The sequence below is a fragment of the Dama dama genome, chromosome 12, assembly GCF_033118175.1.
Source record: "Dama dama isolate Ldn47 chromosome 12, ASM3311817v1, whole genome shotgun sequence".
Classification (NCBI taxonomy): domain Eukaryota; kingdom Metazoa; phylum Chordata; class Mammalia; order Artiodactyla; family Cervidae; genus Dama; species Dama dama.
This window is the reverse complement of record NC_083692.1, coordinates 77,511,739-77,583,827: the sequence shown is the minus strand read 5'-3', so window position 1 is coordinate 77,583,827 and position 72,089 is coordinate 77,511,739. Positions and strand designations below refer to the sequence as shown.

At 39.9% G+C, this 72,089-nt stretch overlaps 1 protein-coding gene and 2 gene segments (V, D, J or C); 1 reads left to right on the top strand and 2 right to left on the bottom strand.

Moving 5' to 3' along the window:
* Positions 1–14,977: 14,977 nt before the first annotated feature.
* On the top strand, positions 14,978–16,804 carry LOC133067009 (MLV-related proviral Env polyprotein-like). The gene has a single exon (XM_061158303.1). It carries the CDS (start codon positions 14,978–14,980, stop codon positions 16,802–16,804), a length of 1,827 nt encoding a protein of 608 aa, XP_061014286.1.
* Positions 16,805–20,970: 4,166 nt separating this feature from the next.
* On the bottom strand, positions 20,971–24,913 carry LOC133067371 (T cell receptor alpha variable 29/delta variable 5-like). The segment is given in 4 exon segments: positions 20,971–21,048; positions 23,994–24,062; positions 24,271–24,607; positions 24,779–24,913. Coding segments are annotated over 3 exon segments (411 nt in total).
* Positions 24,914–40,496: 15,583 nt separating this feature from the next.
* On the bottom strand, positions 40,497–61,409 carry LOC133067008 (T cell receptor delta variable 1-like). The segment is given in 3 exon segments: positions 40,497–40,673; positions 60,691–61,106; positions 61,328–61,409. Coding segments are annotated over 3 exon segments (663 nt in total).
* Positions 61,410–72,089: the final 10,680 nt, after the last annotated feature.

Genomic DNA, 72,089 nt, shown 5'->3' with positions numbered 1-72,089 from the left:
CCTTTCAGCTGCCATATGCTTTAATCATGCTCTTGTGAAGTGATGGAAAATTCATAGTTTTTAAATTTTAGAAAAAGAAAAATTGTAAGTTGAAGGACAACTGAAAAATATAGTTGTCAGCAGACCTAGCCTAGAAGAAATGCTTTAAAAGTTTTTCAAGATTGAAGGGAAATACATCATGTCAGACACATTATCAGAGGAAAACTCCATGGTATCAGAGGAAACTGCATCTTCAGGAATGAAGTAAGAATACTAGAAAAGGTAAACAGCTGATAAATATAAGATCTCTTACTTATTCTTTCATTAAACCTTAAAACGCATACAACTATTTAAAGCAAAAGTTATAACATTCTGCTGTAAGGTTTTCAGTGTCTGTAATTGTAATCTATATGGACAATTATAAAAAAAAAAAAAAAAACCCTCAGTACTGACGGATAAAGAGACATATTGTACAAGATTTCAACATTTTCCATGAAACAGAACAATATTGACTCTAACTGGGCTTCCCAGGTGGCTCAGTAGTGAAGACTCCATCTGCAGTGCAGGAGATGAAGTTTTGATCCCTGGGTCAGGGAGATCCCCTGGAGAAGTGTCTCCATCCCTTGATTTCTTAGGAATTGCAGCTGAGTCAGATTTTCTTGAATGGGCTTTCCTAGAAGAGGTCATTTTAGCTCAGGGATGAAGACTCTTCTGAGATACCTCATTTGTGCAGGAGACTGAATCAATCAGAGATCAGACCTAGTTTCTTGTTTGTCCATCGCCCAAGGAGGGCATGGCAACCCACTCCAGTATTCTTGCCTGGAGAATCCCATGGACAGAAGAGCCTGATGGGCTACAGTTCATAAGGTCACAAAGAATTGGACAGGATCAATAACCTCAGATATGCAGATGACACCACCCTTATGGCAAAAAGTGCAGAAGAACTAAAGAGCCTCTTGATGAAAGTGAAAGAAGAGAGTGAAAAAGTTGGCTTGAAGCTCAACATTCAGAAAACTAACATCATGGCATCTGGTCCCATCACTTCAAAGCAAACAGATGGGGAAACAGTGGCTAACTTAATTTTTCTGGGCTCCAAAATCACTGCAGATGGTGACTGCAGCCATGAAATTAAAAGACGCTTACTCCTTGGAAGGAAAGTTATGACCAACCTAGACAGCATATTAAAAAGCAGAGACATTACTTTGCCAACAAAGTTCTTTCTAGTCAAGGCTATGGTTTTTCCAGTGGTCATGTATGGATGTGAGTTGGACTATAAAGAAAGCTGAGTGCTGAAAAATTGATGCTTTTGAACTGCAGTGTTGGAGAAGACTCTTGAGTGTCCCTTGGACTGCAAGGAGATCCAACCAGTCCATCCTAAAGGAGATCAGTTCTGGGTGTTCATTGGAAAGACTGATGCTAAAACTGAAACTCCAATACTTTGGCCACTTGATGCGAAGAGTTGACTCATTGAAAAAGACCCTGATGTGGGGAAAGATTGAGGGCAGGAGGAGAAGGGGACGACACCGGATGAGATGGTTGGATGGCATCACTGACTTGATGGACATGTGTTTGGGTGGACTCTGGCAGTTGGTGATGGACAGGGAGGCCTGGTGTGTTGTGATTCATGGGGTCACAAAGAGTCAGACACGACTGAGCCATTGAACTGAGGATGTAAGCACAGTACAACAAATTGCGACAGAGTATGTTATTTTATGAGATTTAGAAAAATGCACTGTTACCCTTGCCTGCTTGAAATCGTTTCCCCTTTGTAAATTTAAAAAAGTGAAAAATTCTGCTCGCTGTAGAATTGTTTCTTAACATTGGGTCTGTTTTTTATTTCATTCTTTTAAAACCTGTTTTATTGAGGCATACTTGACATCAAATAAGTTGCATATACTTAAAATGTACAATTTGATCATTTTTTACAAGGTGTACAAATGTGAAATCATTATTATAGTACAGGTAAAAGCACATGCAGGACCCCAAAGGTCCCTGGTGGCCTTATTCTTTGTGCTCCTTTTTAACCCCTCCTGTATATCTTCCTACCACATCCCCCCTCCAACCCCTGTTCAGTCCGAAGCAATCACTAGTCTGCTCTTTCTTTCTGTAGATCAGTGTGCAATTTCTCTAGTTTTATGGAAATAGAATCCTAGAGTATATACTGTCTCCTGTCTGGTTTCTTTCGGTGTATTTATTTTGAGATTCACCCATGTTGTTGTATTTATCATAGTTCATTCCTTTGAATTGCTGAAACATATTCCTTTGTGTAGTTATACCCCCAAAAGTTTTCTCTTGCCCTCTTTATATTTAAATTTTTATTTACTTGCTGTGATTGTGTTGTCATTGTTGTTCAGTCTCTAAGTTGCATCCAACTCTTTGCTACCCCATGGACTTAGTATGCCAGATTCTTCAGTCCTCCACTATCTTTCAGAGTTTGCTCAAATTCATATCCATTGAGTCAGTGATTCTGTCTAACCATCTCAGTCCTCTGCCACTCCCTTTTCCTTTTGTCTCCAATTTTCCCCAGCATCAGTCTTTTTCAATGCGCTGACTCTTCACATCAAGTGGCCAAAGTATTGGAGCTTCAGGCTTCAGCAACAGTCCTTTGTTGTGACAGGAATACTTAAACTATGCTCTGTTAGTAGTTTTTAAAGTGTTCAGTACAGTATTGTTAACTAAGGATATGACTTTTACATGTTTTCACAGGTGTAGTAAGGTTGCCTTCCAAACCGGCTCTAACAAGCACACCGCTGCTGCTTCCCTTCCCCAGCAAGGACACACCGCACAGATGCAGCCCCGCCTGTCCCAGTGTGTGTCTCTCAGGACGCAGGAGTACACAGCGGTGTCTCTCACGGTGACCTGGGGCAGAACCAAGATGCTGGACTTTCTGTCTTTGGTGATACTCAGAGAGGCCATCCTATTTGTCACATTGTTGTTCAGACCATGAATCAAGTACTCTGGACCCTGGTGGGAAATCTGTCGATACCAATATACATACTCATGTCCACTGATTGTGGAGTGATTACAGGGCAAGTGCACAGGTCCTTCTTCAGCGCCCTCCACTGAGTTTGGCTGTGTGGTCTTAGAATCTCCCAATATACCTGGGGTATTGAGAAATAGTTGATCAGCTCTGGATTGTCAAATCAAGGTGTGCCTAAAGGGCAGATTCACAAACATTCCCATAAACATTCTCTGGCCTTGCCCCATCCTTGAGTATTTTCATGAGATTTCATGTCCTGTGTGTTGCACAGGACAGGAGAATTACTACTCGTATTTATTACTGAGCTAGTCAGAGCCACAAGGCCAAAGATAAGTTGCTGTTTTCCATGATCCTTGGATTCCCTGAACCCCAAAACTTCTTACAGCCAGAAAGCAGTGAGATTCATGGGGGCTCTGTGAGTAGTGGATCTGATAACTTCTGATAATGATGCTCAGACTCTCTAGAAAACACACAGACACATAGAAACACGCAGATGCACATTCTTCTCAGCAGTTTGGTAAAGCACAGTGGGAGAAGTGAAAGCAGCAGACATCTGCTCTTTGACTTTACCCATGAAAGCCATTCTTTCTTAGGCCCAGATCACTTGCCCAAAGCTAGGAGAAGACTTATTCCTGTCACCAGTCTCATAGTTGAAGTCCCAGGCCCCTGAGAGCTCAGGATCTGTGTCTGAGCTTAAGTCGGGGGAGGTCCCAAGTGCCAAATCAGCCGCCACTTGCACAGCCCCACACCAGGCAGCTCATTGGGGTGTTCCCCAGCCAAGCATCAGCTGTCTCTTGGTTGGGTCTACTCACACCCCCAAACTAAACATAAATCTAAACAGAGTGTAACACTATTTTCCCAATGTTTAGCCCTAATTCAGAGAGCCTACAGTATGATTACTTTCAAGGTTCAAACTCAAATCAGCTATGTCTGAATGAGTCTGAATGAATCATTTTTTCCACAAGGAGGTTATCCATCTATTTGTATGACAAGGAAAAACCAACCACTATTGGTGATTTGATGCTCCTTTGAGCTGGCATGAAATGTCATTTAATCCAGGAAACCTATGTTGAGCCCTGGGGTATAGGGGGAAGAAGGGAATTCCTATTTATATTCCCAGGCAGGGGAAAGAAGTCTCAGGAACAGCAATATATATATACAATTTAACTTTAAGAGCTAGAAATTTCTTTTTGGTGTAAAAAAAATTACCATAAGTTAAAAATCAAATGGCACGGTGGAAGAAAATATTTGTAACATATATGACAAAAATAACTTCATAGTTATATAATACTGCTGTTCTCAGTCTGACTGGAGAAGAAAATTAGAATCCAGTCTAAAAAGGCAAGTCACCTGGTAAGCGGGTCTCCTTACTGACTCCTGGAAAGATGTCTTGAGCATCTTCTAAGTGGATTTTATTGGATCACTCAGGTTTGATCCAGGAACAGATGACTTGAATTTTACTTATTCCTATTCCACCTGAGCCTTCTTTAATGCATACTTTCTCCTCTCCCTGCCCATGCTTAGGGATGGAATGCATTGAGGACACTAAGGAGAAGATAAGAGAGGAGGAGACGGGAAAAGAAAATATGGAAAAGAGAATGAAATGAAACCATCTTATAAGACAGATGAAAATAAGCATAAGGTATTTTCTTTTGTTATCCTCAAAATGATTATTAACAAAATGTGAAAGAAATTGAAAGTTGCTCAGTCATGTCCAACTCTTTGCGACCCCATGGACTGCAGGCTGCCAGGCTCCTCTGTCCACGGAATTCTCCAGGCAAGAATACTAGAGCAAGTGCTGTTCCTTTCTCCAAGAGATCTTCCCACTCCAGGGATCAAATCCAGGTCTCCCACATTGCAGGCAGATTCTTTACTATCTGAGCCACCAGGGAAGCCCATGGATAGAAAAATAATTAAGATTACTCATCCTATTTAGCTGTAGTAACTAAGCTTATTACTCTACTCTAGGAACAGATATTTGGCCACTAAAATTTCAACTATTAATCATCTCTCTTCATTTTTTCCCTGTGAGTGGGTCAGCTCTTTGCTCTGCATTTAGGAAGGGGGTTACCCAGGCCCTTGAAGCTCAATGTGAGATTATGAAGTAGAAGGTGATGAAGAGGAGGAAAGTAGATTCTTTGTATAACTCACTGATAGCTTCTCCCTCACCCTGTTTGGAGCTTTGGTTTTCCAGAGTAACAGCCCCTTCTTGTGACTGCGTACATGAACTCCTTTCCTAAGAAATGGAACTTAAGTCAGTCAGCAGCCACTGGGGCTTTGTATTTCAACTCTAAGAATAATTATGACACAGGTGCTCCCTCTGGCCCTCTAGTGGCAAGGTTTCCTAACAGTTTTCTAAAGATTGAATTATTTTCAGTCACTTGGGAATTTTAGAACACATTCTGTAACATTTTTTTCCTCACAGAAATAATTCTAAATCCCCTCAATCAAATGCCTTTTACTTCCCTTGTTGTATTGAACTTTCCATGTTGGAGCACAGTTTCCAAAGGCCCCATAATTCATCTTTAGCATGGGATTTAGTACAGGCTAAGCACTTAATACTAATTTGTTGGGTGAATGTATTAATCAACATATACTAGGAAAAGTTATGTGGAGTGACTCTCAAAATTATTCCAAACCAAAGCTTCTAATTTTGTGGTAAATAAATTGAACACAAGTATCCAGCTGTGAAGATAAACGCAAGAACAAACCTGAGGAAAATTCAAATAGACAGCACAACAGTTCTTAATTTTTATCCTACAAAAAAGGGCAAATTCACATATATAGGAAAGGGAAAACTTGGTTTTGAAAATGTGGCAGTTTATGGCATGGTTGTTGTGTAGTCAATGTTAATTTAATCACCATTCAGTGTATATCTACTGCTGGTCAGGTTATAAACTAACAATTAAAATTTAAGGCTGGTGTAATATATAAATGATATAAATATAAATGTTTATAAATTATTATGCTATATTATATATTATTATGTTATATTATATATAAAGTATATATAATATATACAATAACATATAATAGTAGAAATATATAAATGAGACAAATAATGGGAGTGCTGAAGGAAACATGAAAGTTAAGAGTCATTATATCATTTAGGTACATGATACAAAAGTCAGGCTCAAGTTACAACTTTTTATCTAGTGTTTCTTACTGCAATGGTCAGATGGTATGGACAATCCAGACCAAGCACAGAGAACTGTAAAGATTGTGGCACTTTTTATTTTTGTTGATTTATTTTTACATAATAACTTCTTTGTGATACAATTCATATAAGATTCAATTCACCCATTTAAATTGTACAATTTAATGTTTTTTTTTTTTTTTTTTGGTATATTCACAGAATTGCACAGCCATCACTAAAGTCAATTTTAGAATATTTCATGATCTCTTAAAGGAACCTATAGCATTAGCAGACACTCACCATTTCTCCCCATGAAATTACATCTAGGCAATGACTAATCTACTCTCTTTCTGTCTTAGTCCATTTAGACTTGTCAGGCAAGTGTATGCTCCTCGGCTCTTTGTCTTGTCGCAATAGGATTTGGAGTGATGGACTTTGAAGCCCTCGGCACGTCACAGCTGTTGGGTCTTGGACAGACTATGTTATAGCTCTTAGACAAATCAGTGTTACAGCTCTATTTTATTTAGATGATAATAGCAGGAGAATCCATCCTCGAAGTGTGAGGGCATGTGAACCCAAAAACGCGAAGACAAGAGAGTGGAGGAGCACACCAGCTTGTGGGAGAGAGAGAGAGAGAAAGGGAGAGAGAGAAAAAAAGGTGCATGCACACGTGGGAGAGAGAAAGAGAGAGAGAGCCCTTTAGCCCCTCTTTTTATATGTTTTTTTCTTCCTCCTGGGCCTGCTGTATGCAAATTGGGCTTAGGCAGAAGTGCTGTTCAACCTGAAGTCCTCACTCCCATCCTCGGACCTTCCTTTGACCTTCCTCTGTTCTATTTTCATGGACTTTTCCCTTCCTTGTCTTTTAGCCACTGCCATTTTGGACTCCTTTTCCCCATTCTATCTACCTAACAGACTGCCTTAACAAATTACCACAGACTGAGTAGTTTAGAAACAACAGAGATTTTTTCCCTCATACAGTTCTGGAGGCTGGAAGTTCAAGAACAAGGCACTGGCAGATTGGGTGTCTAGTGAGGACCGGCTTCCTGGCTCACAGGTGATGCCTTCTTGCTGTCTCCTCATGTGGTAGAAGGGGCAAAGGCTCTCTTTTAGTTCAGTTCAGTTGCTCAGTCCTGTCTGACTGTGACCCCATGAACCGCAGCATGCCAGGCCTCCCTGTCCATCACCAACTCCCAGAGTTTACTCAAAGTCATGCCCATTGAGTCAGTGATGCCATCCAGCCATCTCATCCTTCATCTGTCCCCTTCTCCTCCTGCCTTGAATCTTTCCCAGCATCAGGGTCTTTTCAAATGAGTCAGTTCTTCTCAGCAGGTGGCCAAATTATTGTGAGAGTCTAGCAGGCAGGAAGGCCAGGGGTCTCCAAATGGAGGAAATAGGCTACAAGTGTCAGACATTTTCATCTCTCTTAAGCGGCAGGAGGAAACAAATTCTCTATACAAATTTAAAAGGAGGTTTCTCTTAAAATACTGTGTTGCCATGACACCTGGTTTAACCTGAAGCTAACTATTCTCAAACCTTGAGTTAACCAATTCATTTTTCTTATGCAAATGTTTGTCTTAAGCTACGTTAATGTACTATGCATTTACCCCAGGCTCTGTCTTCAAGTCGGTTCTGCCTAATGGCTCAGAACCTACTTGACAAACCAGTATGTTATACTCAGATATTGTTCCCCTAATCTATGTAAATGAAACTATTTGTATGGTAATCTGCCCTTCTACAAGATTCAAGTCAATCATTTTATGGCCGGGGATGAATCATCTGGTGCCAAGATTATCTCAAAATGCATCTTATGGATGAGGGGCCTGGTGCCATTACGAGTTTTAAGACATTCCTTTCTTTTCATTAACAGACTGTTAGTGACTATATAACATCCAGCTGAAGACTAGCAGGGTGGTACTCCTTTTGCCCCCTTCTGATGCCTATATCAGAAGCTTTCTCTATCTCCTTTATACTTTAATAAAACTTTATTACACAAAAGCTCTGAGCAATCTAGTCTTGTCTCTGGCCCTGGATTGAATTTGTCTCCTCCGGAGGCCAAGAATCCCAGTGTCTTATCGTTCAGCAACAACCTTTCAGTATTGGAGCTTCAGCTTCAACATCAGTCCTTCCAATGAATATTCAGGACTGATTTCCTTTAGGATGGACTGGTTGGATCTCCTTGCAGTCCAAGGGACTCTCAAGAATCTTCTTCAACACCACAGTTCAAAAGCATCAGTTCTTCAGCACTCAGCTTTCTTTATAGTCCAACTCTCTCATCTACACATGACTACTGGAAAAACCATAACTTTGACTAGACAGACCTTTGCTGTTCCATGTCCAGTTCTAACTGTTGCTTCCTGACCTACATACCGATTTCTTTGGAGCCTCTTTTATTGAAAGGTCTGGGCATGCCCCGGGAAAGTGCTGCAAGGCAAATTCCGGAGGCTGGCTAAACTTCCAGGGGCTGGCCCCCTGCAGCCTGGTCCAATCAGGCACCAACACAGAGCCCTTGGACACTGACCACTGGTGTAGCCCGCGCTTTCTTCCTTATATGAAAAGACCTGGCCTGGATGCCCGGCCCGGACTATAAAACCCCTCCCCACCCCTCATACCTTGCAGACTCCCTTTGTCTCCTCACTCACCCACCCCCGGGAGTTCTGCCCGAGAGCGGGGCTCAATAAAAGGCCTTTACTACCGGTCATTAGAGGCGGCTTTTTTTCTCCCGCGGCGTTTCCTAACATCTGGCGCCCCAACGTGGGGCTCGGGTTGAGGGGCCCCCGGCACTCGCCGCTGAGGCCCCCCTCGAGCTCCACCACTGCGGTAGCCCCGGACCCAGGTGGCTGACCAACCCCCCGGACGGCAGGATACGGGGTAACTTTGGGACCTGCCCTCCCTGGCGATCACTTCCTAGGGCTCCGTAACCAGTGCGCACTTACTGGGCCCTCCCGGTCACCAGCTGGTGGGGAGACGTCCCCAGCGGCTGAGTAGACCTCCGGCTTCGGCCTCCGGCTTCGGCCTCCGGCTCCGGCCTTCCCGGTCACCAGCTGGTGGGGAGACCTCCGGCTTCAGCCTTTCCGGGTCCCTGCGGTAGTGAGGAAGACGTTCCCCGCGACTACACGGACCTCCGGCTCCCCTCGACTCATCCGAAGACGTTCGGACAGCGGGGGCTGCCTCCACGCCCCGTGGTCGCCATGGGATTGACAGCCTCCAAACCCGATCCCCAATACTCCACCCACTTAGAGTGCCTGCTGGCTAACCTGCGGACTCTAGGGCTAAAGAGAGATATCCGTCCCAAGCGGCTCACTTTTCTGTGCTCACAGGCCTGACCTCAGTATTCCCTAGATAATGGCTCACAATGGCCAGCCACAGGGACACTAGACTTTGACGTCCTCCGTGATTTGGATAATTACTGCCGGAGAACGGGAAAATGGTCTGAGGTCCCCTATGTTCAGGCCTTTTGGGCTTTGCGCTCTCGCCCCACCCTGTGCACTACGTGTGCTCCTAGCCAGATCCTACTCACCATGGCCCCCCCGACGCCACCCTCCCGAGCTAAGCCAACCCCTCCCGCCTCTGAGTCCTCTGCTTTCTCTGTTCCCCCAGAAGATCTGGTGGCCCCCCCTCCCTACGCCTCTCCCACGGCCCCCTCCCCTTCCTCTCCGGTTCCTACTCCCTCCCCTTCCACTCCGGCCCCTCCTACCTCTTCCCCCTCCTCTCCGCCCCTCCTAACCCCTCCCCCTCTAACCCTACTCCGGCCTCTTTTACTCCTGTTCCCGCCCCTGAGGCTTCTCCGCCGGCCCCAGATTCTCCGGCCCTTAACCCTATCTTGTATCCTCCCCTTCCCCCCGTCACTCCCTTCTCCTCTCCGGTTAGCTCCCACACTCGCTCCCATAGCAACCCTCCAGGGGCCTCCCCGTCCCCTCCCCCAGCCCCGCTACTCCCTCTGCAACAAGTAGCCGGAGCTGAGGGTCTAGCCCAAGTTGCCTCCCCTCCCCCTCCCCCGGCCCCGCTACTCCCCCTGCGACAAGTAGCCGGAGCTGAGGGTCTAGCCCAGGTCCACGTCCCCTTTTCTCTCCAGGACTTAGCACAGATTGAGGTCAAGCTGGGATCCTTTTCCTCCAACCCCACTCAGTACATTAAGCAGTTTACTGGTCTGACCCGCGCCTATGCCTTAACATGGCAGGACATATATGTCATCCTGCGGTCTACCACCACCCCCGAAGAGAGGCAGGCCATTTGGACGGCAGCCAGGGCTCAGGCCGACCAGTGGCACTGTGCCAACCCCTCCCCCGAGCGCCCCCCGGGAGCTCAGGCAGTTCCTGACACTGACCCTGATTGGAACTACCAGGAAGGGGGTGGCGGCCAGCTGCGGGTACGCTATATGATAGAGTGTATCCTCGATGGGATGGAAACGTCCTCCCATAAGGTTGTAAACCTCCTCAAACTAGATGAGGTGACTCAGGGGCCCGACGAAAACCCGGCCATGTTTCTTAATCGGCTGACTGAGGCCCTTGTTCAATACACCAGACTGTCCCCTGAGTCCCCCATGGGGGCAGCTACCTTGGCCAATCGTTTTATCTCCCAATCCGCACCTGACATCCGAAAAAAAAACTGGCCAAGGCTGAGGACGGCCCTCAGACCCCTATTCGAGACCTGGTAAAAATGGCCTTTAAAGTTTATAACGCCCGTGAAGAAACTGCTGAGGCCAGCCTAAAGGCAAGGCTCAAACAAAAGGCCGAATTTCAGGCAAGCCTCCTAAACCAGCAAACCCAGGCCTTGGTAGCAGCCCTCCGGCCGGCGACGGGCTCAGGGCCCCAGAACCCCCCTCCGGGGGCCTGCTTCAAGTGCGGCCAAGAAGGACACTGGGCCAAGATGTGCCCCAATCCGCGGCCTCCTTCCAAGCCATGCCCGTTGTGCAAACAACGAGGACACTGGGCTAGTGACTGTCCCCGGGCCTCTCGGGCTCCGACCTCTAGGGGCCGGAGACCAGAGCGCCCCAGGGAGACCTCCTGCCCTCCTCCGGCCTCGGAACTGCTGAGCGTCAATGACGACTGATGCCGCCCAGACTCTGGGACCCCAATAACCCAAGCCGAGCCTAGGGTAATGCTCCAGGTAGCGGGTAAGTCCATCAACTTTCTAGTTGATACGGGGGCTACCTATTTGGTCCTTTCCTCTTTCGGGGGCACTTTACGTCCTTCCCAGGTTTCGGTTATGGGCACTGACGGCCAACCCTCGTGTCCACTCCAAACCCAACCACTGTCCTGCCAATTAGATTCCTGCCTATTTACCCACTCCTTTTTGGTCATCCCCTCCTGCCCTACTCCTCTCTTGGGAAGAGATATACTCGCTAAGCTGAAGGCCACCCTTCACCTGACTCCAGGATCGGCCCCCACGTCAGGGGCCTTCCTAATGTTACTTGTTGACCCTCCAACCTCTTCTGTTAATCCTGAGGTCTGGGACACCCGAGTCCCGGTGGTGGCTCGGCACCACCCTCCAGTCCTCATCCGGCTAAGAGACCCCACCTGCTTCCCAGCCAGGCCCCAGTTTCCTTTGTCTACTCATAACCTCAGGGGACTAAAGCCCATCATCGACCGTCTTAGAGGACAGGGTCTTTTAATCCCCACGACTTCCCCCTGTAACACGCCCATCCTTCCTGTTCGAAAGGCTTCAGGAGACTACCGGCTAGTGCAGGATCTCCGCCTGATCAACACGGCGGTGGTCCCTGCCCATCCACTTGTCCCTAATCCCTACACTCTCCTTTCCTCCATACCTCCCAAAACCTCTCATTTTACCGTCATTGACCTCAAAGATGCCTTTTTTACCATCCCACTCCACCCCGACTGCCAATTCCTCTTTGCTTTTACCTGGACTGACCCCGACACTCAGCTGACCACCCAACTCACATGGACTGTACTCCCTCTGGGGTTCAGAGACAGTCCCCATTACTTTGGACAGGCTCTGTCCTGAGACCTGGCCAGATGCTCGCTCCGCCCTAGCACCCTCCTCCAATATGTAGACGACCTGCTCCTTTGCAGCCCCTCAGAAAAAAACCTCCCGACAACATTCTGCAACTCTTCTTAATTTCCTCGGCTCCCGGGGTTACAGAGCCTCACAATCCAAGGCCCAACTGACTCAGACTTCTGTTGTCTATCTAGGCCTCCAAATCACCCCTACCACTAAGGCCCTGACGGCAGATCGGTGTAGCCTCCTCAGGTCCATCTGTCCTCCGGCCAACGGAGACCAGATATTGTCCTTCCTAGGACTGACGGGGTTCTTCCGACACTGGGTCCCAAACTACGCCACCCTGGCCAAACCCCTATATGCCGCTGCTAAAGAGACTCCCACAGGACCACTGTCTTCCCCCACCGAAGTGACTAAGGCCTTCCACACTTTACGCTCAACCCTATTGGCTGCACCCCCTCTCTTTCTCCCAAATCCCAACTATCCACACCATCTATACACTGATGAAAAGGGAGGGATAGCCTTTGGAACCCTGGTGCAACCGATTGGCCCCGAACTGCTGCCTGTTGCTTACATATCCAAACAACTTGACCCCACAGCCAGGGGATGGTTCCCCTGCCTGCGGGCACTAGCGGCAGCGGCAACATTGTACGCTGATGCTAAAAAGCTGATTCATGGTCAGCCCCTGACCATCTTCTCACCTCATTACCTTGGCGATCTTTTAGCCTCTAGATTTCTCTCTGACCTCAGCGAATCCAGGCTCCAGCAGTTTCACCTGGTATTTTTGGACAATCCTCAAGTTTCTGTGAGTCGCTCTCCACAATTAAACCCGCTTTCTTCGTTGCCCTCCCTCCCCCTGTCCTCAGAACCCCCAGCCCACTTATGCTCAGAGGCCCTTGAGTCCCTTATGCAACCACCTCATAACCTGTTTTCCGAACCTCTATCAGATCCAGAGCTAACTTTGTTCGTCGATGGGAGCTCAAAGCGAGATCCTGATGGAAACCGAAGGGCGGCTTATGCTGTGGTAACCACCCGAGAAGTCCTGGAGGCTCAGCCCTTGCCACCCGGGACGACCTCTCAGAAGGCTGAACTAACAGCCCTGACTAGAGCCTTACACTTAGCAAAAGGGAAAAGGGCCAACATTTACACAGACTCCAAATATGCCTTCTTGATTGCCCATTCTCACGCGGCAATCTGGAAAGAGCGGGGCTTCCTGACCACTAAAGGATCCCCCAACTGTAATGCCCCCCACATCATTTGACTGTTAGATGCCTTATCTCTGCCCAAAGAGGTCGCTATCATACACTGCAAGGGACACCAAAATACTCATGACAGTGTCGCTCTGGGTAATAATATGGCAGATCAAGTGGCTCGACAAATCACCTTACAACAAGCCCCCGAGCCCTTGTTGACTTTGAGATCCACCCTCAACCCAGATTACTCCAGCGAGGAAGCTAGAGCCTTGCTGGCACAGGAAGGGGCTCAGAGGCACCCGTCGGGATGGATACTACTCCATAATAAGCCGGTGCTTCCTGAGCGCCAGGCTAAGGCCATAATATCCCAAATCCACAATACCCTCCACATCGGGCCAAGGGCTCTCTTTTCCTTTCTCAGCCCTGTCTTTTCTCCCCTGCATCTCAGACAGACCATATATGCGGTCCACCGCTCCTGCCTAACATGTGCTTCCACCTCTCCTCAAGGAGGACTCCGACCCCCACAGGAGACTCACCAGCTAAGGGGACATATGCCCGGACAAGATTGGCAGATAGACTTCACCCACATGCCCAGACATCGAACCTACCGCTATCTGCTTGTCTTGGTGGATACCTTTTCGGGATGGGTCGAGGCCTTCCCCACCGCCAGAGAGACGGCAGCGGCGGTGGCAGAAGTCTTGACGACCCTCCTCATTCCCAGATTTGGGTTGCCAAACTCTCTCCAGTCTGACAATGGGCCTGCATTTATCTCACAGATCTCCCAGCAGGTGGCTACGGCTCTGGGCATCGACTGGCATCTCCACATCCCCTATCGGCCCCAATCGTCAGGCAAAGTATAACGGGTGAACGGCATCATCAAGACGCACCTGACCAAGCTTGCCTCAGAACTGCGGCTGTCTTGGGTCGACCTCCTTCCTCTGGCGCTTACTCGCATTTGCACCACACCTCATTCCAAAACAGGTTTGACCCCTTTTGAACTGCTCTACGGCAGGCCCTATCTCCTGACTCACCTCCCAGAGGGAGAGGCTCCCCCACTCGCGGGGTACCTCCCCCTCTTCTCCCTCCTACGATCCTTGCTGAGAGAACACGCAAACCGGGTCCTGCCACAACCGACAGACGACGAGGGGCCAACTCAGCCTCTGGCCCCGGGAGATCAGGTACTGCTAAAAACCTTGAGTCCCCGCCTGCTACAACCTCGCTGGACGGGGCCCCATACTGTAATCCTCACCACTCCCACGGCAGCCAAACTGCTGGGACACGAGCCCTGGTATCACCTGACCCGGCTCAAACGAGCTCCCCCAGGTCTCCCAGAGACAGGGGTAGCCCCGGCCCAGGCCCCTCCTCCCAATCACTCCTACCGCTCCACCCTCACGGGGCCGACCAAACTGACCATCACCTGAACCCCTCTGTCATCAATCCCAAAATAATTGGGGGACCACATCCCGATATCCGATGCTGACCGGGCATCACCCGCTGTGGCTGCTAACTATCACAGCTCTGGCCATACTTTTTGCCATTGGATTAGCGGCTGCGGCCCCCTGTGATTGGTCCTCCACTCTTCGACTGTCCCTGGCCCTCACATACCTAGCCATCTGCTTCCTACTCCTGAGGCGCTATTCCCTTGGGACACCCTGACCTGGTTACCAGCTCCAACCCTACGAGACCCACGGGGCTGGTTGTCCGCCACACCCCCTTCACCCCAACCTCAGAACAATGCGGGACTCTCTACTCTGGGTTACTCTGGGGGTACTGGGGGTCCTGGAAAAAGGGGGACACACCTACCAAAACCCCCACCAGCCTTTTCAAGTCACATGGATCTTAAAAAATGGAGAGACCTACGAAGAGCTAAACCAGACCACAGACACCCAACCGAAAGATAAGTGGTGGCCGGACTTATATTTTAACCTTACAAAGTTAATCGAACAATCAGGATACTCCAAGTGTAGGGTCAGGTCTCTCGGGTTTTATGCCTGCCCGGGACATCAGCGAGAAAACATAAAAACCTGTGGGGGAATGGTGAGCCGCTACTGTAAATCCTGGGGCTGTGTCACTTCCAATGATGGGTATCGGAAGTGGTCGGTGACCAGGCCAGACCTGATCAATATGTCCTTCACGGGTCCTCTTCCAAAATCAGATTGGCAGGGACAACCCTCCAACCCAGGGCAATGCAGCGACCAGATCCAACTATCATTCACACAGCAGGGACGGACTGAAAATAGATGGATTTCCGGGCTGTCTTGGGGGGTAGTGATATATGATACCTATGGTACGGGAAGCAATAGTGCAACATTGTATGTTCAGCAAGTCCTACAACCCGCCCAGACCCATGTTATGGGGCCCAACCAGATTATTACCGCCCCCCCCCCCCGCCCCTCACCACAAGGGACAAATGCCGCAAATGTTGTGACCTCGCCTACCCCTACCCCCTCTCTTCAGCTAACCCAGACAGACCCACCAGAAACCCAAGAACCCCTGTGGGCCTTGATCAAAGAAACCTACGGGGCCCTTAACCACTCCAATCCTAATGCGACTCAATCCTGCTGGCTTTGCTACACCTCACACCCACCTTACTATGAGGCCGTGGGTTTAAATGCCACCTACAACTTATCCACTCTCTCTAACCCACCAGAGTGCTCTTGGGGAGACCGCAAGGTGGGCCTTACCATGAAACAAGTATGGGGTTCGGGGACCTGCTTAAGCACGGTTCCTACAGATACACAAACCCTGTGCGCCCAGACGGACAACGACACCAACTTCACCGATAAGACCTACGTCATTCCCGAAATCGGGGGGTGGTGGGTATGCTCAAGGACTGGGCTGACGCCCTGTCTCCATTTGGCTGTCTTCGACCAGAGCAGAGAATTCTGTGTCATGGTAGTGGTAGTACCCAAGATTACATACCACTCAGAAGAGGTCCTCTACAACTTTTGGGACCAAGATACCCCAGCTCCTAGACATAAGAGAGAGCCCATTACAGCTATTACTCTAGCAACGCTGTTCGCCCTGGGGGCAGCCGGAACGGGTACGGGCATTGCTTCCCTGACCACACAACATCAGGGCCTGATCACCCTGAGAGTCGCCATTGATGAAGACATTGCACGAATAGAAAAGTCTATGATGGCCTTAGAAAAATCCCTAACCTCTTTGTCAGAAGTGGTGTTACAGAACAGACGAGGCCTAGACCTGATTTTTTTACAACAAGGGGGCCTCTGTGCAGCCCTCAAAGAAGAGTGTTGCTTTTACGCAGACCATACAGGGGTAGTAAGAGAGTCCATGGCCAAAGTAAGAGAAGGACTAGAGCGCAGAAAGAGGGAACGGGAAGCCCAGCAAGGTTGGTTCAAATCATGGCTCCGAAACTCCCCCTGGCTGACCACCCTGCTCTCGACCTTAATGGGACCTCTCATAATCCTCTTGTTGCTCTTAACTTTCGGGCCCTGTCTCTTAAATAAGCTCTTGGCCTTTGTCAAACAACGGCTCAACACGGTTCAGCTGATGGTATTGCGACAGCAGTACCAAGGGCTTCCAACGGACACTCTGTGACAAAATTAACGGCAGACGCTCCCTGTCATCCCGGCCACACCCTACCCCTCGCCGCCCCCGTTCAGCAGGAAGAAGCCAGAGAGAACCGGCGCCCCTTGTCCTATAACTAAAAGGCCGGGATGAAAGGTCTGGGCATGCCCCGGGAAAGTGCTGCAAGGCAAATTCCGGAGGCTGGCTAAACTTCCAGGGGCTGGCCCCCTGCAGCCTGGTCCAATCAGGCACCAACACAGAGCCCTCGGACACTGACCACTGGTGTAGCCCGCACTTTCTTCCTTATATGAAAAGACCTGGCCTGGATGCCCGGCCCGGACTATAAAACCCCTCCCCACCCCTCATACCTTGCAGACTCCCTTTGTCTCCTCACTCACCCACCCCCGGGAGTTCTGCCCGAGAGCGGGGCTCAATAAAAGGCCTTTACTACCGGTCATTAGAGGCGGCTTTTTTTCTCCCGCGGCGTTTCCTAACATTTATAAGAGTATTCATTTCAAAGGAGCTATATTGATGTGGTCCACTCAAATCAGCCTCCTGAGGCAGAGAGCAAGGAGAAAGATTGGCGATTGTATGTGAGAGGCAAATGTAATACTTTGAGCTGACAATCTGTATCCAGTTGTCTATTCTTTCACTCACACCATACTTTTAACTTCATAATCTTAATATTTAAGGTAGACAAAGTACTTGTCTTGTTTTTTAAATTTCAGAGTGCTTTAAATAATCTTGACCTCTTAAAAATTACAACATTTTGAATTAACTTTTCCATTTCCACACACATACACAGAGATGAGACTGATGGGGACTTCATTGAATGTATTTATAAAATGTGAGAAGATTGACATTTTTGCCTCATCTTTTAATTCATTAACATGGTATATTCTCCCATTTATATGTGTGTGTTAATCACTCAGTCATGTCCAATGCTTTGTGATCCCATGGACGGTAGCCTCCAGGCTCCTCTGCCCATGGAATTCTCCAGGGAAGAATACTGGAGTAGGTTGCATTCCCTTTTCCAGGGGATCTTCCTGACCCAGGGATCAAACCTAGGTCTCCTGCATTGCAGGCAGATTCTATGCCAACTGAGCCACCAGGGACTCATTTGTATGCAACTATAAATTATTTTTTATAGTTTTATATGCTGTGGTATTGTAACTATATTTTACAAATTGAATCCTAAGTATATTGATTCTTATTTTTAGTACATTGATTCTTATGTTTTTGATAATATAAAAAATTTCATTTCTAATTTTAGTTAGTTGCATATAAAATATAATTTTAAATATTATATTACTAAACTGCTTTAGTAATTTGTATATTATTTTGTATTGTTTATATCACAATCATATTTGTGATATGATAGTCCTTGATTTCTAATTATTAAAACTTTTGTTTCTTTTTCTTTCCTTTCTACACTAGCTAGGATCCAGTACACTGTTTAACAGAAATAGTTCTATTTGGTTTCCTTGAAAGGATTTAACATTTCACCATTAAGTTGGGTATTTGCTTGATGTTTATAGCATATACCCTTTACCAAAGTGAAGAAGGTTTTCTTTTATTCATAAGTTGCTGGGAATTTCTTTCTTTATAATGAGAGAACACTGATTACACATTTAATACTTTTGTGTATTTTTTACTGATTGTGTATTGATGTTTTCATTAATGTGAATTATTACTTTGATTGATTTAAAGTGTTGAATAAGCGTACATAGAGCCCAACTTGGTTGTGGGTGCTTTTATATAAAATGTTAATTCCTTTTGCTAATATTTAATTTAAAAGTTTTGAATTTCTGTTCATTGAAAGACTCTGTCTTATACCTCGTAAAAAATTTATTCATTCAAGTTTTAGTGTCAAGACTGTGGTGTCCTTTTACAGTGCCTACTCCTTTTTTTCTGTATTTAGGTAAGTTTGGTACACAAGTTATGATAGCTTACGCTGTTATAATAAGCAACTCCAAATATCCATGGCTCAATGAAACAGTGATAATTCATTTTGAATCAAAGTGATTCTCTAGGTCAGCTATACTACATGTGATGACTAATGTTTTTACATTTGAACCTCTGTAAATATTGTATCAACACACAATTCAATAATCATCAGAGTCTGTGAAAGTAAAGGTTGAAATTTAAACTAGACAGTTAAATGCAACTATCATGAAGTGACACATGTCATTTCTATTCACATTTCTTTGGCTGAAGGAAGTCCTATGGCCCTGTGAGTCTTCAGGAGGCAATTCTTCTGCCTGGCTGGAGGAGAGGGAACTGGATAGAGTACTGATGAATAGGCATCATGTGCTCCATAGTTGAGCTCCCCACTTGTAACCAAGAACTCAGGTATTTCTTCTCCAAGGAAGATAGCTTAGAACCCCTGTTCAGTCACCCCTTTTGAGCAAAAGCAGGGTCTCTAATTGAGACCCTGTAGTTTTCATCAGATGCCTCTTGGTGTGAAGATCTATGAAAAAACAAATAAGCAGAAAACAAACAAGCGAAGAAAGACAAGTAAGCTCCACATACTAAGTATACCATTACAGAGAAGACATTGGATTATATCATTCCAAGTTCTCTTGGGAAGAAAAGAGACACAGTGATGATCTGAAGCAAGTCTATGGTCCCAGGAGGAACTGCTTGGGGCATTTCTTGCCCTATTTTGATGAGACTCTGTGTTTCATGTGAGGAGCTAGCTTGCTCATTGCTTTTCACATTCTCTGACTTAGCGCTCAAGGATATTCTTCTCCAGTATCTCCTTTGGCTGCATCTTAAGGACCGTCACTTCCTTACTGGTAAACAGGCTTCTCAGTCTTCTCTACCTGGGTTTGTTAAGAGCTGAAGAAATGCAGTTGACTTTCAAACATCGCAGGAGTCCAGGGTTGGGGGATAACCCTTCACAGAGTCGAAAAACTGTGTGTAACTTGTAGTAGGTCCTCCTTACACATGATTCCTCCATTATCTGAGGTTTTGTGCCCACAGTTCAGTCAGTCGAGGATCATGTAGTACTGTTGTATTTATTTTTGAAAAAAAGCTGTGTATAAGTGGACCCCCAAGGTTCAAATCCACGTGATTTGTTCACGGTTTAACTGTATTGTGAATCCATAATAACCATAGTTTGTTTTAGGCAAAACTGATTTTGACCATCCAGGTCTTTCAAAAGATTGGTAACTTATTTATTTGATTCCAAAAAAGTCTTATATTTATGTGTTTAATTTTTTAAATAAAATACACATATATACTATACAAGGTAATCAGATGCATTAATATATTTGTGACAAGTGTTAAAATCAGGATGATATTGGAGGAGAAAGTGAATTTTTTTTAGAATACTTTTTAATTTTTTGGCTGTGCTGGATCTTCATTGTCTTGTGCAGGCTTCTCTAGTTGTGCAAAGGGGCAACTCTCTGGAGGCGATGCCTAGACTTCTCACTGCAGGGGTTTCTCTTGGTGTGAAGCACTGGCTCTAGGGCGATGCTCAGTAGTTGTGCTGAACGGGATTAGCTATCCTGCTCCACGTGGGGTCCTCCGGAGCCAGGGAGCGAACCTGTCACCTGCATTGGCAGGTGGACTCTTTACCATGGAGCCACCAGGAAAGCCCACGAATGGTTTGTACTACAGCTTCAGATCTGAATATCCAACAATTTAAGACTTAGAAACTACTGATTTCCCCAGAAAAAGTGGGTGCATTCAATCTGGTTGTTTAGAATTTTGTGATTTATTTTAACCCAAGGAACAAACATAGTATGTGGGCATCTCAGGAAATAGTACAGTTTCATACACTGAGTTCAAATAAGGGAACATATTTTATAGAAGAAAAGTTTACATTAGAAGGTCTCAACTGTGCTACCACAGTGCCTGCCTTCTTCCTGTCTGTGGTTCATGGGATTTTCCTAACCCTCTGAACAGGTGGCTGCCTTAATACAGCTCTAAGGTTTTTGATTATCTGCTACTATCATTTCTATCACTGTGGTATTCCGAGAGAGCACAGAAATACTTCGCTGAGTCAGCCAGGTACAAGGAAGAGATGGTGAGGCTGATGAATTTTTTTCCCTTTTGAAAGTTTACAGAGTAGCGATCCCTCCTTGCATTTGCTTTATTATCATCCTGAAAAATAAGGAATTCCATCCTTCCATCAGGAAACTGCCTGTACCAGTACAAAGTATACCTATACCGAGAGGTTTGATATGTGCAGTCTATGGTCGCAGCTTCTCCTTCCCGCGCTGTTACTGTAGTCTGAGCTTGAGTTACTGTGTCAGCCATGCTGGATCCTGTGGAAAAAGGAGAAGACAGGGTTGGTCTCTGAAATGACTCAGGGATCATGAGGGCTCGGTTAAGTTACGACACAGGGACAAGACAAGGGTCACCTAGTTGTTCATTTCCCCGCCTCTTTTCCCTCTGACCCCCCTGCCGGTCACAGCTTGCACAGGGCCACCCTTCAGCTCTAAGAGGAGGCTGAGGGTCCAGGCTCAGGGCCACACGTACTGAAGCCAAAGGCGGCCATGAGCACCCACAGCAGGCCCGGGCGGAGCAGGACGGACGCGCTTCTCTGGTGGGAACTGCTCCTGTTCTTACTGCGCACAGACCCGCCCTTCTCTGAGCAGCTGAGTGCGGAGTCCCCGCGGCTTTCAGATGATTCCACCGCAAACAGGAAGTGATTTGCATAATAAGGGCGTTCCGTTCAATTTATTCAGAGACTGAAACATCTACCCCACCACCAAACACTGTTTTGCTTTGATGTTTCCTGGAGGAATACCTTTAAAAAAATGACTATTGTACCTAGCAAGTTACAGGAATGAAGTTTAATTATCTTTTTGTTATTGAATTCTTGCTTAATACCATTGTGATCAGAGACTGTATTCTGAATGACTGAAATCTTTTGAAATAATTAAGCCTTGCTTGAAGATCCAGAGTAGAGTCAACTTTGATAAATATTCCATATGCATTTGAAAATAATCTGTATTATGTTGTTCTGGATTAAAGTATTCTATATATGTAAACTAGGTAAAAAATAGGTAATTGTCTTTGATAAGTAGAGAATATTTTCTCTCTACTTGAGGGAATATTGAGAGGTGTGTGTTAATGTCCTGCCACAGGGGTTGTATATTTGCTTATTGATTATTTTAGAATCAATAAATTCTACAAGTTTAATTTTGCTGATTAACTCTTTGATTAATGTTGGATGTAGTTTGAAGCTATGCTATTATGTGCATGCACATAAACATAGAATTGTTTCTATCTTCCTGGTAGAGTGTGTACTGAATCATTTTGAAGTGCTGTTCTGTTTTCTTAGTAACAATTTCCATTTTAATGTCCACTTTATCTGATATTAGCATAGCTACTCAGTTTTCTTTTGGTTAGGGACTCCACATCAAATGTCTCATTATTCATATGCAAAAGAATGAAGTTGTATCTCTCTATCACCTACTATATTAAAGAGTTAACCTGAAATGAATCAATGACTTCTATATACAATTTTAAACTATCGAACTCCTAGGAGAAATCATAGATGTAAATTGTTGTGATCTTGAATTAAACTATGGTTTTTGAAATATTACAGCAATGCACAAGTAACTAAAAATGTAGATAAATTAGGCTTCATCAAAATTGCAAACCTTCTGTTTCAAAGAACAGTATCAAGAAAATGAAAAAGACAACACACAGAGTGGGGAAAACTATTTGCAAATTATGTCTATTAAGGCCTGAGTATTCAGAATACATAAAGAACACATATAACTCAAGAATAAAAATACAAATAACTCGAAGAAATTTTTTATTTTAATCGTATTTTTTTTTTTTTTTAACTAGGGTTCTGAGGACAGTGGGAATACATGTAAGAAGTAATGTTACTTTCCTGTACACACAATAGATGGGCTTCCCTGGTGGTTCAGGTGGTAAAGAATCTGCTGGCAATGCAGGAGTCAATCCCTGGGTTGGGAAGATCCCTTGGAGAAGGGAATGGAAACCTACTCCAGTGTTCTTGCCTGGGAAATCCCATGAACCCAGGCTATGGTCCATGGAGTCGAAAAGACTCAGATATGACTGAGTGACTAACACATTGTCTTCTTTTTTAATACACTATAGATACATTCAGTATATGCCCTTTTGTATAATTTTAAAATTTTATACCATATGCATTTATTTATTCAAAAATCAAAGAATAATTTGTATTAAAGTTGTTTCACTACCAACCTACTGATGGGATGGTAGCAAAAGGTCATACAAATAGACAATGGAAGTTAGAATATAAAGTGTCAAGATATCTTTTATTAGCTAACAGACTCATTTCATTACTACTCAGTTGTAGGAAAGGAGATTTTCATGTAGGTAAATTTTCACCATGTAGATCAATAAGTTTGAAGTTGTAAACTACTTGCAGTTTTGATTAACTGACAACCTACTGAAGACCTCTGATTTACTAAACCTTTGGGATATTTTCCACATCCTTTAAATTCATATGGATCATATAGTCATCCTAGAATGACCTTGGCCTGGTTCTTCCCGCTCAACATTGAACTGCATCCTGAATGTTCAATGCCCTATATCCATCTCAGCAGAGAGTAAGAATGGCTACCAATAATAAGGTCTTTGCAGCTGACAAACTTTATGAGATGTTTGTATTTATTATTATGATTCACAGGACATCAACATTTACTTGTGGACAATATGTCAAATATTGAATGTCATTCAGGGAGAGAGTACACAGCAAATGATTTGCTGAGGCATTGCCCAGAAGTACTTATAAGTGAAGAAGAGAGTAAACAAATGTGATTTGCAATATGCACATTCTCAAATACTTTACATGGAAAGGTTCATTTACCTAAGGCCTTCACAGGTGGTGACAGAGGCAAAGAACCCACCTGCCAATGTAGGAGACATATAAGAAACACAGTTTTGATCCCTGGGTTGGGAAGATCCCCTGGAAGAGGGCATGAAATCCACTCCAGTATTCCTGCCTGGAGAATCCCATGGACAGAGGAGCCTGGAGGGCTACAGTTCACAGGGTTACAAAGAGTCGGACACAACTGAGTGAGTAACACACACACAGTTACCCAGAAACAATAATCATGTATTATATTGCCCATTTTATACAAAACTGAAGCACATGGCTACTGATACTCAAAGGCACACCAGCATCCACTGGTGAAACTTGCAGTGGGATCTTGTTCCCTATCCTGAACACACTTTTCCCTGGAATACAAGCGTAACAAGGTACCTCATTCCAGGAGCAAGTCAGAACAAAGCATCGTCGATGACTGAAGTTCAGCTGACCCACAGCCTCTCTCTGGAAGTAAAAAAGGAAAATGGTTAGATTCCTGGACACCCAGGAGCCCATGGAATGTGCTTAACCCATTTGTGGAACTTGCCACCTATTGGTCTTTGAAGCTCAGCTGCCTCACCCACTTTAAGGCACAGCTGCTCACGCTGCCGTGTATAATGGGGAACAAGCGTGTGTGCCTCTGAGTCTGAGTCCCCAGAGCACGTTTGCGTACAGGCTGCAGGTGCCTGGGGAGCACTGTGTGCCGGCTGCGCAGAGGTACAAGGCTGAGTCTCCAGGCTGGGAGGCCGAGATGTGCAGAGAGAGGTGTTTGGCACTTCTGCTGTGGAAGACTGTGAACCTTCCATCCTCATTTTTCTCCAAAACGGAACCTATTGATATCAGGAATGTGGGACTTTTTGCTGGGTAGACTCTGTACCAATGGAAGTAATTAAACATAATGTCATCATAGTCACAGTTCAGAATAGAAATCCCTCCTTCTGTCACACTCAGGGACCGAGGATTTTGCTTAACCTGCTGCTGGTCACCATTCTTCTGTTGACTCTTCACCCCTGTTTGGAAAGAGAGTAACAGATTTCAAATTTTATTCTTAAAATTTCCCCAGAAAACCATTATGAGCCAGAAGATATATTGAAATAAGAGTCCCCAATTATCTCATCTCCCAGCCTTGCATTATTCTTGGAGTTTTTCTACTATATTTAAACTTCCTGCCCACAACTCACAGTCAGACTGGAGCCACAGAATAAACAACAATGTTCCTAGGAGTTTACTCATTTCTCCTACAAAGACTCAGGTCATCCTCTTTCCTGCCCAAGCAAACATAAATCTGACTGCCATTTCCTCCACTTCATTTATTTCCTTCCACTGAGTCTTCACATATGAACAGCCCTGTTTTTAACCAAATTTATGTTTATGAAAGGAAGCACTGCACCCTTTCGACCACATGCAGAAAATTCCTAAAAATGCATTTCTGTGTTTCTTAAAGATCAGTTTGCAATCCCTTCCCTATAAAAACACTAAAATCAGAGTTTGTAAGAGAAAGAAAGGTTTTCAGAGATCATATTATATATATGTACATATATATGTATAGAAAGAAAGAAAGTGAAGTCACTCAGTCGTGTTCGACTCTTTGCAACCCCACGGATTATAGCCTACCAGGCTTCTCTGTCCATGGGATTTTCCAGGCAAGAGTACTGGAGTGGGTTGCCATTTCCTTCTCCAGGGGGTCTGCCCGACCCAGGGATCAAACCCTGGTCTCCTGCATTGTAGACAGATGCTTTTACTGTCTGAGCCACCAGGGAAGATATATATATATGTAGAGAGAAAGCAAGTAGAAAATAACTGAGAATACAGAGAATTAGTGAAAGAAAGTGGTCACTCAGTCGTGTCCAACTCTTTGCGATCCCAAGGACTGTAAATTTCCAGGTTCCTCTGTCCATGGGATTTTCCAGCAAGAATATTGGAGAGGGTTGCCATTTCCTTCTCCAATACAGAGGATTATGTTAGGTCAAATGAGCGGCACTTTGCCAATTGGTGTTTTTACACAGGCACCTTATTTAAAATACTAAATGTTTCTTGTCTTGGGGGACAAGAAACATATGATGGTCTATCTAATACAATGGTTACAAATATATAACAATGGCAGTTTGAAATCTTTGTTTTCAATGCAGTTGCATTCTACATGGTCTTCAGAGGTGCAGTATTTGTTCTGGTTAAATAAATGCCACAAGGCAATTCAATCTGATGTAAATTCTGGGCATCTCTCTTAAAAACACAAACCACCACAATAAAATTTACCCTCTGCATTAAATCACCCTTTGAACTAAATTATCTCTCTTAGAATTTGGATGAGATCATTTAATGTGTTCCATATTCTCAAATGACAAAAAATACACAATCCTGTAAAGTCTATAGAAAGAATGAGGCAATAGTGTTGAAAGGTACCAGAAGATGCCACAAAGATAGCATATTTGTCTTCAGTCTAGCTTCACATCTGGTTGTCTTCACAGCTTAATCCAATGTGAGAGGCAAGGAGACACTCCTGTGCTCTCACTCCTAAATCAGCTGGGCAAGTGATGATCGCAGGTGAGGATAATTCCCCGAAGAGCTGTTCTATTGTGTGTTCTATGATGCAGCTAATAATATACAGAACTCTGGATTATTTTGTCTTCTTCTGAAAGAATGCTAGATTTGTTAAATTATCCCTTAGAATCTGTTGAGGCTTACTTTAATCTCTTTTAGAGCAGAGTTTTTTTTTTTTTTTTACCCCAGTTTTCTTTTAAATTAGAATTTAGCCCTTACCCCTAGCCTGCAGGCCTTGTTCTAGAGACTCCATTGAAAGGTCAAAGCATTTGCCAACATTCTTTACTCTGGAAAGGCCAGGGCTCTTACATCTTCCCAGTACTGTGCAGTCTCTGATCTCTCCTTAGAGTTTTTAGACCCTCAAAGGCTGTTTCCTGCCAGCTCTATCCATGTCTCTCTGCACGTGCAGCTTGTGTGTAGGCTCAGAAGATCCCCTCTACAGATTTTAAGATTCTTTATATGAGGCTCACTTCTCTCCAGTACCTTTTCCCTCAGAGTCCAGTGATGTTACCAGCCCTAACTCTGATCTCTGTTTCCTGCAAACAGCAAGCTGTCACTCTGCTGGGGCTCCAGGTCCTTGTGCTGAAGGTTTAGAAAGTCCCCCCAGGAGATGCCTTGTGAATGTGGGGGTCGTTCTGCAGGTTTTCTTTCTCCTACAAACTATAAACTTTCACTGTCTATGCTCCTTGGAAACAGTTGTTTCATACTTTTCCCAGTTTTAGAGTGGTTTACACTTAGAAGATAATTCCAGTATCAGCTATATATAAGAACCAAAAGTAGATTTTTCTCTTAAGATAGCATGTTTTTATGCATTTCCTCCATTTTTTCCCCTCTAGTTTTATTGAAAGAATTTACATACTGCTCTGCATCAGGGTGTACAATATACTGATTTGACTTATGTCATGAAATCATTGCCAGAATAATTTTAGTGAACATCCATTATCTTGTATAGCTACCAAATTAAATTAACAAAAGCTTTCACAATTAGAAATCAAGGACTATCATATCACAAATATGATTGTGATATAAACAATGCAAAATAATCTACAAATATATTACATTATTAAAGCAGTTTAGTCATATAATATTAAAATTTTTATAAATTTTAAAATTTTATATGCAAATAACTAAAAATTAGAAATGAAATTTTAAAAAATATTAATTTATTCCCCTCTCATTCTCCCTTATAATGAGAATTCATAGGATTTACTCTCTTAACTTTCATGTAAAACAAACAGCAATGTTAATTATATTTATGTTGTATATTACATTCGTAGTACTTATTTATTTATAGCTGGAACTTTGTACCTTTTGACTGCCTTCATCCAATTACCTCTCCCTCCAGCCCCTGCCCCCTACTAACTATAAATCTGATCTCTTTTTCTATGAGTTTGATTGTTTGTTTGTGAAGTATATAACTGATCTATAATGCCAAGCTAGATCATATAATGCCAATACATTTTATACAACGTAGTGATTCAGTATTTCAAAATGATCACAAGTCTTGTCACCATCCAAAGATATTATACATAATAATTGATTATATCCCCTCCACTATTCATTTCATATCTGTGACTCATTTATATTGCTGCTGGAAGTTTGTAGCTCTTAATCTCCCTCATCTACTCCCTTCCTCCTCCTCATTCCCATCCCTCTGGCAATGCCTATTTTTTCTCTGCATCCATAACCCTGTTTCTGTTTTGTTACATTTGTTCATTTGCTCTGTTGTTTGCATGTAAGTGAAATCACACAGTATTTGTCTCTCTGTCTGGCTTATTTCACTATTTCCTCACTTTTAAAGGCAACTGTCATTTTTATTTCAGTCAAATAAATGTATTTTGCGTATGTATATTTATGAGTTTTGTGCAGCTTATTTAAAAATGTTCTCTGCATTTAAAAGGAATAGGGTCTCTATCTGGGAGAAGGCGAGGGTGGGATGTTTAGAGAGGAATCGGGTGGAGAGGGAGGTGGGAGCGGGGATTGGGATGGGGAAGACGTGTAAATTCATGGCTGATTCATATCAATGTATGACAAAACCCACTGAAATGTTGTGAAGTAATTAGCCTCCAACTAATAAAAAAATTAAAAAAAAAAAAAAAAAGGAATAGGGTCTCTAGAGAACTAATACTCCTTATCATTAATTACTTTTGTGAATTTTTTTCATGGCTCTCAATGCAATTACCACCTGTCTGTACACCCTGAGTATGTAGATGTGCTTAGTGAATTTTGTTCCCCATATCCTTCACCTTATCACATTGTAATATTAAAACTATTCACTCCAAGAACTATTATATTTTATTTTAAGTCTCCCACCACATAAAGAGTCACCCATGCAGTGTTTTGTCACTTGAAAATTACATTTTAGGTCTTAAATTATCCATGATCTGCCTTGTTTCACACATACATATGCTTTTTCCTCAAATTGGAGCACTTTCCACCCCCAACCCTGTTTTGTCCTTTAGCCTGATCAACTTCTATTAATCTATTAGTTTTCAAGCTGAGATTCCATATAATTCAGGAAGCTGTCTTTGACTGATATCTATTTGTATTTATAACACTTATTTTGGGACAGTATGATAACAAAAATGGGTTCCCCACAGGATACATATTCAAAAAGGGAAGGAACTCACTATTTATTGGGAGCTCCTTATCTAGTACCTAACACATATTAAATGCATATTTGTTGAATGATTGAATATGTGAACTCTGTGAGTAATGGTGTGTGGAGAATAACGTCTGCAGCTGAGGATTCTTGAAAAATGTACAAAGATGGTGACTCATTTTCTAAAGAGGAAATTGCATACTATTGACTGGAAATTAGCTTTTTTCTAATGGTCTTCCAAAACATAAAAGAGGATAATGATATAAATGATATTAGTAAATACTATTGAATATGAACAAAATTAACAATTAGATGCACTGTAAGAAGTTGAAACAAAAATAAGTGAAGGATTACAGATCCTTAACTGCTCTTTCTTTGACACTTTCAGTTCAGTTCAGTCGCTCAGTCATGTCTGACTCTTTGTGAATCCCATGGGCTGTAGCATACCAGTCCTACCTGATCATCACCATCTCCCAGAGCTTGCTCAAACTCATGTCCATCAATTTGGTGATGCCATCCAACCATCTCATTCTCTGTCTTCCCCTTCTCCTGCCCTCATTCTTTCCCAGCATCAAGATTTTTTCCAATGAGTCAGTTCTTTGCAGCAAGTGGCCAAAGTATTGGAGCTTCAGCTTCAGCATCAGTCCTTCCAATGAATATTCAGGACTGATTTCCTTTAGGATTGACTGGTTTAAGGTTTGACTTTCTATGATTTTCCTTCATACATGAGAATAACATGGGTTATGAATAAACAGCCTTCAGGCTGAATATACCCATCTTAACACAGAGCTTTATAACTAGCTTTAAGATTTGCGAACTGGAATTACTGAATCACTGATTCTTTGATTTAGGGATTAGGAGGTTAGGGATAGTTCTATTTAGGAAATGAAAGAGATAGTTACTAGGTTGAATATTCATTAGCACCTCGAATTTTTTTTGAAAGTGAGATCAGTTTGATTTATCCAGAGTCACTTCTTAATACCATATTAGGTGTGAGTAAAAACATTCAGACACCTCTACCTAATATTGGGTTTGGGGACTGCAGACACACATCTGGGTTCAGACTTCAGGTGCCTGGGAAGCCCTGTGTCGCTGCAACACAAGATATGTGGCTGAGTCTCTGGTCTGGTGTGCAGAAAGTTCTGCCCTACCTTCATATTAATTGTGGCTCTTAGTTTCTTCTGCTCCTTTTATTCCTATTTAAGTGTATTTAAAAAGAAAAAGAGAGCTTTTCCCAGGGTTCTGTCTGTACCAGTGTGAGCTATAAAAAGATATTGAAGAGAAGGTGAGACTGGTGCTTCCATGCCCTTAGAGATGGAGGGATCAAGGGTTCTGCTCTACACTGAACCAGCTGCTCACTTCTGTCCAGAAAAACAGAATCAGATAGGAAAGAGTTGATCAATGTATAGATTTTACCTAGTTACAGAGATCTCCAGAAGACCTGCTTATGTGCCTACTCTGCAGTGTCAAGTTGTAGTTCTATAGAAATGCTTTCTGGAGGAATCAGGAGATGCAAGATAATGATATTTCAATTCTAATCACATTGGGCATCTGCTCCCACTCAGGGGGTTGGGTCCTCAACTCCGGTTTTGGGTAAAGGCTGCAGGTGTCTGCAGAGCACTGTGTCTCCACAGCACAGAAGTAAGGGCTGAGTTCTCAGGCTGGGAGTCTCTGATGTAGAGTTGACTGTAACGCTCCTTGCTATTTATGATGGATTTCAGTCTTTCTTTCTGCTGCGTTCCTGAAGCTATGTAAAACAAGGAGATGAGGCATCTATCAGGATTTTGTTGGAACCACTGCACACTGGTCATGGAAGTAGAATAATTGCATATCAGAGAGGAATTTCTCCCCTCTTGGAGAGTCAGAACCCCAGGACTCTGCTCCACCTTCATCTGCACTCTGAGCCCTGTTGAAAAAGAGAGAAATAGGCACAGGTGAGGGTCCCTGAACAATGACTGTGGCTGTTTGCAAATGGAGGGCATTTTTCTCTAGTTTCCATCCTCATGGTGGAGGATACAACCCAACAGACTCATGTTATCACTTCCTCCATCTTCCCCTCCACTATGTTCCTTTCTAAATTCAAGTGTGATGTTTCTTCATGTTCCCCCAGGATGTTCTTAACTCACAGCAAATCTGTATCCACAGGAGACTCAGCAAGACTCTTCTTTGTGTCTTCATGATTCTTTACTCTTTTGTACAAGGACACACTTTGATGTCAAGTTCCTTTAAATATTGGTATTTATCATATCTTGAAAATGGGACTGATTCTGTTCCTGTGCCTGATTGCTTCCATGAGAGATTCAAGTGTCATCACTCAGCTGTGTAGTGGGAGCTCCACCCATCTATGGTTTAGTCCTTCTACACACTGTGGTCTGTGAGCTTTTATGTGTGTCTGCTGGGTGTAAGGGAAGCGCTATATTTTCAGGGTTTAAAAGTCTTTTTTTTTCTGTAGACTCTGGGTGTATGTAAAATAATTTCTGTTAATGATTAGGGAGACAGTATATTAGAGGGGGAATAAAAGAAATTATTTCTATGTCTATAAAGAGCCATAGGTAAAATATATTGATCAAGCTGAAATCTGAGACATGATCAGATTGGGAAACTCTTCTGGGTTGTGATAACATATATATGGAATATTATTGTTGTTCAGTTGCTAAGTCATGTCTGACACTTTGCGACCCCATGGACTGCAGCATGCCAGGCTTCCCTGTCCTTCACTATGTCACAGAATTTGCTCAGACTCATGTCCATTAAGTCAATGATACTATCCAACCGTCTCATTCTCTGTTGCCCCCTTCTCCTCCTGCCCTCAACCTTTCCCAGCATCAGGGTCTTTTCCAATGAGTTTGCTCTTCGCTTTAGGTGGCCAAGTATTCAAGCTTCACCTTCAGTATCAGTACTTCCAATGAATATTCAGGGTGTATTTCCTTTAGGATTGGCTGTTTTGGTCTCCTTGCTGTCCAAGGGATTCTCAAGAGTCTTCTCCAACATCACATTTCAAAAGCATCAATTCTTCCATATTCAGCCTTCCTTAGTGTTCAACTCTCATGTCCGTACATGACTACTGGAAAAACCATAGTTTTGACTATATGAACCTTGGTCAGCAAAGTCATGTCTCCACTTTTTAATACACTGTCTAGGTTTGTCATAGTTTCCCCCCCCCCCCCCCCCCAAGGAGCAAACATCTTTTAATTTCATGGCTGCAGTCACCATCCGCAGTGATTTTGGAGTCCAAGAAAATAAAGTCTATTACTGTTTCCATTGTTTCCTCATCTATTAACCAAAAAGTGGTGGGATCTCAGATGCCATGATCTTAGTTTCTTGAATGCTGAGTTTTAAGCCAGTATTTACTTTTGAAAAGGATCCTGTATAAGTAAACCCACACAGTTCACACCCATGTGGTTTGTTCAAGGTTCAACTGTATTGTGAATTTCTAATGATCATTGTTTTAGCCAAAGCTGTTTTTTGGCCATCCGGGTTTTTAAAAAGATTAGATGCCTTCTTATCTATTTGATTCTAGTAAAAATTGTATATTTACATATTTACAATTTTTTACAAAATGTACACATATACAAATCAATAAAACACATTATATTTGTGAGAACTGCTAAAATCAGCATACTATTGGAAGATAAAGTGAGTTTTCCTGCAACTTCAGATCTGAAAATCCAACAACTCAAGAATTAGGAAACCACTTCTGATTTTTCTGAATAAGTAGATTCACTCAATCTAGCTGTTTAGGAACAATTTGAAAAGCACTTTGAGATTTATTTTCACCCCAGATACAAACACAATACCTAGGAGTCTCAGGAAGCAGTGTTGTTGCATACACTGAGTTCAAAGGGAAAATGCTTTATAGAAGGAAAGTTGACATTAGAAAGTCTCAACTGTGCTACCGCAGTGCCTGCCTTCTTCCTGTCTGTGATCATGGGATTTTCCTAAGCTCTGAGCAGGTGGCTGTCTTAATCGAAGTCATGTTTTGATTATTCTCTACTGTCATTTCTGTCACTCTGGTATTCCCAGAGAGCACAGGAATACTTTGCTGAGTCGTCCATTTATAAGGAAGAGACAGTAAGGCTGATGGATTTTTTTACCATTTGGAGGTTCCGGTAGTAGTGATACTGCTTTTCATTTGGCATGTTGTCAAGCCGATGAATAAAGAAAACCATCCCGCCACTGGGCTGTTTGTATCAGTACAAAGTGTATCTCCTCTGAATGGTTTCATATGTGCAGTCCACGGTCAAAGCTTCTCCCTCCCGACTGTTGCTGTGGTTTGTGCTTGGGTTACTTTGTCAGCCATGCTGGATCCGGGGGGAAAAGGAGAAGGCAGGGCTGGTTTTCCAAAATGTCTCAAGGGTCATGAGGGTTGGATGAAGTTATGACACAAGGACCAAGAAAAGGATCACCAGGTGTTCATTTGCCCACTTTTCTTCCCTCTAACACCCCTGCTACTCACAACTTGCACAGGGTCACCCCTGAGCTCTAAGAGAAGCTGAGGCCCCATGTTTAGGGCCACACATACTGAAGCCAAAGACGGCCATGAACACCCAGAGCAGACCAGGAAGATCATGACAGACATTCTTCTCTGGTTGAAATTAGTCTTGTTACTGCCACAGAGACCAGTCCTTCCTGAGTAGCTGAGTGCGGAGTTCCTCCAGCTTTTAGACATTTCTGCCCCAAACAGGAAGTACTGTTCATAAGGAAGATGTTCCATTCAGTCTATTCAGAATGAACCACCTCAAACCACTGTTCTGCATTGATGTTTTTCTGGAGAAATACCTTTGAAAAATGGCTATTGTATCTAGCAAGGTACAGGAATGAAGTTTCATTATCTTTTTGTTATTGAATTCTTGTTTATTGCCATTGTGATCAGAGACTATATTCTGAACGACTGAAAATTCTTTGAAGTTGATTAAGCCTTTTTTTAAGAGCTAGAGTCAACTTTCATAAATATTATGTGTGGGTGTGAATATAATCTATATTCTGTTTTTTTGGGGTAAAGCATTTTATTAATATCTACTTAAGTAAATAATAGTAATTGTGCACTATTAATAAAGATAAACATAAATAAAAACAGAAACATCTTCATTTAGATAAAAACAAATTTGCATTAATCTTATACTATCTTAATGGAATGTGGGAGGTTCAAAGATGACAAGATGAGAGGTTTATCACCAGGTCTATTACCTCCCATTGTGATCACGATGGTTGTTGTAATGGCAATGAGAAGCTCTTGTTCCAGTTCTTTATGAGATCTGCAGTCTCAGCCTTAATTGTATTTTCATTTCCTTGAGAATTCCTTCAATATAGTTGTATCCCCTAAGGGAGAATAGGCCAGCAAACAGTGTATGAGGGTGACACTAACCACTGGGATAAACATGGTGTGCAATTCTGGATCACCAATTTGACATTGTGTTGCTATATTGAAATAAATAAGGTTATAGTACAGAATAGAGTGTAACACATGAGTTTCATTAACATGAAATTTCAAAGAAATTTTATACATATGGAGGACCATATCTCTCAGCCCTCTAAGAATACATCCTTACTTTCTCAGATTGTTAATGGCAATTTGTAGGGAAATTTTAAAAAACACTCAGGTTACTAAGATATATGTCATATATGTCTAAAGTGTGCTAACTGGAACAACCTAAGTAATACCACTTCTGTGTGTTCCAATTTGTTTGTTCAAATGATGTTCTAATTGGCATTGCTAAGCCAGAAAATCAGGAGTAGCAAATGCATGTAGTGAGCTTTTTAGGAAGAAAATTGTGCCATAAAGGTGGATTGTTTTTATTTTAAGTTATAAAGGAGGAGTCATATCAAACAGAAATCCCAGTAAAATAAAATGAAGTAACTATCAGTTCAGTTCAGTCACTCAGTCATGTCCGACTCTTTGCGACCCCATGAATCACAGTACGCCAGGCCTCCCTGTCCATCACCAACTCCCGGAGTTTACTCAAACTCATGTCCATCGAGTTGGTGATGCCATCCAGCCATCTCATCCTCTGTCGTCCCCTTCTCCTCCTGTCCCCAATCCCTCCCAGCATCAGAGTCTTTTCCAATGAGTCAGCTCTTCGCATCAGGTGGCCAAAGTATTGGAATTTCAGCTTCAACATCAGTCTTTCCAATGAATACCCAGGACTGATCTCCTTTACGATGTACTGGTTGGATCTCCTTGCAGTCCAAGCAACCCTCAAGAGTCTTCAACAACACAGTTCAAAAGCATCAATTCTTCAGCGCTCAGCTTTCTTTACAGTCCAACTCTCACATCCATACATGACCACTGGAAAAACCATAGCCTTGACTAGATGGGCCTTTGTTGGCAAAGTAATGTCCCTGCTTTTTAATATGCTATCTAGGTTGGTCATAACTTTCCTTTCAAGGAGTAAGCATCTTTTAATTTCATGGCTGCAATCACCATCTGCAGTGATTTTGGAGACCAGCCCCCCAAGAAAAGTCTGACACTGTTTCTACTGTTTCCCCATCTATTTCCCATGAAGTGATGGAACAAGATGCCATGACCTTAATTTTCTAAATGTATTCAGAAGTAACTATAGGGCCCTGCTCTCAACTGCAGGAAACTGACAGTTCCAGGACTGCATACATTGTCCCTCGGGAGAGATTTTTGGAATCAAAGAAGATGTAGCTCATTTACCTGATAGGATCAGGAGCAAAATGACCCAGTTTTCACCATTTTCTGATATAGAGTTTGGGGAAGTGGGTACAAAGTGTGACCTACCTCTGGGCCCCAGGTCAGTGAGCAATGACCATGAGAAAATTTGGTCAGTGGCACTTAATGAAAGGAAGAGGGTGGAGGCTAGGACTGACTACATAATGGGCGAGTGGCTTCAGTGTCTCTGGAGTGGCCGTGGATCTCCTGTGCCTCCGCAGAATTCATGTTCTCAGAAGCGTTACTTGATGGGAATTTTTCTGCCTCTCAGTTTTCTTATCAGCAAAATGAAGATAATTATATCTCCATTTGATGCCTTCTACTATATTAAATCTAAATGAATATGGTTCTTTAAATGTGTATTGTACACCATTATTTCCATGATTGTTATGAAAATGAAATCCATCTTACATAACAGATGCTGCCAATTATTGTGCGTAGTGACAAGCAAAAGAATCTTTATCCTTTTTCCTTCTTATAGTATTTTCCTTCTGAACAAATTTGAATAAAAATGTATTTCTGAAAAATACCAACACTGGCACTGCTCAGGGAATCTGCCCTACACACAGGCACTATGGTTTGGAAATGTGGGAAACTGTTTTACCGTGAAACATTCTTCCTACCCAACTGTTATAACAACTGAAAATGCACATTTGAGGTGACTTCTTTTCAATCTCCTGAATCATTCCCTTTGTAAATACAATCTGAGGACAGTTAATCCAGCATGTTGAACTGAATGTAATTTAGGGTATGAATCACTCCATTTTAAAGACTGATTTGGGAAACGGGTATGGAAACCATAAAGTGAGAGAAGATTTTGAAAAGTAGTTCAGTGACTAGAAACATTAGACTTTGGGTCTGCAAAAGGGGTAGTAAAGGGTCACAGGGTACCTGAGGGGCTGGACATGAAGCAGGAACAGAGATGGGAGGGAGGCAGATAAAGTAACAGTGATTGTGAAGGACTGAAGACAAAAGATTTACATGTCCCAGTTCTGGTCCTAAATTCTGATCTTTTTATCAACAACAGTAAAACAAGTGAAAAAAGTCTACAAATTGAGCTCTGCGCAGGACTGAGTATGACTTGTTTCTTTGTGAAGCTATATCAAAGGTGAGAGGCCAACTGGGTGTGACTGCAGCCCATGGGCAGTGAGAACAGGTGAGGTCCGACGTTGGAGTAGTGAAGGCCAGTAGGAGACCAGATTAGATGCTGAACTATGTCTCTTCTCCTTCTCTCTGCCTCTACCCTACCCATTCTCACATATATCTATTGATCTACCTCTGTATTTATAACGTACACTTAGAAAAAAGTACTCCCCATGAGTCTTCCCAGTATGTCAATATTGTTGTACCAGTACTCATGTTGCAGTCTTAATATGCCACAAGGAACCTGATAAATGACTCAGAATTTCTTTCTATTAACAAGGTATGTGAATAACAGATGGGAAAGAGTTTCCCAGGGACAATTAAGGCACAAGATTTGTGCACAGTTATTGCAGCAATCACTGACATTCATGCTATTCTCACCCCTGTTTCAGGTTTTATCTACTAAAAAGTAACAGTTACCAGGACAAAAAGCCAAATTAAATTTTGGAATGAAGGCATAGCTTCTTCTGCTCTGACTCCTTTCCCTTTCTTTGGCAACGGGACAATAGCATCTTTCTTAGGCTCCTCATCTCAGCAAGTGTCTCAGCCACCCCTCAGGAGTCCTGTGTCAGGGAGCATCTGTGGTCCAGCTGTATATTTCAGGACAGCCTGGAGAGGTCTGGAGATCGCTATGTGTCTTCTTTATAGAGTTGATGCCCAAGTGGCTGGACTGTGAGGTTGTAATATTCAGGGAACTTTTCTGCTTTTTCTCATTCAACTTGGCACTTATTTTTCATTGACTTTTTCCTTCTTTAATTTTCCACAACACCATCTAGAAGATCAGACCTTCACTATGCTTTTGCCTGCATCAGTATAAGGTATGTGAGTTCTCTGATGAATTACAGTTTATGGTGAAATCTTCTCTCTCTTGGACAATGAGGGACTGTGATCAGTGGTCCAGTTTTTGGCTATGAGACCTGTTCAAAAGTAAAGAGAATACAGGAGACCCACATAAGATCTTCCGTTCATACTAGAGATGGTTTTTTCTTTCCCTGCCTCACTCCCCCAGGCAACAAGGTTATTATGTCAACACAGAAGACTGTCTACTTTTACTTCTGTATCTGGGTCTCAAAAGGGCTTTCCCAGGATTAAAGGTGACTCAGTTCCTGCCCTCAGGGAGTTGGCATTGTCTCCTGACTCCCCTACATTTAACTACATCCTCACAGGCTGTCTGCAACTCCAATGTCCCTTCCAGTACTTGCAGAAGAGTCTCCATCCATGATTCCTTAGGAAACAGAGCCCAAGCAGGTTTTCTTGAATGCGTTTCCCCAGCCCCAGCAGAGGTCACTTTAGCTCAGTGGTCTCCCATTGGTGCAGGAAACTGCACCAATCAGAAACCAGGTTTCTGGTTTCTTATTTGTCCAGCACTGCGCAAACCTAACTCAAATATTTTTTAGACACTGCCGTCCCTTGGCTAGACTGAGAAATGTTGAATAATTCATGACTTTTGGGAATTAATTTATATATGGATTACATTCCTTTTTACAACAGAGTATGCTATTTATTATGAGATACATAAAGTATCCTGTGATATGCACATGTTTGAAACAGTTCCCCCTTTGTAATTACGAGAAAGTGAAAAATTCTGTTATTTGTAGCTTGTTTTTCATCATTAGGTTCTATCTGCTTTTGGTTTTATTCTTTAAAAAAAACTGCTTTATTGAGGCATACTTGACCACTGAATAACTGCATATACTTAAAATGTACAATTTGATCATTTTTCACATGGGCATACAAAGATGAAATTATGACAGTGAAGGTAAAGAGCAGATGTACGATCCTGAAGTTCCCTAGTGGCCCTATTCTCTGCTCATTTTTAATCCCTCCTATATATCTTCCTACTATGTCCCTCCAACCCCTATTCATCCCAAAGCAGTCACTACTCTGCTTTTTCTTACTATACACTGGTGTGCATTTTCTCTAATATTATGTAAATAGTATCATAGAGTATATAATTTCTCTTGGTTTCTTTGCACATATTTATTTTAGGATTCATCTATGTTGTTATATTTAGTAGTAGTTCATCCTTTGAATTGCTAAGTAGTGTTCCACTGTGCAGCTGTATATCAATTTATTTATTTATTCACCAATTGATGGACTTTAAAGTTATTTCCAATTACTCTTATATAAGCTATTATGAACATTCATGTCTAAGTGTTTTTTGTATGGACATAAGGTTTTATTTCTTTTGGATTTTAAGTAGGTAAGGAGATGCTAGGTTATGTGATATGTGTATCCTTAACTTTGGAAGAAATAGTGAAACTGTGTTTTGGGCAGTTGGACCATCTACATTCTTAGCAGCACTGTATGAGAGCTCCAATTGCTCCAAAACCTCATTAACACTTGGAATTGCCAGTCATGTTTATTTTAGCCATTCTATTAGGTATGTCGTGGTATCTTATTCCTTTAATTTGCATCTCCCATACTATAATGATTCTGAGCATTTTTTCATGTACTTATTTACCATACATAGGCATACTTTGGTAAAGTGTTCAAATTTTTGGCCCATGTAAAAACAATAAATTTTTGTTTTATTAAATTGTAAGAGTTTATATGTATAGTATACATATTATATATAATATATATATTCTAGATATGGATCTTTTGTTAAATATTTTGCGAAGACTTTCTGCTAGTCTGTGGCTTTTGCATTTTTCTTGAATTTTTCTAACAGTGTCTTTTAAGAAGCAAACAATTTTAATATTATGAAGGTCAGTGTGTTGAAATTTTTCAAAAATAACTTCTTTGACATATGAGTGATGTACAAAAACCAGTATGCATTTAATATATAAAGCTTGATAAGTTTTGGGGAAAAATATAGTCTTGAAACCATCACCATAATCAATGTCATAAACATACTGGTTATGTCCAAAAGTTTTCTCTTGCTCTCCTTATTTTTAAAATTTTATTTATTTTTTTTTGTGATAGGAATACTTTAAATATATTCTCTTAGTAATTTTTAAAGTGCTCAGTACAATATTGTTAACTAAGGATATGCCTATTATATGTTTTCATGGGTATAGTAAGGTTGCCTTCCAAACCGGCTCTAACAAGCACACCGCTGCTGCTTCCCTTCCCCAGCAAGGACATACTGCACAGGCGCAGCCCCATCTGTCCCAGTGTGTGTCTCTCAGGACGCAGTAGTACACAGCGGTGTCTCTCATGGTGACCTGGGGCAGAACCAAGATGCTGGACTTTCTGTCTTTGGCGATGCTCAGAGAAGCCATCTTATTTGTCACGTTGTTGTTCAGACCATGAATCAAGTACTTTGGACCCTGGTGGGAAATCTGTCGATACCAATATACATACTCACGTCCACTGATTGTGGAGTGATTACAGGGCAAGTGCACAGGTTCTTCTTCAGCGCCCTCTGCTGAGTTTTGCTGTGTGGTCTTAGAATCTCCCAATATACCTGGGGTATTGAGAAACAATCGATTAGCTCAGGATTGTCAAATCAGGGTGCGCCTAAAGTGCAGATTCATAAACACTGCCAGAATTCCCCACTCTGGCTTTGCCCTGTCCATGAGGATTTTCAAATTTGTTGCACAGGACAAGATAAGTATTACTAGTATTTATTACTGAGCTACTTAGAGCCACAAAGCCAAAGATAAATTGTTGTTTTCCGTGACCCTTGGATTCAATGAAGCCCCAGACTCCTTACAGTCTGAAAACTGAGACTCAGGAGATCTTCTGTGAGTAGAGGATGTGATAGCCTCTCACAGGGTGAGAGGGTCTCTAGACAAACACACAGACACAGAGAAACACAGAGAAGCACATTCTTCCCTGTAGTTTGGTAAAGCACAGTGGGAGAAGTGAAAGCAGCAGACATCTGTCTTTGTCTTTAGCCATGAAAGTCATTCTTTCTTAGGTCCAGATCACTTACCCAAAGCTAGGAGAAGAGTTATTCCTGTCACCAGTCTCATAGTTGAAGCCCCAGGCCTCAGCGCTCAGGATCTGTGTCTGAGCCTAAGTTGGGAGAGGTCCCAAGTGCCAAATCAGCAGCCACGTGCACAGCCCACACCAGGCAGCTCACTGGGGTGCTCCCCAGCCAGGCGTCAGCTGTTTCTTGATTGGGGCTACTCCCGTGCCCAGGACTAAACACAAATCTCAAAAGAGACTAATAATATTTCCCCAATGTTAAGCCATAATGCAGAAAGTTTACATTAAGGTTATTTTCAAAGTTCAAACATAAATAGTCTATGTCTGTGTGAGCATATTTCAGATGAACATTGTTGAATTCCTCTGGTCTTGTCCCAGGAACCAATGACTTGTATGGTACTTACTCCTATTTCACTTGGGTCCTTTATAAAGCATAGTTACTAGTCTCGTTGCTCATGACTTGGGGTGAAATGAATTGAGAATAGTAGGAGAAAAGAAGAGAGGAAAAGAGGGGAAAATAAAATTTGGAAAGGGAAATGAAAGGAAACCATCTTATAAGAGAGACAAAAATAACCATAAAGCTATTTCTGTTATCCCCCAAAATGGTTATTATTAAAGAAAGGGGATAGAATAAAATTTAAGATTACTCATCCTTCTTTGTTACAATATCTAAGCTTATTAGTCCACTCTAGCAACAAATATTTGGCCATTTAAAATTAAACTATTAATCACTTCTCCCTTTTTTTCCTGTGGAGGGTCAGCTCTTTGCTCTGCATTTGGAAAATGACTTACTCATGTCCTTAAAACTGCGCACACACTCAATGTGAAATTTTGAAGTACAGGTGATAAAGGGGATAAGAGTCAATTCTTTGTACAACTCAATGATCACTTCTCTGTCACCCTGGATGGAGCTTTGATTTGCAGAAGTAACAGCCCCCTCTTGTGACTGCATATATGAGCTCCTTTCCTCAGAACCTGGAATCAGCAGCCTTTCAAGCTTTGTGTTTCCACTCTGTGAACAGCTGTCTCACAGGTGCTCCCTCTGGCCCTCTAGTGGCAAGGTTTCCTAACATAGTACTGTAAAGACGGAATCCTTTTCAGTCACTTGTGAATTTTAGGAGATATACAATTTTAGAAATTTTATTTTTCTGTGAGATATTTCTCACAGAAATAGTTTTAAATATCTCTCAATCAAATGCCTTTTACTTCCCTTATTATCTTGAACTTTCCATGTTGGAGGGAAGTTTCCAAAGGCCAGTTTATTCGTTGTTTAGCATGGGATTTGACACAGGTTTTGCTTACATTTAATACTAATTTGTTGAGTGAATGTATTAATTAATATAGACTAGGAGAAGTTATATAGAATTATATGGAGTGACTCTCAAAATTATTCCAAACCAAAGATTCTGATTTTCTGGAAAACAAACTGAACAGAAGTATACAGCTTCCCTGGTGGATCAGGTGGTAAAGAATCTGCCTGCAGTATAGGAGACCTGTGTTCAATCCTGGGTTGGGACGATCACCTGGAAGAGGGAATGGCTATCCACTCCCATACTCTTGCCTGGAGAATTCCATGGACAAAGGAGCCTGGTGGGCTACAATTCATGGGGTGGCAAGGAATCGGACACTACTGAGCAACTAACACTTTATTCATCCAGCAGTGAAGATAAACGCAAAATTCAGATAGACAGCACATCAGTTCTTACTCCCCATCCTCCAAAAATGGGAGAATTCAAAAATTTAGGAAAGGGAAAGCTTGGTTTTGAGAATGTGGTAGTCCATGGCATGGTGGTCATAGAGTCACTGTTAATTTAATCTACATATGCACCTATTATACACCAGGTTATAAACTAGCAATAGTGTTTTAAGGTTGATGTCAATATATAAATGAGAGAAATATTGGGATAGCTGAAGGAAATATGAAAGATAAGAGTCATTATATCACCTAGTTATATAACACAAAAGTCATGCTCAGGTACAGCTTTTTATCTGGCGTTTATTACTGCAGAGGTCAGGTGATATGGACAATCCAAATCAAGCACAGAGAACTATAAGTATTGTGGTACTTTTTATTTTTGTTGATTTGTTTTTATATAACAACTTCTTTGAGATACAACTTATATGTCATATAATTCACCCATTTAAATTGTATAGTTCAATGTTTTTAGTATATTCATAGAGTTGTGCAACTGTCACGACACTCAATTTTAGATCACATTTTGTGATCTCTAAAAGGAACCTATACCCATTTGCAGTCACCCATCATTTCTCCCCATGAAACTCCACCTGGGCAACCACTCACCTACTCTGTTTCTGCCCTAATCCATTTGGACTTCCTTAACAAATGAGGATTGAGTAGCTTCAAAACAAGAGAAATTTTTTCCTGTACAATTCTGCATGCTGGAGGTACAAGAGCAAGGCACTGGCAGATTGGGTGTCTAGTGAGGGTATGTTTCCTGGCTCACAGGTGATGCCTTCTTGCTGTCCCTCATGTGGTAGAAGGGGCAAAGGCTCTCTTTGGAGCCTCTTTTATAAGAGCACTCATTTCAAAGGAGCCATATTGATGTGGTTCACTCATATCGACCTCCTCATGCAGACAGCAAGAAGGGGAAAGATAGATATGTGAAAGGCAAATGAAATACTTTGAGCTGATGGTCTATATCTAGTTGTCTATTCTTTCACTCATTCCACAGTTTTAACTTCATGGGCTTAATATTTAAGGTAGAGGAAGTCCTCCTACTTGCTTTTTAAATTTCAGTATGTTTTAAAGATTCTTGGCCTTTTAAAATATACAAATTTTAGAACTGATTTTCACCTTTACATACATACAGAGAGTTGAATCTATTTAAGAAATGTGAAAGACTTTGACATTTTTTGTTTCATGAATCTTTTAATCCATGAACATAGTATATCCTCCCATTTATTTACAACTGAAATTAAGTTCTTTGTGTTTTGTAATTTTCTGTACTGTGGTCTTATAAATATATTTAAAAATTTTATTCCTAAGGATTTTGATTCTTATGCTATTTTAAGAATTTTTAAAAAAATTTCATCTCATTTCTAGTTACTTGCATATAAAATATATTTTATATTGCTCAACTGCATTAGTAATGTAATATATTTGTAGATTATTTTGGATTGTTTATCTCACAATCATATGTGTGACTATCTTATAGTCCTTGATTTCTAGTTATTAAAACTTTATTTATTTTTCTTGCCTTTCTACAACTGGTTAGGGCCCAGTACACACTTTAATAGAGATAGTGCTGTTTGACTTCAATGAAAGAAAACACTTAACATTTCACCATTAAGTTTAGTATTTGCTTTATGTTTGTAGCATATACACTTTACCAGAATGAAGAAGTTTTTCTTTCAATCCTAATTTGTTGGGAATTAATTTCTTTACTTTGAGTGACTATTGATTACACTTTTGTGTAACTGTTGGGATGATATTTTTATTAATGGGGATTATTACTTTGATTGCTTTATTTTTTCCCCCCAATTATTTTTATTAGTTGGAGGCTAATTACTTTACAATATTGTAGTGGTTTTTGCCATACATTGACATGAATCAATCATGGATTTACATGTGTTCCCCACTGAACCTCCCTCCCACCTCCCTCCCCATCCCATCCCTCTGGGTCATCCCAGTGCACCAGCCCTGAGCACTTGTCTTATGCATCCAACCTGGAGGGGCGATCTGTTTCACACTTGATAATATACATGTTTCAATGCTTTTCTCTCAGATCATCCCACCCTTGCCTTCTCCCATAGACTCCAAAAGTTTGTTCTATACATCTGTGTCTCTTTTTCTGTCTTGCATATAGGGTTATCGTTACCATCTTTCTAAATTCCATATATATGTGTTAGTATACTGTATTGGTGTTTATCTTTCTGGCTTACTTCACTCTGTATAATGGGCTCCAGTTTTATCCATCTCATTAGAACTGATTCAAATGTATTCATTTTAATGGCTGAGTAATATTCCATTGTGTATATGTACCACAGCTTTCTTATCCATTCATCTGCTGGTGGGTATCTAGGTTGCTTCCATGTCCTGGCTATTATAAACAGTGCTGCGATGAACATTGGGGTACACGTGTCACTTTCAGTTCTTGTTTCCTCAAGTGTATGCCCAGAAGTGGGATTGCTGGATCATATGGCAGTTCTATTTCCAGTTTTTAAAGGAATCTCCACACTGTTCTCCATAGTGGCTGTACTAGCTTGCATTCTCACCAACAGTGTAAGAGGGTTCCTTTTTCTCCACACCTTCTCCAGAATTTATTGCTTGTAGACTTTTAAATAGCAGCCATTCTGACTGGCGTGTGATGGTACCTCGTGGTTTTGATTTGCATTTCTCTGATAGTGAGTGATGTTGAGCATATTTTCATGTGTTTGTTAGCCGCTTTTTGGTTGGGTTTTTTTGTTTTTCTGAAATTGAGCTGCAAGAGTTGCTTGTATATTTTTGAGATTAATCCTTTGTCTGTTGCTTCATTTGCTATTATTTTCTCCCATTCTGAAGGCTGTCTTTTCACCTTGCCTATAGTTTCCTTTGTTGTGCAAAAGCTTCTAAGTTTAATTAGGTGCAATTTGTTTATTTTTGCTTTTATTTCCAATATTCTGGGAGGTGGATCATAGAGGATTCTGCTGTGATTTATGTCAGAGAATGTTTTCCCTATGTGCTCCTCTAGGAGTTTTATAGTTTCTGGTCTAACATTTAGATTTTTAATCCATTTTAAATTTATTTTTGTGTATGGTGTTAGAAAGTGTTCTAGTTTCATTCTTTAACAAGAGGTTGACCAGTTTTCCCAGCACCACTTGTTAAAGAGGTTGTCTTTTTTCCATTGTATATTCTTGCCTCCTTTGTCGAAGATAAGGTATCCATAGGTTTGTGGATTTATCTCTGGGCTTTCTATTCTGTTCCGTTGATCTATATTTCTGTCTTTGTGCCAGTACCATACTGTCTTTATGACTGTGGCTTTGTAGTAGAGCCTGAAGTCAGGCAGGTTGATTCCTCCAGTTTCACTCTTCTTTCTCAAGGTTGCTTTGGCTATTCGAGGTTTTTGTATTTCCATACAAATTGTGAAATTATTTGATCTAGTTGTGAAGAATACCGTTGGTAGCTTGATAGGGATTGCATTGAATCTATAGATTGCTTTGGATTGTATACTCATTTTCACAATATTGATTCTTCCAATCCATGAACATGGTATATTTCTCTATCTGTTTGTGTCCTCTGTGATTTCTTTCATCAGTGTTTTATAGTTTTCTATGCATAGGTCTTTTGTTTCTTTAGGTAGATATACTCCTAAGTATTTTATTCTTTTCGTTGCAGTGGTTAATGGTATTGTTTCCTTAATTTCTCTTTCTGTTTTCTCATTGTTAGTGTATAGGAATGCAAGGGATTTCTGTGTGTTAATTTTATACCCTGCAACTTTACTATATTCATTGATTATCTCTAGCAATTTTCTGGTAGAGTCTTAAAGTGTTTTCTATGTAGAGGATCATGTCATCTGTAAACAGTGAGAGTTTCACTTCTTCTTTTCCTATCTGGATTCCTTTTGTTTCTTTTTCTGTTCTGATTGCTGTGGTCAAAACTTCCAAAACTATGTTGAATAGTAGTGGTGAGAGTGGGCACCCTTGTCTTGTTCCTGGTTTCAGGGGAAATGCTTTCAATTTTTCACCATTGAGGATAATGCTTGCTGTGGGTTTGTCATATATAGCTTTTATTATTTTGAGGTATGTTCTTTCTATGCCTGCTTTCTGGAGAGTTTTTATCATAAACGGATGTTGAATTTTGTCAAAGGCTTTTTCTGCATCTATTGAGATAATCATATGGTTTTTATCTTTCAATTTGTTAGTGTGGTGTATTACATTGATTGATTTGTAGATATTAAAGAATCCTTGCATTCCTGGGATAAAGCCCACTTGGTCATGATGTATGATCTTTTTAGTATGTTGTTGGATTCTGTTTGCTAGAATTTTGTTAAGGATTTTTGCATTTATGTTCATCAGTGATATTGGCCTGTAGTTTTCTTTTTCTGTGGCATCCTTGTCTGGTTTTGGTATTAGAGTGATGGTGGCCTCATAGAATGAGTTTGGAAGTTTACCATTTTCTGCAATTTTCTGGAAGAGTTTGAGTAAGATAGGTGTTAGCTCTTCTCTAAAGTTTTGGTAGAATTCAGCTGTAAAGCCATCTGGTCCTGGGCTTTTGTTTGCTGGAAGAGTTCTGATTACAGTTCCGATTTCTGTGCTTGTGATGGGTCTGTTAAGATCTTCTATTTCTTCCTGGTTCAGTTTTGGAAAGTTATACTTTTCTAAGAATTTGTCCATTTCTTCCAAGTTGTTCATTTTATTGGCATAGAGCTGCTGGTAGTAGTCTCTTATGATCCTTTGTATTTCAGTGTTGTCTGTCGTGATCTCTCCATTTTTATTTCTAATTTTGTTGATTTGGTTCTTCTCCCTTTGTTTCTTAATGAGTCTTGCTAACGTTTTGTCAATTTTGTTTATCTTTTTAGAAAACCAGCTTTTACCTGTGTTGATTTTTGCTATTGTCTCTTCTGTTTCTTTTGCATTTACTTCTGCCCTAATTTTTAAGATTTCTTTCCTTCTACTAACCCTGGGGTTCTTCATTTCTTCCTTCTCTACTTGCTTTAGGTGTAGAGTTAGGTTATTTATTTGACTTTTTTCTTGTTTCTTGAGGTAAGCCTGTAATTCTATGAACCTTCCCCTTAGCACTGCTTTTACAGTGTCCCATAGGTTTTGGGTTGTTGTGTTTTCATTTTCATTCGTTTCTATGCATATTTTCATTTCTTTTTTGATTTCTTCCATGATTTCTTGGTTATTCAGAAGTGTGTTATTTAGCCTCCATATGGTGGAATTTTTAATAGTTTTTTTTTTTTTTTTTTTTCCTGTAATTGAGATCTAATCTTACTGCATTGTGGTCAGAAAGATGACTGGAGTGATTTCAATTTTTTTGAATTTACCAAGGCTAGTTTTATGGCACAGGATGTGATCTATTCTGGAGAAGGTTCCGTGTGCACTTGAGAAAAAGGTGAAGTTGATTCTTTTGGGGTGAAATGTCCTATAGAGATCAATTAGGTCTAGCTGGACCATTGTGTCATTTAAAGTTTGTGTTTCCTTGTTAATTTTCTGTTTAGTTGATCTATCCATAGTTGTGAGTGGGGTATTAAAAGTCTCCCACTATTATTGTGTTATTGTTGATTTCCGCTTTCATACTCATTAGCATTTGCCTTACATATTGTGGTGCTCCTATGTTGGGTGCATATATATTTATAATTGTTATATCTTCTTCTTGGATTGATCCTTTGATCATTATTTAGTGTCCTTCTTTGTCTCTTTTCACAGCCTTTACTTTAAAGTCTATTTTATCTGATATGAGTATTGCAACTGCTGCTTTCTTTTGGTCCATTTGCATGAAATATTTTTCTCCAGCCCTTCACCTTCAGTCTGTATGTGTCCCTTGTTTTGAGATGGGTCTCTTGTAGACAGCATATATAGGGGTCTTGCTTTTGTATCCATTCAGCCAGTCTTTGTCTTTTGGTTGGGGAATTCAACCCATTTACATTTAAGGTAATTATTGATAGGTATGGTCCCGTTGCCATTTACTTTGTTGTTTTGGGTTTGCATTTATACAACATTTCTGTATTTCCTGTCTAGAGAAGATCTTTTAGCATTTGTTGAAGACCTGGCTTGGTGGTGCTGAATTCTCTCAGCTTTTGCTTGTCTGTAAACCTTTTGAATTCTCCTTCATATCTGAATGAGATCTTTGCTGGGTACAGTCATCTGGGTTGTAGGTTATTCTCTTTCATTACTTTAAGTATGTCCTGCCATTCCCTTCTGGCCTGAAGAGTTTCTATTGATAGATCAGCTGTTATCCTTATGGGAATCCCTTTGTGTGTTATTTGTTGTTTCTCCCTTGCTGCTTTTAATATTTGTTCCTTGTGTTTGATCTTTGTTAATTTGATTAATATATGTCTTGGGGTGTCTTGCCTTGGGTTTATCCTGTTTGGGACTCTCTGGGTTTCTTGGACTTGTGTAACTATTTCCTTCCCCGTTTTAGGGAAGTTTTCAGCTGTTATCTCCTCGAGTATTTTCTCAGGACCTTTCTTTTTGTATCTTCTTCTGGGACTCCTATGATTCGAATGTTGGGGCATTTCACATTGTCCCAAAGGTCCCTGAGGTTGTCCTCATTTCTTTTAATTCTTTTTTCTTTTTTCCTCTCTGCTTCATTTATTTCCACCATTTTATCTTCTACCTCACTTATCCTATCTTCTTTCTCCGTTATTCTACTGTTGGTTCCCTCCAGAGTGTTTTTGATCTCATTTATTGCATTATTCATTTTTAATTGGCTCTTTTTTATTTCTTCTGTGTCCTTGTTAAACATTTCTTGCATCTTCTAAATCCTTGTCTCCAGGCTATTTATTTGTAACTCCATTTTGTTTTCAAGATTTTGGATCATTTTTATTATCATTCTAAACTCTTTTTCAGGTAGATTCCCTATCTCCTCCTCTTTTGTTTGGCTTGGTGGCCATTTTTCATGTTCCTTTACCTGCTGGGTATTTCTCTGCCTTTTCATCTTGTTTAGATTGCTGTGTTTGGAGTGGCCTTTCTGTATTCTGGTGGTCTGTGGTTCCTTTTTATTGTGGAGCTTTTTCCCAGTCGGTGGGGTTGGACGATTGGCTTGTCAACGTTTCCTGGTTAGGGAAGCTTGCGTCGGTGTTCTGGTGCGTGGACCTGGATTTCTTCTCTCTGGAGTGCAATGGAGTGTCCAGTAGTGCATTTTGAGATGGGTCTATGTGTTTGGTGTGACTTTGGGCAGCCTGTATATTGATACTGAAGGCTATGTTCCTGCGTTGCTGGAGAATTTGCGTGGTATGTCTTGCTCTGGAACTTATTGGCTCTTGGGTGGTGGTTGGTTTCAGTGTAGGTATGGAGGCTTTTGGATGATCTCTTATTACTTAATGTTCCCTGTAGTCAGGAGTTTTCTGGTGTTCTCAGTTTTGGGGCTTAAGTCTCTTGCCTCTGGATTTCAGTCTTATTCTTCCAGTAGCCTCAAGACTTCTCCAACTATACAGCACTGATAATAAAACTTCTAGGTTAATGGTGAAAAGATTCTCCACCGTGAGGGACACCCAGAGAGGTTCACAGAGTTACATGAAGAAAAGGAGAGGGAGGAAGGAGATAGAGATGAGCAGGAGGAGAAAAAGGGAGACTCAAGAGGAGAGAGACAAATCTAGGTTGTACTCTGTTCCCTAAGTGTTCTCCATAGCCCAGAACACCCACAGAGATTCACAAAATTGGATTGAGAAGAGAAGGGGGAGGAAGGAAATAGAGGTGATCTGGGGGAGAAAAAGGAGAGTCAAAAGGGGGAGAGAGTAGTCATCACACTCCTGAATAAAAATATTGGATTCTCAAATGTCCAAAATTGATATCAAATACTGAAAAACAAAGATTAAAAATATAGAGTAGAGGTTAGACTTTTAAAAATATAATATTAAAAGCAAAAACACACAGAAATAAGAAATATATATGAAGTTTGCTTTAAAAATAGGATCTTTTTTTGCAAGGTTATAGTGAAATGAAAATGAAAATTAAGGAGTAATAGAGGCCTTTAAAATAAAATATAATAAAAAGAATCTAGATCTAACTCCAGAGACCAGTCTTATGTGCACTCCACTAAGACTGCTTGCATGATAATTCAAGCAATATGAGCAGATGAAATTTTCAAAGAATAGTATACAGATTGAGAAGAAAGAGGCCCTAAGCAGTAGGAATGCTCTTGATGTGGGATGGGTAAAGCAGAATAGGAGATCTTGCAAGGGATCTCCCAGAAATTAAAGTTTAAAGTTTGGGTACTGTGTGCCAGGAACACAAAGGTGTCCAAAAGAGTGGCAAGCACTGCAGAGAATGGCTGCTCGAATGTGGTCTGTAGGTGGGTAGCATTTGCGTCACCAAGGAGCTACTCTGACTTCAGAATCTCAGGCTCAACCCAAAATTTCTATGCCAGAATCTGCATTTGAATAATATTCCTGTGCACATTAAAATTTGAGAAATACTTGTCTAGATGAAAGAGGTTAAAAACGTCTTTTGGATTTAACAATAAAGAAATCATTGGTGATTTTTAAGAAAACAGATTTTAGAAAGTATTGGGAGAAAAAACACAAGTGTATGGAGTGAAAAAGAGGTGACAGAGTGTAAGCAGTTATATGATTAGGGCTTTTAAACAATAACCAGGGAGTAAAAGATAGATTGGTTGCAGGAGTGGCATGTATGGGGTTTGGGGGAATATGAAATATTTTTTTCTGAGATGAGAAAGCTTGAATATTTTAAATGAGTCCTAAAAAATCAGACTATAGAATTTGGATGATCAGTGGCCTAAGGTGCCATAGAAATCAGAAAAAATGGTGTCGGTGAAGTATTTAGGCAAAGAGATACTACTTCAAAGTAAAAGAGATACCTGTTTCATTATTATGGGAGGGAAGGTGAATTACAAGTATAAAGGCAGAATGTTTTATGAGATGCAGAAAGTTGAAGATTCATTTAAATATACTGAAATGGAGTTGGGCTCTATGGTCCTTGCCTCCCATGTCCTCAGCCTGCCCTTGTCTATGAGAAAACTTTAGCCAAAGAAGAAGCTTAATCAGACATCCCCTGTAAAGTCACATGCAAAGAGAGCTGACCCCCCTCTTTTAGCAAAGAGAAACTGAAAGTTTCTGAGAACTTTCAGAAATCAGTTTCCTCACTGTGGACTGCTGCTGTTCAACTTGCGAGAGATTGGGATGGCAACCCATGGGAGGAAAAGCACTTTGGTTAGAAATTTTTTATATAAAATTTCAATTAAAAAATTTAAAACTTTCAAATGGAAAGAAACAAAAGTTCCTTCTTAGCTTTGTTTAATGGTGAAACTATTATTATTCTGTCTTGCTTGACTGCTTTCCTCTCCTTCTGCATTTTTTTCTGATTAAGTTTATTCTTTGGAATTCAGGGAAAGCCCAAGAGGCTAATTGTTTTCTTTGCACAAGAAGCAACAGAAGGTGGGTATTGGGAGTCTGTTTCAGAAAGACCCTATAGAACCCTGCTGGGTTTCATATTGTGTGTGTGTGTGTGTGTGTGTGTGTGTGTGTGTGTGTGTGTATGTGTGTGTGTATGTGTATGCCCTCTTATGTGCCAAGCATGGTTCAGGTCTGGAGGATGCAGTAGTAAAGAGATATTAATGCCTACAGTTCAGTAGGAAGAGAGAAAAATGAATTTTTTTTTTGAGAAAAAAACAATTTTAAAGAGTAATAAGTACTATAAACACAACACAATACTATATTGAGACAGAGTTGCTCTTGGGATGAGGAAGCGCATCTGCTCTAAGTAGGATATGGAGGGGATGCTCCACTCTGATACTTACTATACAACACCAGGCAAAATATTGAGCCCCCTTCAAGTTCAATTTCCTTTCCTGTAAGTAGTCAGTATCTTTCTGCTGGGCACTGGTCTCAGCAGTGACACTTATTATCTCATTCACTTCTCATGAGAAGTCTGCATGGTAGATTCTATCAATATCCTATCAATATCTAACATTGTAGATATGAGGAAACTAAAGCAAAAAATCATAAAGTCATTTTCCCAAGATACTCAACTAATGAGTGGTAGATCTAGAAATACAAACCAAGTCTTCAGTCTCAAGCACTGCCACATTGCCTCCCTAAAGGTGATCTGATCCAACCTTGAAGTGTTCCAATAAGAATTAAGTAGGAACACACATTCAAAGCACTCAACATAATACCTTCCCTAACCTAGATATTCAATCAGCTGCAGCAATGTGCAGAATTTGGGAGTGGGGTTGGGAGACAGAATCTGAAATTGCAGAATAATCTATCCACAATATAAAGTTCAATGTTTTTCAATATTTTCAATATTTTCATAATTTTCAATATTTTCAATATTTTCCATATTTTTCAATATTTTCATTATTTCAATATTTACAATATTTTTCAATATTTTCAATATTTTCAATATCTTCAATGTTTTCAATATTTTCAATATTTTCCCATTTTTTAATACTTTCAATATTTTCAGTATTTCAATGTTTTCAATTTTTTAAATATTTTCCAATATTTTCAATATTTTCTCATCTTTCAATACTTTCAATATTTTCAATATTTTTCAGTATTTTCAATATTTCTCAATATTTACCCATTTTTCAATACTTTCAATATTTTCAATATTATCAATATTTACCATATTTTCAATATTTGTCAATGTTTTCCATATTTTCAATATTATCAATATTTTCCATATTTTCAATATTTTTCAATATTTTCAATATTATCCAATATTTCCCAATATTTTCAATATTTTTCATACTTTTCAATATATTCCATATTTTTCAATATTTTCCATATTTTCAATATTTTCCAATATTTTAAATGTTTTCCATATTTTCAATATTATCAATATTTTTCAATATTTTCAATACTTTCAATATTTTCAATATTTTACAATATTTTCAATATTTTTCATACTTTCAATATTTTTAATATTTTCAATATTTTCAATATTTTTCAATATTTTCCACATTTTCAGTATTTTTCAGTATTTTCAATATTTTTCAATATTTTCAATATTTTTCATACTTTTCAATATTTTCAATGTTTTCCATATTTTCAATATTTTCCATATTTTCAATATTATCAATATTTTTCAGTATTTACAATACTTTCAATATTTTCCATATTTTCAATATTTTTCAATATTATCAATATTTTTCAATATTTTCCATATTTTCAATATTTTCCCATCTTTCAATAGTTTCAATATTTTCCAATATTTTCAATATCTTTCATAGTTTTCAATATTTTCCACATTTTTAATATTTTCAATGTCTTCAATATTTTTCAATATTTTCAATATCTTCAATATTTTTCAATATTTTCAATATTTTCCATGACCTCAATATTTTTCAATATTTCCCCCATCTTTCAATATTGTCAATATTTTAAATATTTTCCAATATTTCCAATATTTTCAAGATTTTTCAATATTTTCAATGTTTATAATATTTTTCAATATTTTCAATATTTTCCATGACTTCAATATTTTTCAATATTTTCCCCATCTTTCAATACTTTCAATATTTTCAGTATTTTTCCTATTTTCAATATTTTCCATATCTTCAATATTTTCCATATTTTCAATATTTTCAATTTTTTTCAATATTTTCCAATATTTTCAAGATTTTCAAGATTTTTCAATATTTTCAATATCTTCAGTGTTTTTCAATATTTTCAATATTTTCAGTATTTTTCAATATTTTCAATATTTTTCATACTTTTCAATATTTTCAATATTTTCCAATATTTTCTCATCTTTCAATACTTTCAATATTTTTCAATACTTTCAATATTTTCAATATTTTTCATACTTTTCAATAGTTTCAATATTTTCAATATTTTCCAATATTTTCAAAAAGTTCAATATCTTTCATAGTTTTCAATATTTTCCACATTTTCAATATTTTCAATGTCTTCAATATTTTTCAATATTTTCAATATCTTCAATATTTTTCAATATTTTCAATATTTTCCATGACCTCAATATTTTTCCCATCTTTCAATATTTTCAATACTTTCAATATTTTCAATATTTTAAATATTTTTCAATATTTTCCAATATTTCCAAGATTTTCAAGATTTTTCAATATTTTCAATGTTTATAATATTTTTCAATATTTTCAATATTTTCCATGACTTCAATATTTTTCAATATTTTCCCCATCTTTCAATACTTTCAATATTTTCAATATTTTTCCTACTTTTCAATATTCTTCAATATTTTCCATATCTTCAATATTTTTCAATATTTTCCAATATTTTCAAGATTTTCAAGATTTTTCAATATTTTCAATATCTTCAGTGTTTTTCAATATTTTCAGTATTTTTCAATATTTTTCATACTTTTCAATATTTTCAATATTTTTCAATATTTTCAATATTTTTCAATACTTTCAATATTTTCAATATTTTTCAATATTTTCAATATTTTTCATACTTTTCAATATTTTCCAATATTTGAATGTTTTCCATATTTTCAATATTATCAATATTTTTCAGTATTTACAATACTTTCAATATTTTCCATATTTTCAATATTTTTCAATATTATCAATATTTTTCAATATTTTCCCATCTTTCAATAGTTTCAATATTTTCAATATTTTCCAATATTTTCAATATGTTCAATATCTTTCATAGTTTTCAATATTTTCCACATTTTCAATATTTTCAATGTCTTCAATATTTTTCAATATTTTCAATATCTTCAATATTTTTCAATATTTCCAATATTTTCCATGACCTCAATATTTTTCAATATTTTTCCCATCTTTCAATATTTTCAATACTTTCAATATTTTAAATATTTTAAATATTTTTCAATATTTTCCAATATTTCCAATATTTTCAAGATTTTTCAATATTTTCATGTTTATAATATTTTTCAATATTTTCAATATTTTCCATGACTTCAATATTTTTCAATATTTTTCCCATCTTTCAATACTTTCAATATTTTCAATATTTTTCCTACTTTTCAATATTTTTCAATATTTTCCATATCTTCAATATTTTTCAATATTTTCCATATTTTCAATATTTTCAATTTTTTTCAATATTTTCCAATATTTTCAAGATTTTCAAGATTTTTCAATATTTTCAATATCTTCAGTGTTTTTCAATATTTTCAATATTTTCAGTATTTTTCAATATTTTCAATATTTTTCATACTTTTCAATATTTTCTCATCTTTCAATACTTTCAATATTTTTCAATACTTTCAATATTTTCAATATTTTCATACTTTTCAATATTTTCAATATTATCAATATTTTTCAATATTTTCAATACTTCAATATTTTCCATATTTTCAATTTTTTTCAATATTTTCAATATTTTTCTTACTTTTCAATATTTTCAATATTATCAATATTTTTCAATATTTTCAGTACTTCAATATTTTCCATATTTTCATTATTTTTCAATATTTTCCATATTTTCAACATTTTCTGAGATATATGTGTGTGCATGTGTGCTCATTCATGACTGACTCTTTGCAATGTATGGACTGTGGCCTGCCAGGCTCTTCCGTTCATGGAATATTCCAGGTAAGAATACAGCAGGTGGTTTTTCCTACTCCAGGGGGTCTTCCATAACCAAGGGTCAAACTGGCATCTTTTCTGGCTCCTGCATTGCCAGGTGGGTTCTTTACCAGCTCAGCCACCAGGGAAGCCCTTTCTGATGTATATGTAGTAGTTTACCTGGCAAATTTCATGTGTTATCATAAGTATCCATGGTCTATCATGTTCTTATTACGATTAATGAGAAATTAATTAATTAGGGTGTTATTTTGAGAGATTGGGTACCATAATATAGAATGGAGTGGATATACAAAGCAGTGTTTTCTGCAATTGTTTATTTTTTTCCCATGATTGACTCTTGCTCCCACTTCTCTGGATATTTCCATACTACAAGAAAAGACAGAGCAGTACATACTTACTTGCCAGAGAAGAAACTCCCAACTTGTGCAACAATTCCAAGCTTTCTTTTCAAGGTAGCCTCTTACTCTCCAGCCACAATCAGGCCATGTGTTGTATTTGTCATTTGAAGTCAATCACTTTCACATCCGGCAGGCCGAAGAAGAAGAAGGGAAAAAAAAAAAAAAAAAAGCCAGCCAGTTTTGCTGAATCCTCTTTGTCCCCATTTCTGCATAGTGATGTTTACTGAGTGGTTCAGCAATGACAGCTTCTATTGTGATTATGCTTTTGTTGGCCAAATTCTTGGCTTTCTCTGCCCACCGAAGCCAAATAAAAATGACAGAGGCAGAATTTGGAGGAAATAGAAAGGTGGCTTTAAGAATACTGGAGTAGGTTGCCATTCCCTTCTCCAGGGGATCTTCCTGACCCAAGGATCAAACCTGTGGATTCTTTACCATCTAAATGACAAGGCAAGGGCTCACAGTCAGGAGTCGGTGATGAGGAACAAAGGTGATAGTAGGATCTTGATTTTCTTTTCTTTTCTTTTTTTTTTTTTTCATTTATTTTTATTAGTTGGAAGCTAATTACTTTACAATATTGTAGTGGTTTTTGCCATACATTGACTTGAATCAGCCGTGGATTTACATGTATTCCCCATCCTGAACCCCCCTCCCACCTCCCTCCCCATCCCATCCCTCTGGGTCATCCCAGTGCACCAGCCCTGAGCACTTGTCTCATGCATCCAACCTGGAGGGGCGATCTGTTTCACACTTGATGATATACATGTTTCGATGCTGTTCTCTCAGATCATCCCACCGTCGCCTTCTCCCATAGAGTCCAAAAGTCTGTTCTATACATCTGTGTCTCTTTTTCTGTCTTGCATATAGGGTTATCGTTACCATCTTTCTAAATTCCATATATATGTGTTAGTATACTGTATTGGTGTTTATCTTTCTGGCTTGCTTCGCTCTGTATAATGGGCTCCAGTTTCATCCATCTCATTAGAACTGATTCAAATGTATTCTTTTTAATGGCTGAGTAATATTCCATTGTGTGTATGTACCACAGCTTCCTTATCCATTTTTCTGCTGATGGACATCTAGGTTGCTTCCATGTCCTGGCTATTATAAACAGTGCTGTGATGAACATTGGGGTACACATGTCTCTTTCAGTTCTGGTTTCCTCAGTGTGTATGCCCAGGAGTGGGATTGCTGGGTCATATGGCAGTTCTATTTCCAGATTTTTAAGAAATCTCCACATTGTTCTCCACAGTGGCTGTACTAGTTTGCATTCCCACCAACAGTGTAAGAGGGTTCCCTTTTCTCCATACCCTCTTCAGCATTTATTGCTTGTAGACTTTTATTTCTTCCTCTTGCATTGTTTCAAAGATAGTCATAGCCTGGCATCTGTAACCCAGCAGTTGAGTCTGTCAGTTAGGTGGCTCTGCGGCCTTCTTTCTGATTGTAACTGCAAAGGGAAGAGTGTTGTAAGGGAAAACACTAGATAGGAGATGTATTTAGCATAAAGACAAAGGAGAAAATGTAAATTGTAGCTCCTGCAGAGATAGGGAGCAGTAAAGCAAATTTACAGATATGCGGAGTCAGGAGCAGTTAAGGCAAAGCAAAACAAAACAAAAAAACAACTAGGAATGTTCATACCTTTCCCTACTGAGACTTCTTGGAATCTCTATCAGGGCTTCCCTGATAGCTCAGTTGGTAAAGTATCCACCTGCAATGCAGGAGATCCTGGTTCATCTCCTGGGTTGGGAAGATCCTCTGGAGAAGGGATAGGCTACCCACTCCAGTATTCTTGGGCTTCCCTGCTGGTTCAGCTGGTAAAGAATGTGCCTGCAATGCAGGAGACCTGGGTTCAATCTCCGGGTTGGGAAGATCCCCTGGAAAAGGAAAAGACTACCCACTCCAGTTTTCTGCCCTGGAGAATTCCATGGACTACAGTCCATGCGGTTGCAAAGAGTTGGACACGACTGAGTGACTTTCACTTCACTTCAGCAATGTTCAGGCCTGCTCATTGTTCTCTTGATCTTCTTTGTTCTCAGGAAAGGGAAAGGAAAAAAAAAAACCTCATTCCTCTTTTTTCCTTTTCACTGCACCAGGCTTCCTGACAGTTTAACCCATGATCACTGGAGGGGAGCAGAGAGGCCAGTGTAAGCATCATAAGATGTTTGAGCAGGACACCAGCTGGCAGAGCTTTAGCTTTCATTCTTGATTCATGCAGTGTGTTTCAGCCTGATTCTCGGGGTGGGGGGTGGGAATAGAAAGATTTAGATAAAGGATTCATTTTCATGTTCATAAGAAGCTAGTTTAAAAGTGTTACTAGTTTGAAAATATTTGCTTCCTTTTAACACTTTAAAAATGTTCTCCCTTGGTGACTTCTATTGCATCTGACATGAAATCAAGCATCATTCTTAATGATATTTCCCAGAATACAGTCTATCAATTTTCCCTGTTTATTGGCAAGATTATTTCCACTTAAATAGATCCTTGGATTTGCCTTCAATACCCTTTGAACTTCTGTCAAAACCACAGTGGAGGACTTGCAGAATGTCTTATTCACCTTGATGATTTTCCACATAGCATTGCTCCTATGTAAGGAGCTTGTTTTATAGGAAGTCAAGTATGGCAGTGAGTGAAGGTGCTTGTTATGCGCAAAAATGTTATGGAATGGGTAATGGAAAAGGTAGTTATAAATACTACCAACAATCATGTGATCATTTGCAGTAGCAAAAACTGTAATAGTCAGAAATGGAGCATTTCCTGTCATATCAGTAAACAAGGATATCACAGTCATCAACAACTGCAGCCCAATGTGTGCTCCTGAGCCTAAGGGCACTCAGGAAGGAGAAGAATATCTGTGATCTAACAACCATCAGAACTGCAGTCACTCCCTACCAGGAGCCTAAAGGATCTCAGGATGTAAGAAACACAGATACTGGCCCCAGGACAGCTGAGGTGAATAGTAAAAGAATGACTTCAGTGAGCCCAGACTCTTTCATCTTCCCATGCATAGAAAAGAGCTAGACTCCTTGACTTGAGATATCTGTTTTTCTTTAATTAACAGTAATCTTTTGATGTTCAGACTACCTGCATTTTGTTGCAAAACTTCTATACAACCTGGATCCTTTGCTCACCTCCTTAGAGCAGTTCTTTCAGGGTTTCTTGAACATATTATCTCCCAGGCTTGAAGTCCTAAAAATTCTCACCAGATAAAACATAACTCTCAACTTCTGGTTGTGAATATTTTTTAAGTTGATAGTAGTTATGACAATCTCTGTTTCAGTTTGATGTGAATATGTTTATGTATACAGTAACCATTTTTAAATCTCTCCCCCAGTTGCCTGCCTATGGAAACATATGATGTGCAAAATACAAGTTAATCTTGTATCTGATTGTATCTCAGTAGTTAAGATGCAGGATCCAATGGGACAGTGTGGGTGAGGGATAAAAGAAAAGAATAACACCCAAAAATGGATAAGTGAACTTGGTATCCCTTGAAGAGGGTATGGCAACCCACTCCAGTATTCTTGCCCGGAGAATCCCATGGACAGAGTAGCCTGGTGGGCTACAGTACATAGGGTCATGAAGAGTTGGATGTGGCTGAAGCAACTTAGGATGCATGCACAAACCTGGTATACTCTTTTCAGGAGAAGGTTACAGTGATTTTGGTTGAATGGGGAGTAATTGCATCGTATTAACAAGAAGCATAGTTTTGCTGTTTTCTTTATTTGAAAGTGTGTTGTTAATAGAGGTATAGATGGATGGCCAGTTGACATAGAAGGTACTGGAATAGCTTTGTAGTGTCTCTACTAGCTGGAAATCTATGACTCAGAATTTGTCTCCCTGTATTGTTCTGGGTTAGGGTTGGCCATAAAAAAGATACTGCAAGGTTTAGATGGTAGTTGTCATGAAGTAGCCACATTTTTTTATGTCCTGCTGGTTGGTGCAGGGCTCCAGTCACTGTGCAACTCACACGTGTTGCTGCTGATCTGCTAGCTCATCTTATTGTTGACTTACAACTCCTTGACCTCCAACCAGATCTCGCATCTTGGCCAAATGTGCATGTAGCATAATGGTAAATATCCACTTCCCCTGAAGGTCACCCATTACTGTGAGATTGAAGGAGGCGAGAGACAGGCAAGTTTTAGTGTGTCTTTGCGGGTTCCAATTGTCCTCGTGGGTTCTAGTATGTCCTTACATGTCAGTTTTTCCATGCTTTTGTCCACATCCAATTTTCCTTTACAAATGACACTCTAGTTGATTTAAAGTAAATTCAGGCTCAGCACCAAATGCAAAGATAACAGCTTTGTATAAACTCTTCCACCAACTCTAGCAATTGCCTGAGAGTTCTATTCCTTAAAATGAGTCTCTTATTCTGTATCACTGTGGTTCTACTTTTCTGATTGTACCCTAACTGACACAAAACCTAAGAAGAAAAGATAAAGGAAATTATATTCATGACAATTTCTGAAAATTAAACCCAGATTTAAGATGTGAGATTTTTAAGGTGAAGTTGCAACATTAAATTATTATGGGACAAGTTTTCAAATTTAGACAACTTTGCACATGTTCTGTATGATTGATAAAAAACTAAAAAAATCAAGACTGAGAACATATTACTAGAAAGTTAGTCTGGACATCTGTTCCTAAGCGACTTAAAAGGAGCTTCCAGACCACAGATTAAGCAACCACACAACTACCATTTCTGGTCTGGGATATGCAGGTGCATATTTCAGCTGGAGTTCTGCAGCAGGGAAGCTCTCTTTTATTAAACTCTGGGGTTTTTGTTTAGCTTTTCCCATTACTTCAAGCACTGTGAGCTCCCAGAGAGCACAGAAATACTCTGCAGAATCTTCCAGCTCTAAGTCTGAAATGGTGAGGCTGATGGATTTACGAGCTTTCTGAAAATTTACAGAGTAGCGGCCATTCCTTGCATTCTGGCTAGAAGAAACCTGACCAATAAGGTAAATCATCTCTCCATTGGGAAGCAGCTTGTACCAAAACATGTAGTAATAGCTCCAGGTTGTTCCATACCGACAGTTCAGGGTGACTGACTGTCCCAGTTGACCGGATATGTCTGGCTGGTCTTGAATAACTTTCTGCGCCACACCAGATCCTGTGGGGGGAAAAAAAAATCAGGAAACAGAGCTGAAGTAATGAACAAAATAATGTAGGTATTAGACTAATTTGGGGCCCAAAGAAAACCCAAATTGAAATCATAATAAGTATGCTTTTCCCCAACCCTCTTTTCCTCCCCAAGTCCCTGTGAAGCACCATGTGCCTGTGTGCGGACCTTTCACCCTAAACACTCATACCCTTGTTTGGAAGTATCCCTACCAGAGAAGGTGAAGGCCAGGAACACCCAGAGCAGACTGGAGAGCGGCATGAGGCATGGGTTCCCCTGCATGAATGTGCTGAGTTCTGCCTCAAGCTGAGAGTTCAGTGTCTTTGAGTGCCTGGCAGCACATATACATACTACCCGGAACCTGTGTGACTCCCCCCAGTGGGAAGTGGGGTTTGTCATGTTCATAGCCCACGTGGTCTATGCACATGTGGGAAAAAAGTCTGGCTCACCACAAACTTTATTTTGTCTACCTGTCTTACCCCGGTAATTGAGTTAGGCAGATCTTGAAAAGGAGTATGGAAAATCAATTAGTATTAAAGGTATGAGCTGAGGGGAACTGAATTTTAAAAGAGTTGACAAATGCTGATAATCATTCAGTAAAATAATTTTACCAGCTCATTTAAGATAGAATTTAGTATAGGCTATGAACTCTTCTTATAACTTACTCACTGGTCATTCATTTAGCCTATGCTTACCTTTCCTCCATTCAGAAACAATGACTTTTTAAAAATCCACAGGTTTTCAACTTTCTTGGTTAAAAGCTATCTTATCCAAAATGATAATTATTTTTTTTCTTAGCTGGGTTTTATGGATCTATTTAGATTTTCTAGTAAATAAAATTACTTTAATATGTAGTGAAGAAACATCAGTTCTTCTGACTTTCAGAATCCATCCATTTGTATGTGTTTTTATAAAACTGTAACAGGAATAAAATATTATTTTTTTGAAATCTGACATTGAATCTTATTTACTAGACTTTGAGGAGGATCAGGATATTCAGTCTTGTTGCCTCTACAAAGAGAATTGAACTTATTAGATCATGTGCCTAGAATTGTACTGATGTCACTCTGAAAGCTATAAGATACTGATGAAGAAAATTGAAGATAATGCAAGTAAATATAAAGATATTTCATGTTCATGGGTTTTAAGAATTAACAATGTTGAAATGTCCTCTGAACCAGAGCAATCTACAGATTTAAAGCAACCCCTCTCAAAATAGTCATGGCATTTTTCACACAACTAGAACAAATAATCCTAAAATTTGTATAGAACCACAAATTATCACAAAAGACCACAAATTATCAAAGCAATTTTGGGAAAAAAAAGAACAAAATTGAAGATATCACACTCCTTGGCATCAAAATATGCTTCAAAGGTGTTATAATCCAAAATGTACATTGCTGGCCCAAACACAGAGATTCAGTCAATGGAACAGAATAGGGAGTCCAGATTTTAACCCTTGTGTACATGGTCAATCAATCTATAACAAAGGAGGCAAGAATAAGCAATGGGGGGAAAACTACTTCTTCTACAAGTGGTGTTAGACAACTGGACAGCTACACGTTAAAGAATGAAATTAGAATATTTTCTCAGAGCATATACTAAAATAAACTCAAAATGGATAGAGACTTAAATATATCACCTGAACTCATAAATTCTTAAAGAAAGCATAGGCAATATGCTTTATGACATTCATCTTTGCCATATTTTTGTTTCTATTTCCTCAGGCAAAGACAAAAAAGAAACAACACAGAAAATAGAACCTAATTAAATTATTTTGCACAGTGAAACAAACCATTCACATACAAAAAAAGGCAACCTGTCAAATGGGAGAAGATATTTGGAAGTGATCAGTCAATAAGGGGTTAATGTCCAGAATATATAAAAAAACTTTTGCACACAATATCAAAACCACAGGCAGAGGACATGAATAGGCATTTTTCCAAAGAAACATACAGATGGCAAACAGACACATGAAAAGATGTTCAACATCTCTAATCATCAGGTAAATGCAAATCAAAACCAAAATCACCTCACTCCTACCAGAATACTATCATGACAAAAATGAAAAATAATTGAGTATTGTCAAGGATGTGGAGAAAAGGGAAAGCTTGTGTATTCTTGCTGGGAAAGTAAGCTGGTGTTGCCTCTATTTAAAACAGCATGAAGATTCCCCAAAATAATAAAAATATAACTACTATATGATTCGGGGCTTCCCAGGTGGCTCAGCGATAAAGAAGACACCTTCAATGCAAGAGACACGTCAATTTCGATCCCTGGGTCAGGAAGATCCCCTGGAGTAGAAAATGGCAGCCCACTCCAGTATTCTTGCCGGGAAAATTTCCAGAGACAGAGGAGCCTGGCGCTCTATGTTTCCATGAGATTGCAGAGTCGGACATGACTGCAATGACTTAGCATGCACAAACATTATATAATTCATCAATTTCATTCATGGGTATCTATCAGAAGAAAACAAAAACACTAATTCAAAAATATGTATGCACCCAAATGGTCACTGCAACATTATTTCCAATAGTGAAGATATATAGAAACAACCTCAGTTTTCCATCATATGAATGGATCTAGAAGATATATATATATATATATATATATATATATATATGTGAGTGTGTGTGTGTGTGTACAATGGAATATTACTAGCCATAAAAAAGAATAAAATTTTGCCAGCTGGGACAGCATGATAGACCTGGAGGATATCACACTTAGTGAAATGTCAGATAGAGAAAGACAAATACTGTATCCTTTCACTTTTACATGAAATCTAAAAAGCAAAACAAATTAACAAATATTGCAAAACAGAAACAGACTCAGACATATAGGGAATAAACTACTGGTTACTGCAAGGGAAAGGATGGGTGAAATAGGTGAAGGGGATTAAGAGGTAGAAACTTCCACTTAAAAAATAAATAAATTAAAACTATGTAATGTGCAGTGAAGGGAAAGAATCCACCCTGCCAAGAACTTGACAGTAGCCTGTGAAACTGATTTTAGACTTCTTGCATCCAGAACTGAAAGAGGATAAATTTGTTTCAAATGATCAATTCGTGTATGAACACTGAACAAATATTTTCTGTTTGCTTTGCCCCAGTCATAGAATAAAATGTGAGTATTTGCAATTTGCAAATGTGAGTAATTGCAATTGTGAGTTATTTGTATTTGCATTTATGGTAAGGCAGATTTGAATATTCTTGAGACACCCAACTAAACTGGATAACATCTTTATTGGAGTTATTTTCTCTCCTTTTAGATCCTTTCACTTTTTATCGTTTTGGAGTCCAGCATATTGTGTTTAAATATTTACTTTAAATCTGTCGTCTTATCTAGATACTCTCCTAGCTACAAGTCAGAGGTTCTAGTGCAGAAGGAGATATAGGAGATATTCAGAAAGGAAAAGACCAAATCCCAAATTCGTTGGGCCAAAAAGTGTTTGTGGTTAAAACTGTACCAGTGTAGGTAAGAAATACTAAACAGTGCAGATACCTGGTAACGGCGTCACGGTGTGACTGTGGCTGGAGGAGGGGCTGAGCCCCGGGAGGGTTCGTGTAGAAGCCGCAGGTGCCTGGGGAGCACCATACTGCGCAGCACAGATGTATGTGCTGGAGTCTGTGGTCAGCGAAGAGGAGACTGCAGTGAGCTGCGGTGTTCTGTAGGGACTGTCATGGCGTTTAATCTTCCATCCTGCTCTGTCCCTGAAGGAATGTAAAACAGACGGATGAAGCAGCCCCCGGGGTTCTGATGGAACCACTACACACTGTGAGGGTGGAGAAATTACACCACAGAGTAGAGCTGGCTCCCTCCTGTAGACTCAGGGGTGGGGGACTCTGCTCCATATCCACCCCTCTCACACCTGAAGAGAAAGAATAGTCACAGGAGAGGGTCATAGTAGTGTAGTGTAAGTCACTCAGTCATGTCTCACTCTTTGTGACCCCATGGGCTATATATGTTCTTGGAATTCTCCGGGCCAGAATACTGGAGTGGGTAGCCTTTCCTTTCTCCAGGGGATCTTCCCAATCCAGGGATCTAACCCACATCTCCCACATTGCAGGTGATTCTTTACCAGCTGAGCCACAGAGCTCCAGCAAAACCCTGAAAGTGCCCTCAGAAAGAGAAATTAAGGAATCAATATCATTTACTATTGCAACAAAAAGAATAAAATATCTAGGAATAAACCTATTTAAGGAAACAAAATACCTGTATTCAGAAAACTATAAGATACTGATGAAAGAAATTAAAGATGACATAAGCAGATGGACAGATATTCCATGTTCCTGGGTGGGAATAATCAATATTGTGAAATGACTATACTACCAAATGCAATCTAGGGATTCAACATGATCCCTATGAAATTACCAATGCTTTTTTCACAGAACTAGAACAAAAAGTTTCACAATTCATATGGAAACATAAAAGACCCTGAATAGCCAAAGCAGTCTTGAGAAAGAAGAATGGAGCTGGAGGAATTACCCTTCTTGACTTCAGACTATACTACAAAGCTACAGTCATCAAGACAGTATGGTACTGGCAGAAAAACAGACGAATGGAAAAAGATAGTGAACCCAGAGATAAACCCACATACCCATGGGTTCCTTATTTTTGACAGAGGAGGCAAGAATATACAATGGGGCAAAGACAGCTTCTTCAATAACTGGTGGTGGGAAAACTTAACAGCAATGTACAAAAGAATGAAACTAGATCACTACCTAATGCCATACACAAATATAAGCTAAAAATGGATTAAAGACCTAAATTTAAGACCAGAAACAATTAAACTCTTAGAGGAGAACATATGCAGAACACTCGATGGCATAAATCAAAGCAAGATCTTCTATGACCCACCCCCTAGAGTAATGGAAATAAAAACAAAAATAAACAATTGGGACCTAATTAAACTTAAAAGCTTTTGCACAACAAAGGAAACTACAAGCAAGGTGAAAAGACAACCATCAGAATGGGAGAAAATAATAGCAAGGGAAACAACTGATAAAGAATTAATTTCCAAAATATACAAGAAGCTCATACAACTCAATACCAAAAACAAACAAACAAACAAAAACAAACAAACAAAAAAAACCCAACCCTATCAAAAAGTGGGAAAGGGACCTGAAGAGACATTTCTCCAAAGAAGACATACAGATGGCTAACAAGCACATGAAAAGATGCCCAACATCACTCATTATCAGAGAAATGCAAATCAAACCTACAATGAGATACCACCTCACACCAGTCAGAATAGCCATCATCAAAAAGTCTACAAACAATAAATGCTGGAGAGCATATGGAGAAAAGGGAATGCTCTTGCATTGTTGGTGGAAATGTAAATTGATACAGCCACTATGGAAAAAGGTATGGAGACTCCTTAAAAAGCTAGGAATAAAACCACCATGTGACCCAGAAATCCCACTCCTAGGCATATACCCTGAGGAAACCAAAATTGAAGAAGACACATGTACCCCAATGTTCACTGCAGCTCTATTTATAATAGCTAGAACACGGAAGCAACCTAGATGTCCATCGACAGATGAATGGATAAAGAAGCTGGTACATATATACAATGGAATACTACTCAGCCATAAAAAAGGAACACATTTGAATCTGTTCTAATGAGGTAGATGAAACTAGAGCCCATTATGTAGAGTGGAATAAGTCAGAAAGAGAGATATAAATATTGTATACTGACACACATATATGGAATCTGAAGAGATGGCACTGATGAATTTATTTTCAGGGTAGCAGTGGAGAAACAGACACAGAGAACAGACCTATGGACAAGGCAGGAGAAGAGGAGGGAGAAGGGGAGGCGTATGGACAGAGTCACATAGAAACGGACAGCACCGTGTGAGAGAGAGGGCCAGCGGGAGTGTGCTGTGAGACTCAGAGCAGGGCTGAGGGCGCAGGCGCTCAGACAGGGGCTCTGAGACGGGCCGAGGGCGGGCGGGAGGGAGACGGGAGGGAGGTCTGGGGCGGGGGGGGGACATGGGTGTGCTATGGCTGATTCTTGTTGCTATGAAAGAAAACCACACAATTCTGTAAGGCAATTATCCTTCAATTAAAAAAATTTAAAAATAATAAAAGGAAGATATCTATCATCTTGTAGATCTTACAAGGAACAGGTGGCAAAAAAAAAAAAAAAAGATTTGTTGCTGGAGAGGCACATATGGGTTTGTGGGAATATTAAATATTTTTTAAGATGAGAAAGCTTGAATATTTTAAATGCTGGGAGGGAATTAGCAAGAAAATCTTGAAGAGTCAGACCAAAGTTTGTATGATCAGTGGGCTGAAGTGCCAGAGAATTCAGACAGAATACTGTGGGTAAAGCATTTGGGCAGAGGGGTACCATTTCAAAGTAAGAGAGACACCTTTTTTATTATTATGGGAGAGAACGTAAACTATACATGTAAAACAGGAATGTTTTACCTAGGATGCAGAAAGTTGAGGAGGATTCATTTAATGATACGAATTGTCTTTATTGTCACCTACCATGACACATCAGATGTGGTCGGTTGGCTATTTTAGGAGAGTACAGAGTCAAAGGAGAAATAAATGATATAGAAACACGAAAAAATTTTCATTCACCATTTCATTTATTATTGATGTTAAAAAGCCACAAATATATGGAAGCAAACTTCTGTAAGACTGTACGATTCATATGGCTAGATGGAGTCATACTGTCTTCTGGAGATTACGGTTTAAGTACGTAAGAGTAGGAAGCATAGACATGTGTTGGTTTGAGGGATGTAATGAGGTTAAGGTATCCTCAAGGGTTCCCACGTGGGAGGTTTCTAGTGTACCTGCATAATCCAACTTCACAAACCAGCTCTCATTCATCAGTGCACATGTCAAAAGCACCCTGTGGTCAAGCTGTGGCCCATCTGCTGAATGTTCCTTGTATGTCAGGGACAGTAATAACAGGTGAGATTAAAGAATAGTGTGGAATGGTCCCTATCCTTGAGGAATTTGTACTAGTAAAGTGTCAAAAACCAAACAATATTCATAACATTGTAAATATTGCTATTGCAAAATTGTGTACAAAGGACTAAAAGAGGAAGAAGACAAATAAATATAAGGTGGAAAATCTTTTATAAAGTAAATGTGACATTTACTGAGTCCTGAAGGTTGAGTAAGTTTTTGCAAACTTGAGAAAAGAATAATATATATGAGAAGAAAATATTAAAGTGAGTTCATTATGTCTGATGTTTAGAAATCTTGGGGTAGTGGTGGGGATGAGGATGAAAATTTCCTGGAAGTAATACTGTAGATGGCAACAGAAACCTTGATTTTCACTTGTGGGTCATAGTGAGCTATAGAAGATCTTGAAATAGAATAGCAATCTAATCCAAATGTGTGTTTTAGATGATTATGTAGAGAGGTTGGAGTGGTAGGGGCTCATGGGTAAAGGATATATTTAAGAAGTTATTCCAATCAACTTGGTGAGAGATTATGAGAACCTGAACCAGGATAGTAACAAGGCAACTAAGAAAAGGTGGTTGAATGCAAGAGACATTTAGAAGACAGGATTGATGTGACTTCATGTATCAGTCAACTTTGGCTAGCATAAGACTTAGTACAATCTCAGTGGCTCATAGGAATAAAGCTTATGAATGGTCCACTGTGTGTTACTTGTGGGTCAGCTGCCATTCCAACACTGTGGCTCTGCTCTTGCATACAAGTGGATTCAAGTCTGCTCCCATGAGTTGTCTCTTCATTCTGAAACTTGTGTCTGCTTCATGTTATGGAATAAAACCTGAAAGGACAACTACTATTTGGTATGTGCAGAGAAGAAACAAAAGAAGACATATCATGTAAATGTATTTAGTTTTAACTAGAATATAACGATCCACTCACATTTTATTGGTCAAACATGGTCACATTGTTATGTCCAAAGTCCACAGTATGGTGAAGTATCGGAAATACACTCTGGCTAAAGTTAGCATAGCAAGAGTGAGAGAGAACAAGTAGTCAACAAACAACATACACTATTGCTCTTGGGCTTTCCAGGTGGCACAGTGGTAAATAATCTGCTTGCCAATGCAGGAGATGCAAAAGACTCGGCTTCAATCCCCTGGGTCAGGGAGATCCCCTGGAGAAGAAAATGGCAACCCACTCCACTATACTTGCCTGGAAAATTCCATGGACAGAGGAGCCTGGCTGGTTATAGTCCGTGGGGTCGCACACATGCATGCACACTTGGAAATGAGCTATGTGAGAGCAAGCTTATAGGGTAGTCACAGGTTAACCATCTTAGGGAAAAGAAGGTGTATAAACTTCAAATATTTAAGAAAGGTTTTTGTGAAGACCAAGGTGAAATCAATAATAAAAATAACTTGCTTTTCCCATTTTTCTCTTTTGTTCTTTTTGTAAAATTTGAAAAACATGCCTTAAGTGAATTAGTTGCTCACAGTAACAACCTCTTGTATAAGATCTTGTCCCTTTTATCAGAGCAGATGGTTCTGTTCTGGTGATGAAGGCTTTATGGCTGCTAAGTTTCCAAGTTCACACTCAAATAGTTGGCTCACAAAGTCACAATAGTAAGAGATTTGTGATTTTATAAAAAAATGTTTTAGTTATTCTTTAACCAAAAACATTTTGGCTGCTGACTTACAGCTACTCAGAATGGTCCAGAATCTTGCTGAAAAAGCATATACCTTGAATCTTTATTTTCCTTCCATGGGCATCACAGCAGTCTCCTAATGAGCCAGACTGGACTCATTTTTCCATCAACTATCTTTTGAACAGTCCTGTGACTCCTTTCTTTCTTGTAACTACCCCAGTATACAAGTAACAAAACTAAGATTAAAATATTTATTAACTTCTTCTTGCTGTAATTCAATTGAGTTGGAATATGCATACATCTACCCTCTTAAATGCCTTTATATTGCTTTACTTATCAGAGATTATTTCTACTTTCCAGGTTATGATTATAATTGAATTACATACATACTCAAATAGCTTTGTGTAATACATGTTGTATAATACATGAAAAACCAGAGAAAACCCAAGAAAAAAAGTTGAAGAGGGTAGACAATTAGAAAATGATTTGAGCTGTGCATAGTAAATATTTCTATGAGATGAAGCTCATAGATTGAGTTTTCTTTTTGCCTTTTACTTTCTATATGAAAATTAACTTTTACAAAGTTAATTGACTTTACTTCTTTAAAGCTTTTTATTTTATATTCCCCTAGAGTAGGAAATACCCACTCCAGTGTTCTTGCCTGGAGAATCCCAGGGACGGGGCAGCCTGGTGGGCTGCCGTCTATGGGGTCGCACAGAGTCCGACATGACTGAAGCGACTTAGCAGCAGGAGCAGAGTAGGAAATGGCAAACCACTCCAGTATTCTTGCCTGGAAAATTCCATAGACAGAGAAGCCTGGAAGGCTACAGTTCATGGGGTCACAAAGAGTCAGCATGACTGAGTGACACATACAGCCAATCAACGATGTCGTGACAGTTTCAGGTGGACAGTAAAGGGACTCAGCCATAAACATACACATACCCATTCTCCCCCAAACGTCCCTCCCACGTAACATTGAGCAGAGTTCCCTGTGCTATACAGTAGGACTTTGTTGGTTATCCATTTAAAATATAGCAGAGTGTACATGTTGATCCCAAACTCCCTGACTATTCTTTCTCCTCATTCTTCCCCTCTGGCGACCATATGTTCATTCTCTAAGTCTGTGGATATATTTCTGTTTTGTAAATAAGTTTATTTGTATCATTTCTGTTTAGATTCTGTATTAAGGGATGTCACACAATGTTTCTCCTTTTCTGTCTGATTCGCTTATCTCAGTATGATAATCTCTAGATACATCCATATCGCTGCAAATGGTATTTATTTCATTCCCTTTAATGGCTGGGTAATACTCCACTGTATACCTATATCATATCTTGTTTATCCATTCCTCTGTCAATGGGCATTTAGGTTGCTTCCCTGTCTTGACTATTGTGAATAATGCAGTGAACATTGGAGTGCATGTATCTTCTTGGACCATGTTTTTTCCTCTGGGTATGTGCCCAGGAGAGGGATTGCTGGATTATATAGGAACTCTACTTTTTAGTTTTTTGAGGCATTTCCATACTGTTTTCCACAGTGACTGCACCAATTTACATTCCCACCAACAGGGTAGAAGGGTTCCCTTTTCCCCACACCTTCTCCAGTGTTTACTGTTTGTAGATTTTTTTGATGATGGCCATTCTGACTGGTGTGAAGTGATACCTCACTGTCATTTTGATCTGCATTTTTCTAGTAATTAGAAATGTTGAGCATTTTTATACGTACCTGTTGGCTATCTGCATGTCTTCTTTGGAGAAATTTCTATTTAGGTCATATGTCCATTTTCCCACTGGGTTGTTTGCTGTATTGTTATTGAATCGTATAAGCTGCTAGTATATATTGGAAATTAAGCCCTTGTCCATCACAACATTTGCAAGTATTTTCTCCCAGTCTATAGCTTGGGTCTTCGTATTGTTTATGAATTCTTTTGCTGTACAAAAGCTTGTAAGTTTTATTAGGTCCCATTTGTTTATTTTTGCTTTTATTTCTATTGCCTTGGGAGACTGACCTGAAAAAACATTGGTGAGATTTATGTCAGAGAATGTTTTGCCTATGTTTTCTTCTAGCAGTTTTATAGTATTGTGTCTTATATTTAAGTCTTTAAGCCACTTTGAGTTTATTTCTGTGTGTGGTATATGAGAGTATGTTCTAACAGCATTGATTTACGTGCAGTTCTCCAACTTTCCCAATACTATTTGCTGAAGAGTGTCTATGTCATAATATGTAAAGTGGGTTTCAAAGTAATACATTTCAGAGATGAGCGTGGTTTGACCAAAGAAGTAGCAGTGAAAATTGCAGCGGTGGTTTGACTTGGCGTTAATTTTTATGACACAGCCAACCGGATTTCTTTCTGAGTTAGATGTAGGCAATGAGAAAACAATAAGAGTCAAAGATAACTAAAGTAA

Bases quoted from the DNA above. Each gene is read 5' to 3' on its own strand.
- LOC133067009 (XM_061158303.1), top strand. From the start codon at position 14,978: ATGCGGGACTCTCTACTCTGGGTTACTCTGGGGGTACTGGGGGTCCTG.